The 72,089-nt window shown below is 35.1% G+C and overlaps 3 protein-coding genes across 3 annotated transcripts in view; 2 read left to right on the plus strand and 1 right to left on the minus strand.

Moving 5' to 3' along the window:
- The window catches only part of LOC136042171 (enhancer of filamentation 1-like), a 95,929-nt gene extending 94,038 nt beyond the window's left edge, over positions 1–1,891 (minus strand). Inside the window, exon 1 of the mRNA XM_065727097.1 lies at positions 1,784–1,891. Within this exon, the coding sequence (XP_065583169.1) occupies positions 1,784–1,789 (6 nt within the window). The 5' untranslated portion in view covers positions 1,790–1,891. The remainder of the gene's footprint in view (positions 1–1,783) is intronic.
- Positions 1,892–19,907: 18,016 nt separating this feature from the next.
- LOC136042176 (DBH-like monooxygenase protein 2) lies at positions 19,908–44,440 on the plus strand. The gene is made up of 4 exons (XM_065727108.1): positions 19,908–19,963; positions 28,658–28,802; positions 42,370–42,477; positions 44,115–44,440. Coding segments are annotated over exons 1-4 (534 nt in total). The 5' UTR covers positions 19,908–19,961; the 3' UTR covers positions 44,394–44,440.
- An 11,669-nt stretch (positions 44,441–56,109) lies between these two features.
- Positions 56,110–64,405, plus strand: LOC136042191 (DBH-like monooxygenase protein 2). Its single transcript, XM_065727123.1, has 4 exons — positions 56,110–56,149; positions 60,790–60,928; positions 61,995–62,102; positions 64,027–64,405. Coding segments are annotated over exons 1-4 (534 nt in total). The 5' UTR covers positions 56,110–56,147; the 3' UTR covers positions 64,312–64,405.
- Positions 64,406–72,089: the final 7,684 nt, after the last annotated feature.

Raw genomic sequence — 72,089 nt, forward strand, 5'->3', positions numbered from 1 at the left:
AATATAATAAGAAAATAATTTCAGGATTTGATAAAAAAAAAAGATTGCCGAGGGTAAAATCAGAAGCCAACGTAAAAGAATCTAATAGTAAAATAGACACAAGATGTTTAGGTAAAAACAAATTAGAACAAAGGACACAATTGTTTCTTTTATTGATTAAATAAAAAAAATAAGTTTCTAAACTGCAAGTAAGGAGCGAAACTAAAACTTCAAATGAACAGAAATTATTCCGTATACGAGAGGGGTTGTCCCCTCATCAACGCCCCACTCTTTACGCTAAAGTTTGACTCTTTCTCACAACTCTACTTTTTAAAACAATAAAAAACTTTAGCGTAAAGATCGAGGCGTTGAAGAGGGGACAACCCTTTTCATATACGGAATAATTTCTGTTCGTTTGAAGTTTTAGTGTCGCTCCTTACTTGCAGTTTAAAAAATTTGTTTTTTCATATAATTCCTGAACGTTTTTGAAAACATTTCATAGCCAATTTTCCCCAAGACGAAAATTTGAGAGCCTCTTAGCCTCCTTCCCCTTTACCCCAAACCTTTTATAAAAATTTCAACTCAGTACCAAAGCTAAAGCGATCAGTCATTTGTGTCCGTTAGTACCTCCTCTTGCCCCTCCCTCAGTCACCCAAAAAACTATTCCTGGAAGTTTCAATTTAATCAAATAGTTGTACTGCAAAACAAGCCAGACATCAGAAATCCCTATAAAATTTGACATGATTTTATTGAAATGTACCAACTTTGATTCTGCAATGGAGAAATACTCGCTTTAGGGTCCAGGTGCCAGTTCCATAATTTCACGTGAATGTTCTCAGGGTAGCCAACATTACCAGTTATTAGTTTTAACAAACGCTTTCCAAAAAAGAAGTTTTTTCAAGAAGGTAAAGAGCCATACTAATTCCTAAAATAAACTGGACTAAAATCATAGGATAAGTCTAACTTAAAGCGAACAGAAGTTACTATGAATGAATAAATGAAACTAAACACGAACAGAATTTAAAATGAATAATCAAATCGAACTTAAAACTAACAGATTTTTTTATACAAGCCAGCGAGCTAAGGCTAAAACAGATTAGCTTATATGATGATTACGCTACATGCCCATAAGGAGATGCGGTGGATCCATTTTTTTCGTTCGTAGAACGTTTCTCCACTCCCTCTTCCAACACAAAAAAAAAACTGAGCCGATAAAACGGCTTTTATGCGTTTATACCCCTCTCCCCGAAGATTCCCATGGATCCCCAGACTCAAATTTGTGTGTGACTATAATAATATTACGACAAAAATAAGCGAAAAGAAAACTCATATTCACTTGTTAATACTGACTGAGTAGCTAAGCCAATCAGTCTGGCATGGATCTTCATTTTAAAAATAAGTGCAGTACTAAATACGCAAAAATAGTGCTAAAATCAGAACTATAGTGCTACAAGTGGCAACCCTGTTTATAGCGACTAAAACATATAAGGATAGTGACTGACGGAATCAAACAAAGAAATTTTTTTTGAGTGTTGGCTTCTTTTCCATCCACAATAAATGCATGGGCGTCACTAGGTTAAAGGGTGAACAATGTCTCCTGGAAAACTTGTCATCTACCTAGAATGATCCTCAGAAGCGAGTGTAATATGAAGTTTGAGAGAAAACGCTACATTTGCCTCCCCTGGACTTACAGTTGCCCTCTTCCAGGAGAAATTCCTAGCTTTGCCCAATAATAGGAATTACCTCATACTTAATAAACACACGAGTTTTCATCTTAAATTTAGAAATAAACTTGGAAGATTACCAACATAAGCAAAATCAATCATATTATCATTCCATTTCAGATCCCTTTGGATCCCACATTAGGAGAAATCTTCAGAAACGTCTCTTCAACTATCGATCAGAGTGTACTGGGATCCCCACAAGTTAGAAGTCACTGAAAGTCTCCATAAGAACACGAAATCGCGCAACTTTCGACAATGGGGAGGATCATAAAATACTATCTCTGGAATCGATGTTTGAATTTATTCCGCAAGCAGATTTTAAAGCCGAATTGAGACCAATTGCTGAGCTTTAAATTTTTGTTTCTTGAAAGTTCGAAAAAGCTGTTGAGAAAAGTGCACTAGAGATAATTATCATCATGGATTCTTTTTTTTATATATAGATAAACTTGTTTCTTGCTATACCTTGGTGTGGGGCAGATAATTTTTTTTTTTTTTCATCTTCTTGGTCAAATAAATTGTTCTTGGTCCTGTTCTAATTTTTATTCTACTTTTTCTTTTCTGAAACTTTTCATTCTAATTATAATTTGTTGCCCTTTTTTATAATCAGTATGTAAACCTGGAATGATAGTCGGAGGCAACACTCTAGCTTTGCCTTAGTAAAGGATCATGTGCCCTCAACGTACAATTTTTTGTCTTTTGTCACACCTATAGGCCACGCCATTCGAAGAAACTGATCTTGCAGAATTTTTTGAAACATCAGGAAACTTTTACCCGCCACTCTCTCAATTGACCCCAACTTTTAAAATTGAACCTCTTTTCTCCAATTTCAAAACCAACTTAATAGTCTCTCGGTCCAGGGTGGTGAATTTGAGCCTTACGACAAACATTCCTATAATATCCGAATGATAATATTTCACTTTTAGGTGATGTTTTCCCCACTCCTAGCATTAATTTTAGTACTTAAACCCCACCAAAGTCGCCTCAGAATGAAGTTTATTGAAAAAAAAATCTGTTGTTAAAGGGTATGATAAAAATCATTATCATTTCCCCGTTTTCCTCCTTAGGAACGCCGAAAGTTTGAATTTTGAAAAGTTAGTTGAGTTAGAAGCAACAGCAAAAATGAATCATATTGATATAATTGCAGTTACTGAAGTCCAGGCACAGAATCCAGATCTCCTGGATTCAGAATCCAAAATGACTGGTTTTCAGGAGCTTATAAAGCTACACCCGGTTGACCACCCACTGAAGAAAAAAGGAGGAGGAGTAATGATTTTCGCAAAGGATTGCCTGTCTTCTACTCTTATCCATGTGCCAGGACTAGATGATTGCGATGCATATCTACTAAGCCTAGATGCCTGCCTCGGCCTTACACTAATTTAATCATTTTATTATTCACCCGGGCAGAATGCTTCTTCTCGTCGTAATTTTCATGATATTCTACAAGCAAGTCTTGACTTTGTAACGACAAAGTATCCAAATACCGGCATATTTATAGCAGGAGACGCAAAAGAACTAAGTCTTAATTATCTGTTCAAAGATCTGAAGCTTAAACAAATTGTGGGACCCCTACTACAAAAGGTGGAACCATTTTGGATGTTATTTGCACCAACCTTAAAACCTTTAACAATACTCCAACTACCCTTCCCACCTCGGTGGTAGCTATTATCTCATGCTACAATTGAAACCACAATTGAACGTACAATTAAAACCTCGCTCTTTATGCTAAAGTTCAAATTTTGTTCCAATTCTTTAAGAATGACCTCTGAATCACAAAGGCCGTTTAATTAGAATAAATATTTCTTTTGAAAGTACTAAAAAACTTTAGCGTAAAGAGCGTGGGACTGGAGAGGGGGTGAACCCACTCATATGCGTAATATTTTCTGTTTGTTTTCAGTTTTAATATTGCTCCTTACTTTCAGCTGAAAAACTTGTTTTTTTTATTTAATTTCTACTTGTTTTTTTTTAAATAATACTGGGAAATCTTCATGGAAAATTCCCTTCCACAACGAAAAATTCCTCGGTGGAAAGATCTTCCCTCGTTGGGTGTCCGGCTAATGCTCCCTCCGGAAAATCCGTCTCCAGGAGACGATTCCACCTAAAAAATTTCCACTGCAGAAAATTCCACCTCGGATAATTACCCCCCATAAAGAAGAGAGGGTTTTTGTGGGATTTCGCCGAAAAGAAATTAGCCTAGAAACACTTTATCAAAATAGTAGATCTACAAATCTCAAAAATAGCTTGAAGGATCCAGCTCAAATTTTTAAGAATTGTTGGAATAGCCAAGTGGATCTCAAATTACAAACTTGGGGGAGAGGCAGAGGGGAGGATTATATTTGGTCTATCTTCGGTATTTCTAAGAGTTTTAAACTATCAGCCATTGTGGGACTTAGAAAATATGCTCGCTGAATTCAACAGGTCAGTCAAGAGACACTATGTGAATCCAGTTCAGCAGCATAAAGTATCTGCAATGTCTTGAATAAGGCTGGAAGGGTTGGATTGAAACTTTCAGGAAGTATTTGGGTGGCATATAGGGATTTGAATTTTGTGTTTTGAAAAGGATAGGAGGGGGGTAAAAAAAATGTATCCGGTCCACTTTAAAGCTTCAGCTCAATGAACTTGAAGTCCAAAAAAGAAACGTTGAAAGACATTGTGCGTATCCGGGCTATTACAAATTAAATATAAAAAAACAAGCTTTTTCAACTGAAAGTAAGAAGCGACATTAAAACTTAAAAGGAACAGAAATTATTCCGTATATGAAAGGAGCTGTCCCCTCCTCAACGTCCCGCTCTTTACGCTAAAGTTTGACTCTTTCTCACAACTCTACTTTTTAAAACAATAAAAAACTTTAGCGTAAAGAGCGAGGCGTTGAGGAGGGGACAACCCCTTTCAAATACGGAATAATTTCTCTTCGTCTTAAGCATTAATGTTGCTTCTTACTTTCAGTTGAAAAAACTTTTTTTTATCCAATTCCTGAACGTTTTTGAATTAACACATGTTTTGATTTTGGCTCACCGCACATGAATAATTACAACAAAATTTGCATATTAATTTTTTTTGGCTAAATAGCTTTCTCATAGTTTTGATCGGACGATTTTGATAAAAAGGGGGTGGGGGAGGAGGCCTAGTTGCCCTCCAATTTTTGGTTACTTAAAAAGGCAACTAGAACTTTTATTTTTTTACGAATGTTTTTATTAGTAATAACTATACGTAACTTACGAATTCACTTTCTTAACGAACTTCTATATTTTTATTCTTATTATGTATATGAGGGGGTTCATCCCTCGGCAATACCTCGCTCTTTACACTAAAGCTTAAATATTATCCTAATTTTTTAAGAATGACCCCTGGATCACAAAGGCCGTAGGCCGTTTAGCGTAATAAAGGTAAATATAAGGAGCGATGTATTGTAGAGGAGACAAACCTCCTTATATGCATAATAATTTCCGTTCGTTTTAGTTTTTAATGCTGCTCCTTACTTCCAGTTGAAGGATTTTTTTATTTATTTTCTCATTGTTTTTTTTAAATAATGCTCGAAAATCCTGGGGCCCCTTCATGGAAATTCTCTTACCTCAATATCAAATTCCTCCATGGAAAGATTCCCTCACGTAACCCAAACCCCCGACCCACCTCCCCCCTCAACACGAAAAAGTCCCCCTGAAAACGCCTGTTAACTTCCCAATAACCCTTACTATATGTAAATAATGGTGAAAGTTTATAAATTGCAGCCATTTCCCCAGGGACTTTGGGGGATTAAGTCGTCCCAAAAGACATAATTATTTGATTTTTCGACTATGCTGAACAAAATGGCTGTTTCAAAATTTTTATCCGAAGACTTTGGGAAAAAATGAGCGTGGGAGGTGGCCTAAGTGTTCTCCAATTTTTTTGGTTACTTTAAGAGGGCACTAGAACTTTTAATTTCTGTTAGAATGAGCCCTATTGCGACATTCTAGGACTACTAGGCCGATACGATCACCCCTGGAAAAAAAAAAAACAACAAATAAACACGCATCCGTGATCTGTCTTCTGGCAGAAAATATTTTTGTAGATAGGAAAAAAACTTCTACAGTAGGGTTCTCTGATACGCAGAATCTGATGGTGTAGTTTTTGTTAATATTCAGGGACTTTTAGGGGGTGTTTACCCCTGTTCTCTTAAATAAGGCAAATTTTGTCAGGCTCGTAACTATTGATGGGTAAGTCTAAACTTGATGAGATTTATATATTGCATAAAAATGCAATGCTTTTGATGTAACTATTGGTATCAAAATTTCATTTCTTATAGTTTCGTTTACTATTGAGCCGGGCCGCTCCTTACTACAGCTCGTTACGACGATCTGTTTGATAACCTGTCTATAAAGTTAACGACTGGCTTGAGGGAACAATTCGAAACTTTCAGGAAGTCTTGGACGAGGATAGTGGGCAAAAGGGTTTCGATTTTACGTTCGAAGGACGGAACGAGAGGGCCCAAACAATTTTGTCTCGGCTCACCCGAAGATAGGGTCCATAAAAAAGACCAATAATTTTTATGAAAAACTTGAAACTCGTAATCATAAGCCCCTGGGCCAAGGTAAGTCCAATGCATAGAGAAAAACTTGAAAATTTAGTCTTTTTCACCCAAAGATGGCCAAAGACTTCGTTTCCGATTGACAACGACACATTTTTTTTTTTTTTTTTTTTTTTTTTTTTTAGCCAGGACCAAAACAAATTACTGAACTTCGATTGTTTTGGATCTCACCCATATCAAAAGACTATAAAAATCATAATGTGCAGCAATGGGGCCTCAAATTTTGTGCCTCAATGTGCTTAAAAGTTACATTCTCAAGTTTGTGAGCCGAATGACACCTATGCCGAAAAATTCTCAACTATACTTTATCCACAATACTATCTGTCCTTGTTAAGTTTGATTTGACTATTTCAATTTACGTTCATTTTAGGTTTCATCCATTCATTAATTTTGATCTCTGTTCATTATAAGTTTGGCTTCATATAATATTTAGATTTTAATATAATTCTTTGCTTTTCTTTAAACACATTTTTTGGAATTTTCATTTAATAAATATAGCAAAAAATGGTAAAAATTCACAGACAAACGACAAAACTTAAAGTCTTAATTTTTATCCTCAACAGAAATACTTTCAAAACGCAAAAAGTCGTAAAGAAGAGGAAACGAGGATAATAACAACGAGTGAGAAATGTAAGAAAGCTGTAAAAATATTTTGATCGAGACCTCCGCTCGATCGTCTTCAGTGCAAATTAATTTATTTTATTCTGCACTGAAGATGATCGAGCGGAGGTCTCCACCGAAATATTTGCACAGTTTTCTTCTATTTTCCTCTCTCTGTGCTTTTCACTTTACTCAGATATCCAGAAACCACTACATTTCTAGTCTTCGAAAATTGGGTCACAATAACCTTTGCATTATGTTTAAACTTAATAGGTCTGTCTCTGCTTTAGCTCCATGATCTAGTATCTAGATTATTCGTCTTTTTAAACACAGCTGTTTCAATAATAAAAGGTAAGTATACTGCTAAGAATGACTATTGTATAAAAAACATCAATTTTGCAGAAGGACAATTTGTCCTGGAGTCGCCAATTTTACGAAAATTACCAAGATTTGCATAATTTCCAAAGCAAGATTACCATAACTTGCCGCGTCGCAGTCACCGCAAACCGTGTACACTGGTGGTAGTTAACCACTAGTAAAGTGTACAGCTATTTAATTTGTAGTTTTTTCTCTCAGAAAGCAATATATATTACCATATTCAATAATATAATAATATTGGCAAGACAAAACTGCAACATAACAGTATTATGAAAAATGAGATTACCGTAACTTAACCCGCTAACTGCCAAAATTCACAGCTAGTTAAGTTTATTGTTATTGGTATTTTTTCTTTGACATAGCAATATAAATTATTGCCATTTTTCTTTATTTTCTCAGCCAATCTTAATTACTTAAAAAGTCAGCAAATGAATCTAAAATTCCGTACTTACTGTATTTACAGAAATTTGACTCTCCAAATAAAAAAAAAAAAAACAAGCAAAAAAAACATGAAGTGATGAAATAGAGATGTGAGTATATACAGCAGTATTGCATGAAAACTAGTTTGAAGCACAAGAATTGCATTAGAGCATCATGGCAGAAGTTAAGGACACAAAAATAATCAATTCTGCAGTGATACATTCCTTTCGGTTAGACCAAATTATGAGAGCAACAGACCATACCAGGACTTGAAAATGAATGTACATATTACTTTTTAGGTATTCATAATTTGTCATTTTACTGCTTAACCCATTCATATTGGCAGTTTGGTATATATTAAAAAAAAGCAATGGCTTTCTATTTACAAATAAAGGGCAAAATATATAAAAAGGGTAAAATTTTTCCTCGTTTTCTCTTCTTTACGACTTTTTTCGTTTTGTCATGCTTAGCCAGTATGGTCTCTAGAATTATTTAATGTGTACTTTCCAAACAATTTTAAATAAGGTTTATACTTGATGCTAGAGGCCACCTACTTTCTGCCACCTGGTGTACATACCGTAGCATCACGTGTACCAAACATTTCCGCCACGCGTGGCACAGTTACTGCAACGCTTAACATAATTCTCTCACGCTTATTAAGTGCCACCTTATGTGTGTGATTTATGTAAAGCGGCGAACCTTATGCTCAAAGAGTCGAAACCATTAGTTAGTACTGCCTACTAAGGAAGATGTGGACAAGTTCAAAATGTCAAATTCTGAGTTTTACCTAGTTTTGACATTTTCAGGGGAATTCAGTTCCGTGGTAAACTTTATGCAGCTATCACCCTTGCTGAGACAGAAGAATTATTTTTCTTACTGCATTCAAAATGTTGTCTTTTTCTATTGAATATCTTCAAAATGACGTTCTTATCAAGAAAAATAGGTTTTTTTCAATTTGTATCTTACTTTATCAAGTAATGAAAAACCCAGTCAAGACAAGTTTACTTATGATAAGAAAAAAAGCAAGTCCTACTTCTAAAGTGATAAAGGAATCTAAAAAATATATAGCTTAGAGATATCTATCTTAATTTTGTAATTTTGCAAACACGGCACTTTTTCTTGGATAGCAAACTTGGAAGAATAAATCCTATTTGCATGCTGATAAAGCTACAGGAAAGATGCCTCAGAGCCACCTTTCCAAATTTTATAATTTCACAAATGACGCCAAGTTGCAACAAATTCATAAAATATATCAACCATACTGATGGTTTTCCATTGCCTGCTAAGGCTAGTATTAACTTGCCAACTACTGAGAGGGATTACAAATTAGACGAGATATAGAATTACTAGAGCTAACAACTACACAAGAGGCCTAATGTCTTTGGCGAGCCTCAAATAAGCCAAAATATTGGCACATTTAAATATCAAACATAAATTCATGTAATAGCCAATATACTAGGATTGCAATCCACCAGCGAAGGCTCACATAATTAAATAAGCCGTGAACGTCTTGTGCAGAGTATATACTTTGGTCTAGGGAGGTCTTTTATTTCCAAGAATACATTTATTCACATTGTGAGTTCGCTAAACTTCTTTGAGATATAAGAAATGCTTACGCTCACTTGTCATACACATGTGTGTATTAAAAGGTAGAGGCCATTTAAACAAAAAAAGACAGAAAAAATAGATATAAAGTTGAATAAATCAAACAATAGCACTCAACACAATTTGAAATTATACCTTTTGTGCCACTAAAAATTCTCTATAAAACTTTACACCGCAATTATTAGGTCCATAGAAGAGGTCTCCAAGATACCCGGGAGCAATAGTGCATCCCCACAAAAAGCTAGTTTTATTTTCTCCAAATTTTAACAATTACTCAGAAAATAGTAGGTTCAGTCTCAAGTAAAACTCCTCTCAATGCACTACTTTGATCTACTTGTAAAATCTTAGAGTACATGTCTTCCAGTAACCCAAACCTAAGTTCCTGGTCCTGAAGGTGTGATTCCAACATACCAAGGAAATCATCAGGTTTAGAATGGGTAACCCGGCCCTCATTCCATGCCCACAAAAAGCCAGCATTTACACAGCAGGGTTTTAACCTGTTTTGGTCATGTTGCCTTTTTAGAAGATCTCAACATCTTATTGTAAGCCGCCTTCGCTAGACGGTTATCAGGCAAACGCAATATCTGTAACCAAAATTTCATCATCTGCATAATCCTTTTATGATGCAAACTCGGTAGACCCAGGTCATCTTTAAGAGCTAAACTACTAAAATTAATTTGCAAGCCTACTATTTTTTTCAAATACACAAGCTGCACAAACTCCAATTGTCTCCCCATTATGCCCCCCCCCCTTTGCAACCATAAGTTGCAACTGGTACGACTTTAGTGATGAAAAGGTACCTATACATCTTTATGTTTTCAATTCCCATTATGGGCTTTAGTCAGAGTTGAGCATCTGTAGCTACCTTTCCACGAGAAATTGTCAATTTGATGTGTTCGGTCCAGTTCCCATTTGCTGAGAGTCCAAATCCCAAGAACTTACGTCTGGGGGCTACATATATTGACTCACCTTTATAAGTAAATGAGAAGTAATGTTTTCTGTTGGGCTTCCTACTATGAAGGATGACAAATTTTCAAATGAAAGTAAGGAGCATCACTAATACTTGAAACTAACTGAAATTATTACGTATATGACGGAATTCAGTGATGATTTTTCTATCTTCCAAGCAGAATACCTTAATCTTGGTCTACACCTCAATTCTACCATGTCAGAAATAGTCCTTTTTTACTGGAAGAGCGATCTATTAAATTCAATTATGCTTGGGAATTCTTCGGTTCAACCTGTCGATTACCTTGTATATCTTGGTCTCCCTATAGGTTCATCTTTACGCCACACCCGGTACCTCCTTATTGAACATCTAACCCACAACATTTCCGCCTCATATGCGTCAATAGTTTCCTGCAAGTTCAGATTCAACCGGCATTTACTAGATAGCCTTTTCAATGCAATAGTTCCGTCTATTGCATGTTCTTTTTTGCTCCGTCTTGTTCAAAACTTTGTATTTTTGTATCTCAGTGTCATGACCTTATATCTTGCAGTAATTTTTAAATTTGTTACTAATTCATGGTTTATTTTTATCCGTAAATTTCGTTGTTATGACAAGGGTTAGTGCAGTAATCGGCTTCTTCTTCTTCTTGTGCTTTTCTTTTGTTTGTTTTTGTTTTTCTGTGTTTTCTTTTTCTTCCTCTATTTCGTATTATCATGCTATGTGAATGATGAGTGTTCAATAAATAAGTAAATAGACATATATATATATATATATATATATATATATATATATATATATATATATATATATATATATATATATATATATATATATATATATATATATATATATATATATATATATATGTATGTGTGTGTGTGTGTGTGTGTGTGTGACTGAAATTTATTCTAGCACTCTAATCTAATATCGTAAAGGTTTTCCGAAAATTTACTAATAGTTGATGCTAGGCTGATTGGGCGATAATTACTGCGCATTGTGCAGTCACCCATTTTAAGTAACAGCTTTATAACCAGCGTATTCTAAGCTGCTGGCCATCTGTAAAAAAACAGCACCATGTTAAACAAACTTAAAAGAGCTGACCGTAGGGGTCTTATTTTTTTTATTATAAATGGTAGAGGGGATTCAATCAGTACCCGAAAAAAATCCTCCACAATGACTCTTAATACATTTCTTCAACTCTTTCTCTAATATCTCCTGTATGAGCTGGGAAGAATGCCCTGGGAGGGGGAATCCACTAATGACTGTTTATACATTTCCGGGTAAATGGGTGGGTTAGTTAAATCCTTATGGCCCTTCATGTTTTGAAATATGTTGGTCAGGAATTAAGGTCTAGAATCGCCCTTGACAGGTCCCGTAGTGCACGCAAGGACTTCCGGAATTCTTTCTTGCTGGCCGATTTTTATGCTTAGGAACAATTTTCTTGTTCTTTAGCTTGATATAAAAGTCTGTTCCGTTTTATTAAGTCATTGTGTCTCATTCTAGCTAATCTAAACACTAATAGGGCTTCGTATCATTGCTCAGTAGCATTTTTTACCTTCTTTAATAAGAAGATTAATATGAGTTATTACACACTCATAGCTGTTCGTTAATATTATTTTTGAGCAGTTTTTTGAACTGCTGTTAGCAAAAGACGACTATTCTTGGAATGTGAAATAACTTTCGGACACAAGAGGAAACAGGAGTTGTTTCTATCAGCGAGAAATCAGTGAGAAATAGAGTATGAGCACTTCAAGCTAATCGTCCAAGCGGTGCCAAACGGGTTTCTGTAGTACAGTCCTGTAGTTTGTTTTTTTGCGAAGGTTGTGTTGTAGATCCCGTTTAGGTCAACCCGTTTAGGTCAAGCTAATCGTCCAAGCGGTGCCAAACAGCTCCTGTGTCAGTTGCCAAGCGGGAGTCTGTATTCACAGTCCTATACTTTTTTTTTTCAAAGGTTGTGTCATGGATCCTGTTTAAGTCAACCCGTTTAGGTTAAGCCCATCGTCCAAATGGTGCCAAACGGCACCTATGTCAGGTGCCAAACGGGTGTCCGTATTCACAGTACTATAGTTATTTTCCAAAGGTTGTGTCATGGATCCTGTTTCGGTCAACCCGTTTAGGTCAAGCTAATCGTCCAAGCGGTGCCAAGCGGCACCTATGTCAGGTGCCAAACGGGTGTCTGTATTTACAGTCCTGTAGTTCGTTTTTTTTGCAAAGGTTGTGTCGTAGATCCCGTTTAGGTCAACCCGTTTATGTCAAGCTAATCGTCCAAGCGGTGCCAAACAGCTCCTGTGTCAGTTGCCAAGCGGGAGTCTGTATTCACAGTCCTATAGTTTTTTTTTCAAAGGTTGTGTCATGGATCCTTTTTAAGTCAACCCGTTTAGGTTAAGCTCATCGTCCAAATGGTGCCAAACGGCACCTATGTCAGGTGCCAAACGGGTGTCCGTATTCATAGTACTATAGTTTTTTTTTTCCAAAGGTTGTGTTATGGATCCTGTTTAGGTCAACCCGTTTAGGTCAAGCTAATCGTCCAAGCGGTGCCAAGCGGCAACTATGTCAGGTGACAAACGGGTGTCTGCATTTACAGTCCTGTAGTTTTTTTTTCTGCAAAGGTTTTGTCATGGATCCCCTTTAGGTCAACCCTTGTTTTCCCACGTGGGTAAAAGTTTAGCTCTGCTGAAAAATAAGTCACCATATTTTTTTGAAATTTTAAGCATGCGAACTATTTTATTCGATAATGGTATTATAAAGAGTATTATTAATAGCAGTACTTGAAATGAAAGTAAGCGGACTCATTTAAAATATGGTAGGCAAGTCCTTATGGCCAAGCCAACTTTGTTAAAAAAAAATCAGTCAGTTAAACCTAACGATCCAGAGTAGCATGCTTCAAAGTTTTATAGTTTTGGCTCGTCACGGTAAGTGACATGTACGCAACATCGTAAGCATGTTCTCTTCAGGGTAAAAGGCTCAGATCTTTGTATTATGTTTCCATTTTTTCTTAGTGACGTATATTTGAGGTAAGAGAAGCGTGTTTCCATCTCTATCACGAAGAGTAGCCTGTAATTGAAAATTACAGTGAAAAAAGAAAATCACCAGTGCAACAGCACAAACACAGAAACAAACACACACCATAAAATCAAACATAAAAAATATAAACTGTATAAAAAAATTAACCAAATAAACAAAAAAGAAAGCCAAAAGGAGAAAGGAAGACTGTTTTCCTACTTTAGTAATTAATATAGATCAGTACTCGAACGAGGCCTTTACAGTGTTTACAGTGTTTCTGAGGATAGAAATATTTTCTAACCGCAAGTGGCTGCACAACGATTAAAAATAATAGTGAAACGTAACAACGCAGTTTTTAAATTACTAGCAAAGTGTTTCCTCGTTAATCTCTATGGTAGAAACAGAATCAAATTGTTCTACAAACAAATTTTCAAAAAAATAATAGGTACTAAGTTTATAGGCAAATGAATATAGCCTAATATTGTCTATTTGGTACATTTTCGAAAGTAGCGAAATTGATTGGCTGCCAAGAAATACAGAATAAATTTGGTTTTAAGCAGAAACAGCGTATAGTCTAATGAGACCCCTTTTAGAGAATTAATTATTTTTTTTTATTCTGAATCCCAATCTGGAATTATCTGATTCAACCAATCTTTTCTCTAAAATTTCAAAAATTGACTTGTTCAAATAGCTCTCACCTTCATTTCTTGCACGAGGATAATTTTTTCCATTTTCTGATTGTATAAATTTAGCAGTATTTTTTCGTCTATTCAGTGCAGTGACAACATCGCCATCTCTACATTCTGTGTGGTTGTTCAAGTAGATGCTAAATGTACTGATAAGACAAAAGTTCTGAATTTTATATTGTGCTAATAAATCTTAGAAATTTCATAGTTTTATAGTTGATTTTGTTTTAAGAATCTAGTAAAAAGGGTTGTATGAAATGAATCAAATTTAAAAGTCTAAAGAGTCGGAATGATATCCCTTGCGGATTGACCCAGTTCACATTTTCAGTTCACATTTATCAGTCAATGGATAAACTTGTCTGACTGCTTTTGCCCGGATACAACGGCTGCTACACTATGTTATAGACTTATGTGAAGAATATCGTGATAATTGCTTGAATTAATTGCTATAATACAATCTTTGATACAAAGGAGTGAGTTCTACGTTCGAGCTAGTTCCTGAGGAATCCGGATGTGGATGTTAGCCGTGCCCTTTTAACGGTTTATGCAAATTGCACGCTGTAAACTAGCGTGGGTAAAAATAAGTTTTTGCAAAGGTAGGTGACTTATATTATTTTGATAAAGTCAGAATGGGAAAGAAAGCCAGACCCAAACGCAACCGGACAGAAGCTGAGCTATCGGATCCGGTTATGAATTCTACTAGTAATTCGGATACGAGTGTCAATGCGGACTGCCAGAAAACGAATGCAGAGAATATCATTAAAATTTTGGAAATGGTCCAATCTATCAATGTGAACATGGAAACCCTAAAGCAGAGTGTACTTGAAATTCAGAATGATTTGGGTACAGTTAACAGTCGTGTTATGGTGCTAGAAAATGAAAGTAGTACAACGGACAATGAAATTGCAACAGTGAAATCGGAATTTAGCTCTGCGAAGTTTTGTAAAAGCCCAGTCATAGCTGATTAAGAAATGCCATGAGGAAATGAATGTGGTTGTGTCCCAGTCTCTTGTTGATAAAAATCGGGACAATTTGCTGTTTTGGGGCCTTAATCGTGTCCACTTGAATGAGGCTGCATCTCGGGTTTCCGAGGTGATTGTAGATGGTTTGTCACTCCCAACTGACAAGTTGCCACCATTCACTGTGGTCCACTGTTCCAAGAATTTTGTTAAAATTAGGGTGGACAGTGTCCAGGCGCGTTTCTTGATTCTAAGCAATGCGATAAAATTAAAAGGGAAAGAGTTCGGTGTTTATAAGTCTGTTTTTATTAGTGATGATGTCTCACCGCGTGTACGGGTTTTGCGTAGAGAATTACTTGGGCTACGTAAGCGTTTGGTGGATAAAGGTGTGGAATGCTGGGTACCTCCTACCCTACCACCCAGCATCTTTGTTAAAAAGGACAACCGTGTTATTAAAGTGCCTTGGTACAATGCTAAGAGTTTGTTGGATTCTTAAATTTTGTTTGCTGCTGCTAAAATTAGTGAGTGCTTATTTCCTATTGAAAAAATCAATTAAAAAAAATTAATAAAAAAATAAATAAAAAATAAAACTTGCTATTTTGTCGCGATAATTATGGTTGTGTGATTATGGGAATTAGTAGCCGTTGTATTTTGTGACTTGTATATGGAGTCGTTACGGGCAAACCAAATATGGCCTGTTTCTTTTTTGTTTGTTTTCTTCCGAGATAGAAAGTCTCATTCTTTTGGTGTTTGTTATATTCTATTTTGTTCTTGTTTAGTTGTTTTTTTTTTTGTTCTTTTTTGCTTTTGTTTTGTTGTGGAGATGAGGCCATATTACTTTGTTGTAAAACTGTATGAATATGGTTGATAGTGATAGTGGCACCCCGGGCAACTGCCGTCTTTAAAATTTGGAAGCTTCATTTGTGGATTTTGGTAGTATGTTCACGGAGCAGCTCCACCAGAATTATGATATTGGGATTGCTGGTCAATATGTTTTTTTGTAATTCAAAGTACCTATTTAAAGATGGTTTGAGGTCCGGGTATAGTGCTGGTGATTCTGAAGATCTCAGAATTTTCCATCTTAACTGCCAGGGTTTGAATTTATCTTTTAATTTTTTAAACGAGAGATGTGAACTTTCCATTTTTCAGGTTATTGGTCTCACAGAAACATGGCTAGATGAGCATAACTCTGCTCTCTTGAATATTCCAGGGTATACATTTTATCATAGGAGTCGTCAATTTCAACAACATGGAGGAATTGGAGCTTATATATGGAGCGATATAGAGGTTTTGGCAAGAAATGATCTAGTGCTGTATCACGAGATGTTTTTGGAGCCACTAATCCCTCAGCTCAGGCTTAAGCCAAGAGATGTTTATGTTGTTGTACTATATAGACCGCCATCTGGTGGCCTTTATGAATATTTTAGAGGAACAGTTGGATAAACTACCTACTGGTTCGAACCCATTCTTCATGCTTGGAGACTTTAATATTGACCTTAAAGATATGAATTCGAATACTCCTATTGACATCCTACCGCTTTGAATGTCATATAGTTTATTTACCACTAGTAATATTTGTACGCGTGTTACCACTTTAACGGCAAAGCTACTTGATAATATTTTTTTTAATTCTAAATTTTCAGATCCAGTTTTATTGTTACTGATTTATCTGACCATTTTGGGATTTCGGCAAGTTTTAAAGTTTGTTTCCTGAGGCAGCAAGGCCCTAGTCTGAAAATGAGTATGTTACCTGTGCTCAACCAGGGTAACCTAGAAAAGTTTAAACAAGAGATTTCTAATGTTGATTGGAATAATGTAGTTGAAAATTTAGAATATATAAATATAAGTTTTCAGAGATTTTATGATACATTGATCTCTATTTTGAGTAAAACTTGTATAATGAATCGGACAAGGTCAAGGAAAAAGACACCCAAAAAGCCGTGGTTGTCACCTAGTCTTCTGCGGTGCATAAATAAGAAAGACCAGTTATATAGGGATTCAATAAGGAATTAAAATGATCCAGTTTGCACTAGAATTTATAAAAATTATAGAAATGTTCTTAATAAACTTTTGAGAAACGCGAAGAAAAAATATTTTGAGTGTAAATTTAAAGATGCTTGTGGTAGCCCATCTAAAACATGGAAAATTATTAAAAGTGTTATATCTTCAACAGATCTGGTTCTGCCTGATGAAGTTACTACAAGTGATGGGTTAAAATCGAATGAGCCTGATGTAATATGTAATGCCCTTTCGGAACATTTTGCAACTGTTGGGGCTCGATTTTCTCGTACTACAATAGCTTCTGATAATGATCCTCCGCTTGAGACTTTTATGGGTACTTCTGTCGATGTATCAATGTATCTAAGACCTGTCACTCATGATGAAATTCGTAAGATTATCTTTAAGATGAAAAGTTCTTCGGCTGGGAGTAATTCCATTAACCTTCTTGTTTTAAAAACCATGTTTCCAAGCATTTCGCATAAATTTATGTCCCTTATTAATGCTTGTTTTAAGCAAGGGAAGTTCCCCAATTGTCTTAAATCGTAGAGATAACTCATGTGCTTAAGGGTGGTAACAGGAATGATTTGGTGAATTATAGACCAATTCCATTATTACCTGTTGTTTCACGAGTCCTAGAAAAATGTATTGATATTAGAATGTATGAGCATTTGGAGCGTCATAAACTTCTACATCCAAATCAGTTTGGTTTCAGGAAGGGTAGAACAACAGAAATGGTGATTTCATTTATTACTACTATAATTAATGATGCTCTTGATAAAAAGCTCAGGGTAGTTGGTATATTTTTGGACTTAATTAAGGCGTTTGACACTGTTGACCATCGAATATTGTTTAAAAAAATGTGAATTTTATGGATTAAGGGGTGCTACATTGGGTTTGCTTTGCAGTTTATCTTCAAAATAGACAGCAGTATGTCAATTTACAAGGATTGTTGTCTAGTAAAAATGTTGTTAATTGGTTGGTTCCCCAAGGATCCGTACTGGGTCCGACTCTGTTTTTAATTTTTATTAATGATTTGCCACATTTTGCAAAAGCTCTGCCCAGAATTGACGACTTTGTGGACAACGGTCCAAGTAAGACCCAGGTTACTATGCCCTTATTTGCTGATGATACAACCTTGGTGTGTGTTGCCCCTACAGAACAACTGCTCATATCAACGATAAATGCAGCAATGAGCAGGATTTGTACATGGCTTAAAATAAACCACCTTGACCTGAATATAGATAAGTCAAATGTTGTTATTTTTTCTCGATCTCCGAATTTTTACCCTTGGTTTACGGAAATGATTTCGGAGTGGGGAATTATTAAACGAACTAGGTTCACCAAATACCTCAGAATCAACGTTGATGAACCTCTATCATTTAAAGATCATGTGAAGTCAGTTTAGAAAATATTGTCACGTAACTTAGGTATCATGCGCAAATTAAAACATATTTTTCCCCCAAATGTTCTGCGATTGTTATACTTTTCCCTGATTCACCCATACATTTTGTATTGCTCATCGATTTGGCTTGGTACTTTCTCTTCGATAGTTCGTCCAATCCGTGTGATCCAGAATAATACTATCCGAGGTTTTTGTGGTGTTGGGAGCCAGGAGTTTGAAGTATGTGTATAGAGATTTAAATATAATGCCTGCAGCTGGATTACGTGATTTTTATACGTTGATTTTTATATATAAGTATTACAGTGATAGCCTTTCTGATTGTTTTACAGGAATATTTTGTGAGAGGTCTGATGTTCACCACCACATTACTCGGATACGAGGTAATACTGAGGTTCCTCGATTATTTTCAAGTAGGTCTTCTTTTTCATTTATTTACAGAGCTTCAAAACTTTGGAATAAACTGAGTATAGATATCAAGGAAATAGGTAGCTTTGGCCAGTTTAAGTCTGGTTTACGTGTGGAGTTGCTCGGTAGGTATACTTTTGAAACAGAACTAAAATAAATTTTCCATAGGTTATTGAAAATTTGTAATATTCGTAATATTTATGTATTTTTTTGTTTGTTATTTTTGTTGTCTTGGGGTCACGCAAGGTAATGTATTGTTTATGTTTTTTTATTGTTGATGATTTCGGTATATGGTCTCATTCTCCGTATTTTCTCATTCTCCATATTCTCTCTTTATTTTTCTTGAAGTCAGCACAGCCTCGCAAGCTTCGCTTATGTTGTGCTATTGATTAAAAAATGTTTATTTCTAATAAAATTGTTCTACTACTACTACTACTACTACTACTACTACTATTACTACTACTACTACTACTACCCAAGATGGGTTCAGGTGGGACTTGGACCCGCCAGATCCAGCTCCTTCCCAGATATTCATTCCGAGATGAGTCCACATTTTCCAAAATAAAAACATTACATTTTATTTTTCTGTCCTTGGTACTTCAGGCAGTTGTTCTTTCAATTTATCCCAACACTTTACTTTACGACGCATAACCAGTTTTGGGAAATATGTCAAGTTTCTAGGCTAGAAATCAAATTTATCATGCCAAGTCTAATTTGGATTTCCTTTCGTCAATAAAAACTTACTTCAGATATAAAAGGAGGATAGAAAGTGCACAAATTTTATATTAACTTATTCCAGAAGCTTTTGTTTGCACATAATTAAGACAAATAAAATACAACGAAAACTAAAGTCATTTTAGAATTCCTTCTACTAGTTTTGAATCTGATTTTTATATAGTTTTGTTCATCGACTCTTAGAATACTACCAATAATATTTTTTATTTTACTTATAGCTTGTATTTGTATACCCCGATATTAATTTATAATTACGTTTAAGTCCATTGTAATTTTATCAAAAAACTAGCACAATCTCGAAAAAAGTCTTTTTGACATAATTATTTTTCAAAATAACAGATTTCTAAGCAATAATCTTCAACCTTTGCTTAGTTTAGGCTTTATTTTGATAGAAGAGCCATTTACAACGGTTCTGACATCTTCCAGATGTTTGCTTACTAGATAAGAAATTTCAAGCTAGGATAGTTGGGTTCAATTTCCACTTATTATCGTTCTGAAGTTTGATATAAATATAGTAAATTTTGAAGTTAAACAATAGATCTTAGGCTGCAATCATGTAAGTTATCTCTTTATTTTTCCGATTTTATTCTTTGTGGATTCAATTACAAAATGTGTTGAATAGACATTTCCACAGATTCCAATTCGTAACTAAGACTGACAATGACTTTCAAGAAGAAGTAGAAAACTACGAATTAATTTTAAAATATATTGCAAAAAGAAAAAAAATACTAAACGTAATTATCTTAATATACATCCCCTCAGCGAATTGCCCCCGAAAATCCCCTCTCCCGACAATTCCTTCTCCCCCAGAAAATTCTTCCCACTTGTATAATTACGACGAATAAAAAGGATCAAGAAAAGAAGGGATTCTGGAAATTCTACCTGTGTTCAGAACACATGCAGAATATTATAGGCAGCATAATAGCGCTGCCTAAGTAAAGAGCAAAGAGCAAAGCTGCCTAAGTGTGGACTCGATATATTATTTTTTTCTGCTTTTTTCACCAAGGCACTTCGTATTAAAGAATCTGTCATAAATACTTTGAAAGGAGCTCATTAGATCGGAAAATGAAAGTTATAGTGCCATTTTTAAGAGTCAAAAATGATTGAAGGGCAACCAGCCCCTTTATTCCCCAGAGGCATCCAATCAAATTTTTAAAATATTTGTTTTATTCATAATAGTTGAAAGGTCCAATAGCTTTGTCCCTGGGTTCTCCATTCCCCACTGTCTTTGGGTCAAGAGTTGTAAGCTATGTAAGCTATGAAATGTGCACATTGTTTACACATAATGTTTGATATCAGGAAAGAGGTTTGAACATTTGATATCATGAATGTTTGACACTTTGTGTCCAAAAAAAGGGTCAAGAGCATTCAGATGATTCATTCAGATAATGTTTAGGGGTATGTTGAACTAAAACAAAACACACTAGGTGCATACAAGTTGTCAAAAAGGGCGTATCTCAGAAATAGCTTAGGGTATTAAGTTGGAACTTTCGAAGAATAATGAGGGGGATGATCAATTTGCCAAAAGGTAATATTCGCACGCTGCTACTATCATTACTACTACAACTATTACTGCTACCCCTACTACAACTACTGTGTGGATTGCAACTACTACTAGTGCTAAGGATATTAAGGGAAAAAATTCAGGAAATGTTAATGAGAGAATTCAACTGAATCAGAATACACTATGTGCATAGAGATTGTCAAAATAAGTTATCACTAATATCTTAGAAATGAGTTACAGTATCAAACTGAAACTCCCTGAGAATGATAACAGGGATGTCTAACTGACAAAAGCCAATATGTTCATACTACTACTGCCAATAATACTACTACAATTATTTATACTGCTACTACTAACACAGCTACAACTACTGCTACAACTGCTACTACTCCTGCTATTACTACTAATATGAATAATATAAAACTAAAATAATACTAAGGCACAGAGCATGAAAGCGAAAATTTGAAAGAATATTGAGGAAAAGTTGAACTAAATCGGAACACTCTCCGTCCATGTGGGCTGTTAAAAGGGAACATCTTAGGAATGGCGTAGGTTATTAATTTGGAACTTTAAGGAAATGATAATGGGTATGATCAATTGGCCGAAAGACAATATGGTCACACTACTACTACTACTACTACTACTACTACTACTACTACTACTACTACTACTACTACTACACACTACTACCACTATGGCTAAGAGTATAAAGGTGAAAACTTCAGGAAATACTGGGGAGGAAGTTGGAGTAAATCAGAACACACTCCGTGCATGCATGTTGTCAAAAGGTCTTATCATTAGTTTCCTAGAAACGGCTTTGATTACGCCTATGAAGTTGATGCTTGCAAGGCTTATCGCGGGAGATGCCGAACTAAGCAAAAGGCAGTATTTGCATGCTCCTACTACTACTTCCACTACTGCTATTGCTACTACTATTAGAACTGCTACTGCTGTTACTAAAGCCAAGGGTATCAAGGTAAAAATTTCAGAGGATGTTGAACTAAACACACTATGCACATACAGGTTTTCAAAAAGATATATCGGCAATGTCCCAGGAACTTTATCGAGTATTCAGATGAAACTTTCAGTGTGTGTTGAGGGAGATGTTGAAAAAAGTCAAAAGGCAATGTATGGAACTTCCACTAATGCTACTACTACTGCTACATCTATTACTACTACTAAGGCTATGGGTATCAAGGTTAAACATTCAGGGAATGTTTAGGGAGATGTTGAACTAAATAATAACACTCTAAGAGCATGTAGATTGTCAAAAGGGTTTATCATCAATATCTAAGGATTGGCTAAGAGCATTAATTAGACACTTTCAGGTCATATTTTGGGGGTTGTTGATCTAAATCAAAACACACTACGTGCATCCAGGTTGCCAAAAGTATGCATGCGCGATTTCTCAGGAACAGCTTGGAATATAAAGTTTATAATTTCAGGGTGTTTTTGAGAGAGATGTTAGGCAATCTACTGAAAACAAAGTATATTTTAAATATTTTCTCTTTCCATAATTTTAACAAATCTTGGGCCTAGAAAACTCGGGCCAATAGTAGCCAAACTTAAAAAAAAAGGATTTTGATAACAATCAATGTGCCAAAAGAATTGGCTATTTGTGCTAATTCCAAATATATAATGTTGTTGCACGTAAGTTTAATATTGCATGCAAAACGCCACAAGCCTGAGAAAATTTGCCTGATTTTAGACAAATAGGGTGAACACCCTCAAAAGAGTAGGGGAAATTAATGAAAATCAGACCATTAGATTTAGCATTTAAAGAACCCTACTCTGGAGGTTTCAAGGTTAAAATATGGAATTTTGCATTTTTCCCAGAAAAAAGTCGCGGATGCATGTTTAATTTTTGTCCCCAAGGGTGATCGTATCGAACCGATGGGTCTAGAGAATCAGAAGAGGGCCTATTTGCACAGAGATTGGAAATTCTAGAGCCCTTTTACAGTTACCAAAAAGATTATACCACGGGAAATTGGCATTTTCTGTCATTTTTTGGTACTAAACTGCTATTTTACCACGTGGCATTTTGTGTCGATTGTAAATTCTGAGATAGACAGTCGGTTTAAAAGCATCAATAAACTACAAATTGGGGTTCTTTGTTGGGTAGTAAGTAATGCCGTACGATTGCATATTCGATACTGAAAAGTTTCGTAGTCTATATAGGTAAAGATGCTTCAGACTGGAAAACCTTCTTATGTTCGCCTAGTTGATGATAGCCAGAATTTTTTTTGCGAACAAAGCTTGATGAACTTTTGAAAACATTCTTCACTTAAACTATTGCTTGTTTATTTGGAGTAAAGAGTTTACCTGTCAATTTTAAATTTGCTTGGTTCTGACTTGGAGTTTGACTCCTTGTTATTAAAATCAAAGTAGAAAACAAAATGTCCTTTAAAGGTGGGCTGATCCAAATATGTGTCTTAAAATCAATGAAAGAAGATTAGTCTCAGTCAGTAATTGACACTAAAAGTGACCAGAGAGTCATTAAAATCTATTGCCCCCTAGTTAGTTTTGTTATAGATTACTCTAATCGGTACCCTGAAAGTAATCACTCCAGCTTCTTTGTCCCAGCCTGTTATCCCTCTGCACTTACATCATTCGGGAACTCTTCCACAGTTGTTACCAATCCTATATTTTAGAGTTATTTTCTATTATTTTATATTACCCTGCTTTGATAACTTCCCTTAAATCACGAAAAAACTTTTAAAAAAATGAAAAACAAATACTATAGGATGTTCTACACCACAATTCTGCTTATATTTTGGAGTATAGGTAAGAAATTCCAAAATTCTTTGTTTTCTAACTTATTTTTATTTGTCATACTTTCTCTTTGGCTGCTCATTTTTGCATATGGGGGAATGTTCTGCGGGAGGAAATCTTCCATAGAGGGAATTTTTCGGGGTGAATTTTCAGCAGGGAAATTTTTCACGGGGGAATTTTCCGAGGCAGTACGGCTATCACCAAACTTCATATATTTGTAGATATAGGGCTTGAAGCCTAAATAATAGAGTACTATTACATGCTGAATTCAATGGTGAAATTTCTATCAAGACCATTCGCCATTTTAAGGATGTTTTTACTCTTAATAGGTGGGTCCATAGCTTTTGGTTGGTAATTTTAAAGTTAACGAAGTTTGTATATTTGAAATCACCATTAGTGCACGATTTTTTTTAGTGCACGATTGTTATCGACGCTGCTGTTTTTAGGGTTTTGGTTACTATTAGCACTTTTCGCTCCATACATACAATTCGTTACTACCATCCGCGAAATATAAAAAAAAAAGTTAAGCATTGACAAAATCAAAGTTCCTGGTTTCACTAGCCTCCCCCTCCTAGCATAATTTCCTGACGGGACTCACAAATTGCCAACCTCCTCCATCCTCTCTATCTTTAGGCCGGTGAGCATACAATTGAAATATTTCTATTAAAATAAAAAAAATTCTGTAATAAGAGGGGAGATATCAACCTATATTACTGTACCATCCTCCAACTTCCTTCTATGTTTGTTCAAAGGCTCATGGGAGCTACATAATTTGGACACTAAAATATACTTTCTGAAACACCAAACACACTACCACCTACACAATGACCCACCGGCCATCTCCCATAATAGGTGATACATTATACATCTCCGTATATAAATGTATTAAACATCAAATGAGTGAACTTAGTTATTAAGCTTCAAATAAACGTCTATATTGACAATTTCGTCTATATAAAACAACGTCTTATATAATATGAAACGTTATATAAAACGACGTCTATATAACAACGTCTATATAAATGAATTTCTTAGGAACGAATTTGCCATCACGCAGCATTGCTGCCTTTCAAGCTGGGAAAGTTAATGTATGGTTTTTCGATACTTTTAAATCTATTGGCTATCTCAGACTTTTCAATCGATACCAACTTGGCCGTCTTTGGGGCAAAATTATAGCTTCGTGCTACAAAAAAGACTTACTTTCTGGTGACAGAATCTGTTTGGCTTCTTAAAAATGCTACTAAAACTTCTAATTCCCTTCAAATGAGCATAACCTCAATTTTCCACTAGGGAAAAAAAAAATTAAAAAGTATCTCTGATTTTTTTTTCAGAAAAAAAACACAAAATCCCACATTTTGTGGTAACTCGCTTTTTTAGAATTCGATCACTCCTTACTTAAAGTTTGTAAAGGTTGCCCGAGTCACTCCTTACTTAAAGATGTTATCAAGAACTGTTTGATGAGCGTATATTTCTTACATAAAATTCTCTTAGATTATTAACAAAACAAATAATTTTTCGAAAATAAAAGTAAAAAACCAACTCTAAAACTTACAACCAACAGAAATTATGGTGCATTTTAGGAGGCTGCCCCATCTTCAATCCCACAATCTCTGCACAAAAGTTTTATAGGGCTTTAAAAATAGTTATCCCAGTTCAACGGCTCTCGTGCTTGAGCAATCGTTATTAAAGAATTGGGGAAAAATTTCTAACTTTAGCATAAAGAGCGGAAGGTTGAGTAGGTGACAGTTCCCTGATATAACAAAAAATTATGTTCATGTTATTCTTTTTGTTTTATTCCATTGCTTTCACACAAAAAGATAACGATAAAAATGGCTCTAAGAGTTTTAATTAAATCTGTTCTCATTGTCTATAATTCTCAGAAATTTGCCGTGAAAGTTGGAATTAGAATAGATAGCGCTAGTTGTCATCAATACTGAGCTGCGAAATGTACTTGAAATATAAATCAAATATATATAATAAATTTTATTGATATCATTCAATAACGAATTTATAACAAATATAATGAAAATACGGTTCAAGTTCTTCTGTTTCTTGATAGTTCTCTACAAGGGTTTATTTTGCCTGAATTTTTTACTAAATCCTCAGAAAATTCAAATGGAGCTTATTTCTCAACCACAACCTCACAAAAAAGGTAATAGGACACTTTGAAGTATAACATCCGGAGAACATGTACACGTAAAACAAATTAAATGATCTAAAGATCAATTTTTCTTCGTTAAAGCGAATTTTTTTTCTCTTTCAGTATTAAAATTCAGATAGGATTTTTTGTTCGAAATTGCCCATAAGATATGTATTGAGTAATTACCATAAGAATACACAGCTTGCTCGATGTTCCAAATCCAGTGTTTTAATTAGCCATTTTAATATACATTTAAATCAAGCTGATAGTCTTAATTTCAGGTACCAAGAACAGTGAAAATGAAATCTGATTGTTGGAATTGGTTTATATAAACTTATATTAAAATAGACATATAAAATTCATATATTCATAAATTAGGAAAAATAGGGAATACCACTTTAAACGAGAAAAAATTCGTTTGAATTTATGCAGTTTTTGGTATTAGTAGGCACCAAATTAAAAAAAAATGAAATATCAGGAAAAATAGTCTAAAAACACATGGCTTCAAACAACTTTGGAAGGTGTAGTTGTCTTTGAAAACCCAATAAATTTTTGAAATTTACGAACAAAAAGCCTTGTTAAATTCAACCGATTAACCATAGAAAAATAGCGAAATGCAAAATAGCAAAATAGCTATGTAACTATTTGTATTAACATAGATTTAATGACTAAGGATTTACTTACTTAAAAAAAAATAACCTGGCACCAGAGATTATCTTTTATTTATCTCGCTACTTAGCCGTAAATTCTCAGTCCTAGAGAAGTTTGCAGTCCAAAAAAGTTTGGGTTCACCAGAAAGAAATATATTTAGTCCCCCCCCCCCTCACTTCCTTTTCCACCACTACCTGAAAGTTTAACCTCCATCCCTCGAGCCACTCCTGAGATACCTGCAACCATGGCATTTTTATAACTTGAATATATAAAGTGTCTTTTCAACTAGCTTTGCCTTGTTCCCTAAAGTAAATTATGAATCCACTGCCTCCTCTCCCTCAAGACTATGAAAGCGTTAATTTCGTATCTCAAGCCTTTCTCAAGATATCGCATAAAATCTATTTGGATAAGTTGGAAGCACATGGTGTCTTTTGATTCCCCGTGCTACTGAACAGTGCATAGATTTTACGTCAGATTGAAGCCTATTGTACAAAAATGTTTTGGTGGATTCAAAGTAAAAAATGGTTAGCCCCTTCCCTATTCCAGAGCACAAAATTTCCCCTTGCCCACCCTACAGTATCGCCCCACCCAAAACGCCCTTCCTGCACCTTCTCCACATCTTTCCTTTCCCAACCGTACCTAAACGGTTCAGCTCTGTTCCTCAAGCCGTTCCTGAAATATTGCAGATATACTATTTCGAAAACCTGGATACAACTTACATTCTTTCGATTCACCTCTCCATGCTCCCTCAGTCAAAATTTGAAGTTTATTTCAACTCCTCCCTCCAACATTCCCTTAGTTTTGAAATCGGTCCCCAAGAAAAAGCCTGACCTATCAGACATAACTTGGAAACTGTGTGTGTTTTTTACAGTGTGCCCTTGGGAAACTTTGAGAACCCTTAAGAGCTTATCGGACAAAAAAGGCCAAACATGTCTCACTTTTCTTTTGAAACCTATTTGTGCGTGAACATTAGATAATTTACGTAATTTGTTGCGATTTAGGACCCCTCGACGTTTTTGGACAAAATGGCCATTTCAAAATTCCGACCCAAGATCATGGAGGCTACAGGAGACAAGGTGCAAAAGAAAAAAAACTCACGTAGCAGAAAAGGGAACAGGAGGGAGGCCGGTTGCACTCCAATCACTTTCGATAATTTAAAAAGGCACTAGAACCTTCAATTTACAATCGAATGAATCCTCTTCCAAGCATCTACGAACTCTGCTTTTATTGCAAAGTGGCCAAGGAAAAAAAAATGTTTTTTCGCTGTTTCCTGATCTTATGTAGGAACCAATATTCTTTTTTCTAATTTTTCTTTCTGCGTTTGGGTCCTCTTAGCCCAAAGACTTAAGGTTGAAGTTTCAAATATATAATAAAAGGTTTTTAGCATCTTTTTTCGGCTTCATCTTTGTTGAAGTTGTGCGCACCTCACCAGAAACAAGGGATTTTCTCGATTGGTTTCCATGTTGCCCAAGGAGAAACGGTTGTAGGTTTCAAAATAGGCAGAAACAAAAAAGCTTTAGACCCGCTTTCGCGCCCTATAGCCTGACAGTTCCGAGCCAGTCGCATGCCCAAAGTCAAACAAGTCCCCTTTTTCCATTGTAAGCCCATGTGTAGGTACTTGGTAATTGGCAATTTTCTACGGTCCTTTCCTCAGGGGCTGTGGGATCATTCTATACCCGTCTGTATATTTATTGAAACTTTCCACTATTCTGAAAAAATAGCTATTGAATTTTTTTCTGTAGCTACATCATCAAAAATTACGATATGATGTGTTAGGGGTTGGGGGTCACGACGAGGGGGGCTGGTGGAAAAGTACAGAATTGGGACTGGTTGCCCTCTAATTAATTTTGACTCTTAGGGAGAAACTAGAACTTCCAATATCCGATCGAACGAGTTTTCTCTCAAGTCTGTAAAAACCTCCTTTCTGTAAGGAGGAAAAAACACAAAAGCACATTATAGGCACGAGTCTATTTACATAGGCGGCGCAATAGCACTGCCTATGATTATTTTAAGGTAAATGATCTAGGTTATGTGCAAGAAACTTTATTAAATTTGGCTTAAATTGAGAGGATCTGTTTTTAAACTGCGCCACAATGTGTCCATCGAAAGTTTTCAGTACAATATCGAATAAACTCCCGTAAACTAATCTACTTTGTAAATGAAGTTTATTGTTTTCATTATAGGAAGAATCTTCTGTCTTTTTTGGCTATCTGTTGCATCGCTGGAGCAGTGCCTGTAAGCAATGATGGAAAAAATTCCGTTATTGTAAATGATCAGTATCAATTTGAATGGTCAGTGTCTGGTGAAGATATTTATTTTACTGTAACAGTAAGTAATTTTCCTTCTCTATTGACTTTACGATGACTTCATATTCACTATTCTACTCAGTGACATACCTTTGACTTAAGTAAACGTAGATAATATGTAAGCAATAGAGCTATAAGCTAGATATAAGCAATATAAGCTATATATATATATATATATATATATATATATATATATATATATATATATATATATATATATATATATACATATATATATATATATATATATATACATATATATATATACATATATATATATATATATATATATATATATATATATATATATATATATATATATATATATATATATATATATATATATATATATATATACTCGTGCCGGGACACAATTGCGTGTCCTGGTGCAGGGCAGGCTTCTATAGATAGATAGATAGATAGATAGATAAGTGTATTTCAAAAGCCCAAGGGCCATATACACACAAAAATATAAATAAATAACAAACAAGCAAGAAAATTAAACAACAGTACAAATTACAAGCACGCACAGAAACAGAATACAGCGCGAAAATATCTAAACTAACGACAAAATAAGTTAATCATAAAAACGTTTCTTCTTACTAAGGATTAACGGACTTTTCCCCTTTATTAATAATATTTTCACTCTTAACAACCTATTCTAAAAATATTGCCAAGGACCCCCACGCTTAATTGGTCGTCCCATAAATCTTCCGCTTTCCCGATTGAAAGAGAGAGAAAAAAAAGAAGAGAAAAAGAAATTCTTGTGTTTTGTATCATATAACGGGAAAGAGAGAGCACTTCCAATCTTGATGGGAAAAAGTTGACTCTCAACTAGGATTCAACGGAGGAAATTTAGTGTAATTCTATTCCGGGAACGTGGAGAGAAGAAAGGATTTGCTTAGGAAATTCTCCAGATCTAGGCCTCAAATTATTAAGACTCGCTGTCTTTGTGACTTATAATAATAATTCATATTGTGTCTTATAATAATAATTAATAATAAATTATTCCAGAAAAAAGAGCCCATGGGCCATAGGAAAATTACATAATACACAAACAACAAATTAACTACATTAAATTAAAACTATTTAAAGAAAACGCTCCCGATGCACCGCTGCAATCCTGACAAACCTTGCTATCCTTTTGATACTCAGGGAATTTGTATCATTCATTCTATCTACCATCCATATCTCATTCAATTTTTCTTTACCATACATCTCACGCCTCCAATCATTCAATTCGACACATTCACACACAAAATATATTAAGCTTTCATCCTGAGATCCGCACATAGGACAAGCAATAGATACTACCTTCTCCCCTTTTCTCCCTTGATACTTTCTTTTCTCCCCAATCAAAAATCCATTTCCCCTCCAATCCAAATACGCCTTCAAATCCTCTCTACTTAACCCAACCTTCCAAAATACCTCCTCCCAACTCCTCTTTATCTGTTTATAAAATTTTAACGATCCTGAACGATCCAGACTTGCCCACCATATCTGTATTTCTTGATTCTTCAATCTCTCTTGTACCTCCCTTATTACTATTTCCTCCATACCAATAATCCCCTTTCCTTCATTCCACCCTTCTCCTAATCCACACTTGTCTAAGATGTCCTTAATCTCCGCCGGCCACCCTGTTTTACTATTCTGTCTCAACGCCTCTAAGTATGCTGCCTTTGCTACCGTAAATCTCTGCATACCCAGTATCCTAACCCAATATCTCACCATGGTCACTAGCCTCATAGATCGCAGCGATACTAGCCCTAAATCCCCCTGGATTACCAAATTACTAAACGAATCCCATAGTCCTAACATCCTCTTATAATATCTCATCATAACCACCTCAAGTTTTGGACCTTTCCGATAGCCCCAGATCTCTGCTCCATAATGCATCGCCGGTACTATCTTACTTGTCCAAATCCTCTTATGTACTCTAATATCTCTCACCCGTCTAAGACTACTCCTCGCTATTTCACCGCTAATATACCTCCCCCTTGCATTCGCTAGATCCAGATGCCCACTGAATTTCCCATTACTAGTAAACTTTACCCCAAGATAAACAAATTCATTATTCACTGGTATAGTTTCACCTTTAAAGAAAAAATTCACATCTTCACTTTCCATGGCTTTACGACCAAATACCATCACCACTGACTTCGATGTGTTCAGGATTAACTTCTTCTCTTCCAAATAAACCTCCGTAATCTCTAATAATTGTTGCAGTTTCTCCTTTGTTTCAGCCAGTAATACGATGTCGTCAGCAAATAGTAGTAAGCACAGTTTAAGCAAATCTATCGATAACATTGGTGCATTATTCTTAGCGAAAAATTCATTGGCATCATTTAAATAGAGGCTAAACAATTTTGGTGACAGCACACATCCCTGCTTTAGTCCCAATAAAGATTGCACCGGAGTTGAGCACTTTCCCGCGACTTTCACTACTAACTTCACGTATTTATACATTTCGCACAGCAACAATACGAAATAGTGAGGCAGTCCTAAAGATAACAGGTTTAACATTAACAGGTTCCTATCGACATTATCATATGCTCCTTTCAGGTCTAAAAACGCTGCATATAACCTCCCCCCTTTTCCTTTCCTATACTTCTCTACCATAATTCTCAAAGTAAAAATATGATCTACTGCACTATGATTTTTTCTAAACCCTACCTGAAAAGGGGATAGCAGTTCCTTTACCTCCAACCACTTCCCTAATCTTGAGTCTATAACCTTGCAGAAAATCTTACTCATCACATTTCCTAAACTAATTATTCTATAATTACTATGATCCTGTCTGTTACCTTTTTTGAAAATTGGTATTCCTACTGACACATTCCACTGGTCAGGCCATTTCCTATTTTCAGTCACAAAACTGAAAACTGCTGCTAAAACTGGTACTAGAACTGTTTTCCCCATTTTCCAAATCTTTGCTGGTATTCCATCCACCCCCGGCGCCGAAGATCCCTTCATTCCCTTTAGGCTTGCACAAACTTCCTCTACCTTAATCGGTTCTAATAGACTATAATCCTCTTATCTTAAGGGGAAACCATTCTGCTCTCGTAGCTCCTCTACTAAACTCCCTATACCGTCTTCATATTGCTCCCTTTTGCTAGTGTCCTGCTCCAGGTATGTTTTCCACGACTCAGCTAGAGGTATGAGTTTGTCGTTGGCCTTGAATTCCCGCCTTACTTCACTCCAAAACTGTTTTGGGTCTTTTGACAAGTATTCCTCGCTGATCTTTATAGCCCTAATCTCTTCTACTTGTTTTTTTCTCATTTTTAATAACCTCTTGTAGATTTTTCTCTCCGTTCGGTACTCCGATAAGTGTTTATTCATTTCCTGGTCATTTAGTGCTCCTTTCACTTTCCTGAGAAGTTGAATAAGGTTTACTTTCAGCCTCCGACAATCCTCATCAAAGAATTCATTTGTATTTCTCACCCTCTCCTTGTTATTTGATATCCCACTGCATTTCTGGTATACTTCCTCTGATATTTCTTGTACGGCTTCTTCTAACTTCCCTTCTCCCAGTATATATATGCATTCCTCCGCCCTTTTCTGCATCTGTTCACTTTCCAACAAATTTTTCAAACGGTTTTCCTCCATACAATCTACCCTAATATGCTGCTTCATTACCTTCCTACCCTTATCTTCCCTCTTCCCCTTATTCCTCCAACTATATCTCTCACCCTCTATCTCATACATCCATTTCTTCGCCTGTCCTGCCTTCATGACTACCTCTATTGGCTGATGGTCTGATCCTACAACATCCATAACATAAAAATCCACACAATTTTCCCATAACCTCCTATCAACCATAATATAATCAATCACGCTAGGCTTCCCTGAACCAAAGCACGTAAAATCTCCCCTTTCATGATCTTTACTCACCCTTCCATTCAAAATTATCAACCAACCCTCACTACAAAAATTTATCAACTTATGGCCCCACCTATTTTTCCTCCTAGTTTCATCTTTGCTTGTCCTACCTTTCGGACATCCGTTTCTTCCATACCATTCAACCATACTCTCCATACCTGATAAGCAAGGGTTGCCAAGATCCACCTGTATGTCTTCAACCTCCGTACTCGTACCCGTGTAGGCGTTGAAATCACCTAGTAATACAAAAAAATGGTCACTAAACAGCTCAACATAATTAACATACTCCTCAATTAATATGTCCCATGTATACTCATTCATATAAGAACTATTTTCAGGGGGTATATATACACAGCCTATAACATACCTCTTATCCCACATGGACATTTGTAACCACACAATATTTTCTGACGCACTCAATAGCCTATGGATGCTATCAAATATATCATCCCGGATCAATATCGCTATCCCCCCATAATGTCGACCATTACTCGATTTATTTCTCACTCTTTCAAAAACATTGTACCCTTCAACACTTAATGGGTTTTTCCCATCACTCCATGTCTCTACTAGTCCAACTATATCTTTCTTTTCATTATCAATACACGCTTCCTTCAACAGATTACTTAGTTTTGTCGCTGAAAACCCTTGAATATTCCAATGCACCATGCGTACTACCCTTTCACTAGAATTTTCACTATGGCCCCCGTTTCCTATTCATCACCAGCAGTTACTATAGACCCTTGACTCGGCTGTTCTCTTGACACGCTTTCACCATCACTTGCCCTCACCTCAAGACCACTGCCATCCATTGGTGCTTCCTGGTTGAGCACTCCCACTAATCGTGACTTTCTGATAGGTTGATTTTGATCGTCACTTGGACTTATTATCCTAGCATGGTCGCGTTTGGCCCGTGGTTCAGGCCTCCCGGGCATCTTCAAAGCAACCGTATTTTTCGGTGTAATAAATGTCGTTGTGGTTCGAATATCCGTGTTTGGATCGTCCAATTCATTTTCATTGGCTGAAAAATATCCTTGCAAGCTACCTGTAGATTCTGCCCTGCTACGCGTTGGAGTCTCATGGTCAAGGGACTGACGGCTCTGACCTTGAAGCCTTCCCAAAGCTATCGGGACCATATCTCTAACACTCGGACCACTTACTTCAATTATTTTCTCATTCTCAAAATCATACGTCAAAATCTTGTCCTGTAAAATTAGCCTTACCCCCCTTAATTTAGCAGGCATATTTTTTGACCTAGCCTCCGCTAGCAGTGGTTTTAACTTATCTCGAGCCATACGCTCTCTTTCCGTGTAGTCAGGGGATATATACAACTTATGACGGCTAAATAGCCCAGAGGATCTCAACACCAAATCTCTCAGAGGCTTGCTAATAAATTTAATGACAACCGGGGGCACGCCATTATTTTTTAGAGCGAAGGCGGAAAATATCCTTTATGTCTCGCCTCTCTAGATCCAAATTCGGGACAATTTCATTTAAGCATGACAAAATATCTGACGCTTGACTGGGTCCTCGATGTTTAGGGTCAAAATTGTATATAATCAAATTCATGTTCTTCAATTCTTTTTCAAGAAAATCTATCTTGGACTGGGTTTTCCGCAAATCTTTATTAACAGTCGAGCAGCTTAATGCCAGTCCCGCTATCTCCGATTTAATTGCTCTGTTGGTTTCCTCTACCTTGCAAGAAAATTCCGAAAAAATCGTCTTTAGGCCTTCAATTCCCTCAGCCAAAACCTCTATTTTATTTACTGAGGCTCTTAGACTTTGCATCTCCTTTATCAGTTGTTTTATACCTTCATCGCTCATCTTAGGGTATTAAATATTATGCCAAAATCTTACCTTCGATATGCCTTTCTTATTTACCCTCGTACCGGCCTTCGAGCTTTTCTCAAAAATTTTGTCTTTAGTGGCCAACAAAAACCAGATCAATCCAACTATATCCAAAGGCAATCGTTGCGCAATGAACTAACTATCCAAAAAGTTGAAAACTGGCCAAACAATAAAACTAGTTTAGATCAATATAGGTCAAAGAATGGATCAATACTGGATCTATATATGGATTCTCATTGTCGCTTGTCTTCTAATCGCAGGCAATTTGAGCCTTTTCTTGATGTCATGACACCACGACAGGTTCGATACAGCCACTCAGTGAAAAATACGAATTCTTTCTTAAAGAAGGTGGCTTCACCACCTGGCCCCGGCACTCGGCATGCGGCCGGCTTCTATATATGGATTCTCACTGTCGCTTGTCTTCTAACTGCAGGCAATTCGAGACTTTTCTTGATTTCATGACGTCATCAAAGGTTCGATACAGCCACCCTGTGAAAAATATGAAATCTTTCTTAAAGTTCATTAAAAAAAATTTCTTAAAAGTACCTATTTAGATCGTTTTTGTGGCCAGTCATCGTTGCTCTTTGTTTTTCGGCCTTAGATTTCGCTGTTCATTTTCGTTCATCTTTACCTCAGAAAGTTTTATTTTGTGGCCAGTCATCGCTGTTCCCTGTTTTGCAACGGTAGATTTAACTGTTCATTTTTGTTCATCTTTATTTCAGAAAGTTTTGTTTCATGGCCATTCATCGCTGTTTCTTGTTTTCCAACCGTAGATTTCATTGTCCATTTTCGTTCACCTATACCTCAGAAAGCTTTTCCCACGCCTTTTGCTTTAGCAGTAGATTCATACATATCTCACTTAGTTTCTTAACCACAGATCACTGTTCAAAATTTCGTGTTTAAAAATTTCGTTTATAATTAAATGTGATTCTCACTATCGTTTGTTCCATGTCGTTTTCTTTAGCTGTTGCGACTTTCCCTTTCATAAGTTTTCTGATCACATTTATCCGCGCTTTGCTTTCACCAGTCAGCCTCTTAAACATTTTAAATGACTTAAATTCGAATTAGTGCCTTTGTAAAATTATGATTATTTGTTATTGGACCTTTAACTTTTGCCACGGTTTGTCTTTTGTCATTAAGAAAAACATAAGGCCGAACCTTTCTTTTCTAGCAGAGGCTGATGCAGTATCGGGTTCTTGGTTAATGTACATATAAACTCTAATGTTGTTATTTATACCTATATCATTGCTTGGAGCTTTTATAAAATGTTGAACGTCAACTTTTGCCCTGGTTTGTCTATTGTCCTTATGAAATACAGACCGCGGAAACTTAATTTTTTTTTAACAAAGGCATGGTAAGCATTTATGACCTTATCCATGTCAAAATCCCAAACTCCATTGTCATAACTATCGTTTTCAATCTTGGTGCATTTTGACTCCGTTGTCACTTATCTTCTAATCATATTTTTCTTTTTTCTTCACTTCGGATTTTCATCACTTCAAACAATTTATGTATATATATATATATTATGTATATATATATATATATATATATATATATATATATATATATATATATATATATATATATATATATATATATATATATATATATATATATATATATATATATATATATATATATATATATATATATATATATATATATATACGATTTTATGAGTAGACGATCTTATAAGTCGGCTTAGTTTTCTGCGTTTATTTTCAAGCTAGGCAATTTCACAGTTAAATCATCTTGGGTCTATTCATAAGCGAAAACCGCAATTTTCTAATATATTTCTTTCGGTTGTTCTAAAATTATGAAGTTTTTTGGACTGTATAAAATTTACGTCAGCATTTAGACATTGTCCTAGACCAGTGGTTAGCAGCTATACTTGAAATCGTTTATTCGTGAGGACAAGGGTTCGAGTCCTGTTGTCACGGGTGATTTAGTTTGGAACAGAGGTCAGTTACATCACTCTGTAAGCCCAGTCAGGGTCGGCCTAGCTCTAAATATGTATCTGGAAACACCTGGGTAAGATAAGCAGTAAGGGTGTGTTTTCACACACCCTGTGGTTCGGTTTGTGCCTCGGTTGTTCTAAAATTACAGCCCCCTTTGCACTTGCTGGCTGAGGGGCTGTGAAACAAAGATCAGCACCACTGTTAAGGACTGTAAAGTCCAGTGCAGTATTCTTCACCTTAACTTTTTTAGATATTCCACAGTGACAATAAATAAGAAAAACTAATTAGTTGAATTTGATAAGGCTCCGGGCGTAAAAGTTCATAAATTAACAATTAGTTGATTCCTAAAGACAGCTACATCATCAAAGGTAAGCTATACCTTTTGAAGATGTTTGGCGCCATCTGCTTTGATCTTTTCTTTGCTGATTTTTACCATGTTCTCTTGTTTTCTCGATTTCCCCCAAATTTTTCAGATACATATGGCTGAGTAAATTTTAACTTCGCCAATTCAAAAAGTCTGATTTCATTTTTAGTATCCTTATTTTAAGGTACGATATAGCACGTAAACTCAGCTTCATTCGAAAAAAAAAAATTTGAAAGCCATATAAAGGTAAGGCAATAAAAATAAATCCCTAACTAAATAAGACAAAGCTAAGTGGACTGCAGTAGTGACGAGCAGTCGGCCAAAAGTGACCAACCACTGTATAAGGGTAATTTCGGATATCACTTTTTAAGACTGTCAAATTTGTAGTTCCAGTGCCACGTTTAAGTAAAAAAAAAAAAAAAAAAAAAAAAAAAAAAAAAAAAAAAAAAAAAAAACTGTCCTGTCACATTTCAGGCTGAAGTAACGAGGCTGAATATTTGAAACCCTCTAAACAGCCCCCGATGAGGTAATTTTTTTTTTAACACATAAAAAAAAATTATTCAAACTAGAGCAGGAGGAGATATAATATAAAACCGGTAAAAACATACGAATTTTTTTAGAAAAAAATTAATTCGAAAAAATTAACTTGAAAGCAATACAAAGGTAAGACAATAAAAATAAATCCCTAACTAAATAAGACAAAGCTAAGTGGACAGCAGTAGTGACGAGCTGTCGGCCAAAAGTCGGCCACTGTATCAGGGCAATTTCGGATATCACTTTTTAAGACTGCTTAATACTACTGACTTACTTAGGAAATACTATTATTGATTGACAAATCATTGCAGTACAAAGCAGCCACTCTTTGCCCCCTTTCATGAAGCCCAAGTTTTCTTTTAGCCCTTTCTTCTCACTTTTTCTACCTCATTCAGGGATGACATGCGTTTTGTTTGGCCCAAGACGAATGGCCAAAAAGCACAGTCCTCAGCAATCTATCATACTTGATCTGTAAAACGGGGCCTAGCCATATAGGCCTTTCTTTTATTTTAGCCATTGAAAGTAGGATGGAACCAAGTTTTCTATACAGCTTAGTGTTACTAAACGTACAGCCATACGAGTACTTAAAACCATCTTACCATAATTCTTCTAAACAGCATCTTACAAATCTCCCTTGAACTTTAGAAGCGTCCATAATTTTGAGTTAAATTTGACCACTGTCATTACTGCTTCCAATTTTCTAATCATAGGAAGATCATCGTTCGATTATCATTAGAAAATTTATCTTGTTTTCTGGAAACCGGCAAACATTTTATCTGGAATACTTAAATCATCTGTAAACTTTAAGTATAGGGGAATTTGATCTTATCACCTGATACCATGTTCTCCCATAGCCTTTGCCGTGTTCTTTTGGACAAAGCACATAAAAATAATCCATATGTGCACAAATAGTATACATCCCTGCTTCACCTTACCCGCAGAAATACTAGCCTCGTACATACCACTAATTACTTTAAAGTGTTTATCTGATGCATTATGAAAGGATAAGACCTTTACTAAAGTTATTCTATCAGGAGAATCAAAGGCCTATTCATAATATATAAAACTGATGACTAAAGGGATCGAACGGCTCAGCCGCTAAGTGCGAACATTTTGGTCTACGAATCCTCTCCTCTTTTTCAAACATTTTTCATATCTAAAACTTCACCTACAGCGTTTTTGGTCTAATAAGCATCATCATCATAAGTAATTTGCTGGCCACAGAAATCAAGCTGTTGCCTGTGTTATTACTACACCCAATCTTATGACCGTTCTTATAAAGGGGTTGGATCAGAGTGTACCTAAAATCCCTAGGTACTCCCTCCTTCTCAAAATCGTAATCATAATCTTTAGTGTCTTATAATTAAGCAAATTCCCAAGTAAGATGCCATGTGAGGCCAAGAAACGTCTGGTTCTGCTGCAATTACAAGTAAGTAAGTATATCCGACTTCCTAGCTATCATATTTTAAAGCTCATTTACCAAGCTATCTCACAAGATACCTTATTATTTTTCATTTCTTTTAGTACTGTCTCTAGCTCCTCTTTAACAACCAATTTATTTCATTTTAAATATTTGTGTTTTTTTTGTTTTCTTTCCTCTATCTGTATCACAGTTACGCACCTTTTCAAAACTTCCTGCCCACCTCTTCTTGACACTCTCCATGCCCCCAACTAGGGATTTCATTACGGAAATTAAATTTCTGTGGGACCAGTTTGCAGTGAGAAATATGATCAATTTGATAAAAGCAAAAATCAATCGGTATAACAAAATGTAGTCAAGCAAAATTCGTCCACAATTTCTCTGTTAAGAATTTCGGATATGCTCAAAGCACTTCCGTATTAATATTTTCTTTACCAATGAAAAAGACCATGTCAATAAAAACTAACAGATATTAATTTTGAAAAACTACTTCCACAAAAGAAGTCTTTCAAAGAAAAGTAAAAAGAAACATTAAACCAATATTATAGGATTATTTCTTGTGAAATAATTTAGTATATAATCCTGTCCTGCTGGAAATAGAGTTAGAAAAATAATACGAGCAGGAAAAAGGAAAAGAAAAAGTGGTGCTAATAAAAAAATACAACAAATTATAATGCAATTTCTATATTTACCAAATTCGTATGCTGATTTCGGAGGTTAGTATTGTAAAATAAGTTAAAGAAACTGCCAAGCCAAAAAGTTAAAGAACTGCCAGCAATAGATGATGTTTCAGTACCTTGCATTTGTTATAGCCAGAGAACTAGTTGCTCACTTTGAAAAAGCTTAATTTTTAAAGAAGTATAAGGCCGTCAAATATATTTTTTGGTTTTCAAAATTAAATTAAAATATCAATATAAATTCAATTAGAATACTTTTGCAATGTAGTACCATGCAAAATACTTACATAAGAATAAAGCCACGAGCAAGACAGTTCCATTCGAATCAGTCCACTCAGTCAAAATTCCATAGATAATGTCCGAATAATCCAATCTAAAATAGTCCACAACAGTCCATAATTTTATAAAAGTCTTAAAACTCAAAACTTTACCATTAACCATCAGTCTCACCATTTTAGAAACACGAAAAAGACGAAAGAATATATTTTTAGCTCTGTTGGTATAAGTTTCGTAATAAAATGTAACAAGTAGCTTTACGACATGTCCCTGTAAAAAAAAAAAAAAAAAAAAAAAAAAAAAAAAAAAAAAAAAAAATGACGAACATGCACAAGCAATGACTCTGAAGAGTCTTTATGCTTAACCTCTATATTCAACAGCTTAAAGGCTTGTAATACATAATCAATGAACGCAACAAAAAGCAAAATTTTGAACTTCTAATCAACGCTAGCTCAAGCCTATTCTTTGTCCTTGGGTTGAGTTGTATTAAACAGGGCTTGATTTGGGTGGGGTTGGGATGCACGAAGGTTTTATTTAAAACGGGGGTTCAATTACACGCACACAAACATGATTTCAAAGTCACCAAGCATATAGCGTCTTTAAGCTGAGAGCCATGTTCAATTTGATTCCATATTTTAAAATGGCGTAAATTAAAGCTACTTGTTACATTTTTATTACGAAACTTATACCAACAAACTTAAAATATATTCTTTCAATATGCTTGCTGCTAAATAATGAGTGTACTGCATACGATTACTTTAGATCATTGTGAGTTTACATATCATTATCTTGATGGCCGTCGTTAGCTTGTCGATTGATAGTAAATGCTAAAAAGCCCCAGTTAATGAATGAATAACTTAATAACAGCAAAGGTTAACTTTTATTAGTCGGGTTTAGTATAAAACTTTTGAGATATACCTCTATTGGGACAATGCAGTTACGTCACTATATTGAATAAATACAGCAAAGACAAGGTTTGATGTGAATGTATGCGAGCAGCGAACAAACCAAAGGTAATCAACAGTCGACAGAGGCATCAAACTTACGAAATTTAAAGGAAAAATTGGTTTCTAATGTACCTTAGATTATATTGAAAAGAATAATTCCATTTATCCAATAGAGATTATTGGATTTACTGTCATTAGAGATTACTGTCATTAAAGCTTAATGACAGCTTTAAGACAGCAAAACTTTGGGTATTTTCTTCAGCTACGTTCGGTGTTAAACCCCAATAGTGAATGAATTACTTCATTAAAAGCAGCAAAACCTTAGGCATATTTTTCAAGCTAGGGCGGGGTTTCCTTACTTTGAAAATATCTGAATAACTTTGTTCAAGGATTATGAATAAAAAGAAGTAATTATGCAACCTGAATTTTCAGCTCTAAATTGTTAGGAGTTACATAACCTTTAGCAAATTTTGGCCCTTGAAGAGGCCCACCCTTTTCTTTAAGCGTTTTATGATTCTTGAAAACGACTTTTGTCAGGTACTTATCTAAAATTTCCATGAAACATGCATCGTTTTTAAGATAAAAGTGTTTACTTTGTATTTGCCTCGTTAAAAAAAAAAAAAACAAAAAATAGATAAATATTTACCCAGAATTCGGTAGAATTTTTTTTAATAAAATTTCTTAAGTAACTAAAATCAAGTAAACAAGCCTTATCTTTAAGAGAACTAAAATATAAAAATAATTGTTTGCCAAATCATAAGTCACAGAAAAATGTATAAGAGCAACAGGGCTATTTTGGAAGACGGATGTGCTTGTCCAATGGATAATAAAGATAATCTGAACCATTTATGTCTACCTGCGAGACATCACGGTTAAAGAAGTCACATCTCTAAGTGTACAATAGGACTCAGGCTTAATCCTTGTCTGAGACCTCTAATGAGAGAGATAGGCCACTTAATAGATCATATTTAGGTTTGACGCTGTATGGCTATACTAATAGGAAAGCAGGGATTAAAGCTGAAAATCATTCCGACGCAAAAATACTTGGACTGCGGAACCGAATACTGCTTATATATTCAAGCTATATAAAACACGGGATCAAAACAAACGAAAAATTGTTTGTCAATTCAGGGTCATAGAAAATGTTTGAGAACATAAGATCATTTCAGAAGACGGGTTTATTGTTCTATGCATACTAAAGACAATCTGAACATTTCATTTCTACTTGTGAGACCTCCCGATCAAAGTGTCTTGAACGATTTCAACTTGACAATTCCCATTACATGGTCTTCAGCCGACCATTACCTGATTTCAAACATAACTTTTAATTAGGGCCTAGATAAAAGAAGTGGTTATAGAGTTATTAAAATGTTTATGATTCTTCTATTCTTGATATGACAGTCAACACCATAGTCCATTCTTTTAAACTCCTTGCAGTTATTGTAAGCCAAACTACAACTCTTTTTCGTGCGACAAAATTTACCTATAACATGAAAGGGAAAATATATAATTTCTTAATTTAAGTTATACCGATGCAGGGACCTTAGTAGTCAAGAAGCGTCGTTAACTCTTAAACAAAATAAAAAATTAATTTAAGTTATAAAAATAATAATGATCGCAAAATACTTAATGAATTATAAGCGGTTTTCGGAAGACCGTCTATATTTACCTCCCTATTTCTAGGCACAAACAACTGGCTTTGTTGCTTTGGGTGTTCTTCCAGAAACAGGAATGGAGGACGAGGACGTTTGTATAGTTGGCATTTACCCTGACGGTACAGTGTATATCAATGTAAGTAAATATAGTGGTTTATTTTCATATACTCCGTCTGTAATATAGAAATATTTGCCTGGGTAACTAAAAAAATCTTATGTTATACAACATTAATTGTGCAAGAGAGCAAAACCAGGTCCTTAAGTTTGCTTTATCCTTTATATCGGATTAGTCGACACTGGAATCACTTCCACTGAGGGCTATGGAATCACTTCCATAGCCCTCAGAATGTTCAAATTTCGCTTACTCTGACAGGAAGATCTTTCTTTTAATCCTTGCGTGTCATTCTGTGTGGAACTCCTTTCCTGATTCAGCCTGATAGTGCTATTCATTTAGCAAATCAAAATCTCATTTTTTTTTTTGGGGTTTCTCTGCAATTTTGTTTATTATCATTATAATTTATTCTCAGTTATTATAGCTGTTTCGCTTCCTTTGGATGCGGTTTAGGTTTATATCTGAGTGATTAGAATGAACTCTTATAAATTATTGAAATCTTTAACATTCTCTCTCTCTTTGAGTTAGTACTTAAAAATATGAGTATCCTCCTCCTAGTGGCGCTAGTTTAGGGAAATTAAGTAAGGGGACAAAAATAAAAATTTCCAAATTTAGAGGGAGGGGTATTTTTACTCTACGAAAGTATAAGAAAATATTCAGTGAAATAAAGGAATTTTTCAAAACCTAGGGGCAGGGGTAAAAGAGTGTTGCAGGAAAACACCCCCTCCAATTAACACCACTCCATCCTCCTCCTTTGCAGACCACGGAGCCGCTGTGAGGATCATTGCCTTGCATTTTTTATTTATTTTTCTTTGTAAATACATCTTATCTCAATATAGTATTTCGGAACCTCGTTTCCATTTTAGTGTGAAAAAGATATTTCAAATATTAAGTTCGACTACGATAATTCTAGAGGGGTTATGTTATAACACATGAATTTGACGAAGTGGAGGAAAAACTAAGAAATATACTTTGGTTTTTAACTATTATTAACAAGCTGTTCTTTGTTCGACTCCAGTTATTTCAAGAATCAATGCTACGACAAAAAGAAAAATAAAATCTATCATATCACAAGCTCCTAACTATTTCTGGATTTGCGGTGTTTTTTTAGCTATTTCTATTAATGAGAAAAAGGGATGTAACTTATTTTGCTGGGCCATATCCATTATTTTTTTGGAGGTGGAGGGGTTTGCAAAAAAAACTTTTCGAACCACAACAAAAATTTATCTACATGTTCTTTGTTACTTTAGTGCGTGTCGGACAAAAATATCGAAGGGGGAGGGAGGATCAAACCGGTTAATCCCCCTAGACACGGCCCTGGTATTTTGTGTAAAAAACTTTGAAAAAAAAAACTATTACATATAATTAACATAAACGTTCAATTTCTAGTTTCAGCGATGAAACTGTTACCATTCTTAATCGAGCAAAATACTTTAATAAGATACTTTATAATACTTAAATACTTTAAATACTTTAATACTTAAATACTTTAAATACTTTAATAAGAGACAATTCTTTTAGAAGACTGTGACAGCTTCGCGTCATCCACATAGTACACATTTTGATAGCAATTTTTCGATATCTTGAAAAAATTGTTTTTTTTTGCTAGATTACTTTTAACATTGTATGTGAATAATTTTGACAATTATATTTTCTTCTAGGACTACCATGCCCATGAGCCCAGCATACCCCATCTAGATGTTGAAGAAGGTGGCACGGAAGACTGGCTTCTAGTTGACGTTTCAGAGACAGAAACGGCTACTACAGCCACCTTTTACAGAAAATTGGTAACTGCTGATCCACTTAACGACCAGCCTATCTTACCAGGAGTGGCACGGCTTGTCTGGTCCTATGGAGAAGCAGATCCAACAGATTTCGATAACATTATTCTTCAACGAGAGACTACAGGCGTAGTTGAAGTTGTACTTGTTGAGCCATAAAATTTCAAAAATCAGCTTGGTTGGAAATATATTTATCCAAGAAACAATTCATAAGCGTCTATTTTGATAAAGAATGTAGAGAAAAGCTATCAAGACATTTTGCAGCCATTATCTCGCATTAGGAAGCAACTAGGGGACCAATTTTTTTTTTATTTGTCATGTTACCCTCCTAAGGCTATATAGCGTGTCTCAAGAACTCCGTAACCCTGGGAATGAGTATGTTAACGAATACATCTGTAACACCAATTTAAGATATATGCATTGTTTTTTAAGCTATTTCAGAACATACTTAAGCAGCTAAAAGATCTAAAGCCGAATTGGCTGACCATGACAAAACCAGAGACGTAAATCTTGAAAACAACAGATCTATGGCAGGTAAGAAAAAAAAATTAGCCAATCCGGACAAGTCCCAGTTAAAGATAGGAGCGGGGCCACAATTAGTGATAAGGAAAAAGTTAAAGAGAAATGGGAAGATCTTTTTGAGAATGATCTAAACCGAGATTGAGTTGCAGGAAAAGATATAGAAGAAAATGAAAATTAAACCATTAATCAAACCACTGTATAAGAAAGGTGATAAGAATAAGTATCGCAATTATCAAGGAATTATTCTGGTCTCTGTAGGTAGTAAATTACTTAGTAATGTGATACTTTTTAGACTGAGAGATGCTGTTGATTAAGTTATAAGAGAAGAACAGTGCGGTTTCAAAAAGGATAGAGGATGTGTCGACCAAATTTTCACTCTTAGGTTAATAGTTGAAAAGTGCCCGAGTTATCAAACACCTTTGGTCCTCAGTTTTATAGATTACGAGCAAGCGCTCGACTCTATTAGAAGAGCTTTAGCAAAGGTCGTATCCTTGTATGGTATACCGGACAAATACATTAACGACAAAATGTTGGGTAGATATATTTGTAGATAGATATAAATCACTCTTTCACTGCAATTACAACAATACTTATCGTCGATCCATTAATATGAAACCAGTAGAAGCGAGTAAAAAAGGAAATGAAAATGAGGTCTAGACTAATTTTTTTCCTAATATCGACAAAAACCATCCATAAACAAATTCAATGTTGGTGATCTGGTCAGAATTAATAAAAGTAAAGGTGTTTTTAATAAAGGTTACCTACCAAATTATACAACTGAAGTGTTTCAAATAGCTGCAGTGAAACATATAACCCCCACAACGTATGAACTGCCAAATAAAACGGTTGAACTCATTATCGGTAGTTCTTACGAAAAAGAAATCTCGAAAGTTATTCAATAAAAACTGCCAGTCTATAAATGGATCCTATAAAGCTGAATAAATTATAGCGAGTATAGTGAAAAGTAGAGAAATACAAAGGAATATTGTTCAAGAACTTCCTTGGAGCAAGCCGAATTTCGTAACTATGCTGAAAACTTGGGTGCTGCAATTGTTGAAGCAGAAGATAAAAATACAACCATGATTACTGATATCTATATATATAAAAATAAGTTGTCTGTGTGTGGATCTGTGGATGGATCAGGTGACGTCATGTTTGTTCGCATATGACGTCTGAATTATTTCACACTAATACAAAAGAAGAAAAAAACTAAAAAAGGTAAAAACTACAAAAAAAACTAAAAAGAAAAAAAAACTAAAAAAGCTAAAAAACTAAAAAAAAACTAAAAAAAGGTAAAAATCTAATAACTAAAAAAAAACTGAAAAAAATAAAAAAAGGCAAAAACTACAAAAAAAATAAAAACTAATAAAAAAACTAAAAAAGCTAAAAAACTAAAAAAACTAAAAAAAAAACTAAAAAAAGGTAAAAAACTAAAAAAACCTAAAAACTAAAAAAGAAAAAAACTAAAAAAAAGGAAAAAACTGAAAAATAAAAGAGAAAAAGAAAACTAAAAAAATATGAATAAATATATATAAAAATAAGTTGTTTGTGGGTTATGTCTGTCTGTCTGTCTGTCGAGTGACGTCGTGTTTGTCCGCATATGACGTCTGAATTATTTCACACTAATACAAAAGAAGAAAAAAAACTAAAAAAGGTAAAAACTACAAAAAAAACTAAAAAGAAAAAAAACTAAAAAAGCTAAAAAACTAAAAAAAACTAAAAAAAGGTAAAAAACTAAAAACTAAAAAAAACTGAAAAAACTAAAAAAAGGCAAAAACTAAAAAAAAACTAAAAACTAATAAAAAAACTAAAAAAGCTAAAAAACTAAAAAAACTAAAAAAAGGTAAAAAACAAAAAAAAACTAAAAAAGAAAAAACTAAAAAAAAGGAAAAAACTGAAAAATAAGAGAAAAAGAAAACTAAAAAAATATTAATAAATATAAAAAATATAAATATAAATATAATATAAATTAGCAATCAACAAAGCACCGAGACACAAATGACGACCGGGACACAGGGAGTATAAATGACGACCAGGACATAAGTAAAAAAAAAACTAAAAAAACTAAAAAAATGGTAAAAACTAAAAACTAATAAACAAACTAAAAAATCTAAAAATCTAAATAAACTAAAAAAGAAAAAAAAGAAAAAAGGAAAAAAATAAAGGAGAAAAACAAAACTAAAAAACGAATGTATATACAGACCGGGACACCGGGATACAAATGACGACCGGGACACAGGGAATATAAATGACGACCGGGACACAGGGACACAACTACAATGGGGACGCCGGGGGGCACAGGGGGATATAAATGACGACCGGGACACCGGGACACTAGGAATATAAATGACACCCGGGACACTCAAAGAGAAATCACAGACTGGAACACCGGGACACAAATGACGACCGGGACACAGGGAATATAAATGACGACCGGAACACAGGGACATAACTACAAAGGGGACGCCGGGGTGCACAGGGGGATATATAAATGACGATGGCGACTCAGGGAATGGTCGATTAGCAATCACCATCAACAAAGCTCAAGGGCAATCATTAGAATCATGAGGTATAGATCTGAATACGGATTGTTTTCCCATGGACCATTATATGTTGCATGTTCAAGAGTCGGTAAACCTGACAATCTATTTATATGCACAGACAATGGGACAGCAAAGAATGTTGTATATTCGCAAGTTTTACGTAGTTAAAAACATATATATATATATATATATATATATATATATATATATATATATATATATATATATATATATATATATATATATATATATATATATATATATATATATATCTATCTATATTCACAGGTGGGACATAGGGACACAACTACAATGGCGCGTAACTAATATGGCGCGTAACGACTTACGCGCGCGGGGGGGCTTGGGGGGGGGCGCGAAGCGCCCCCACCAACTAGGTGTTGGGGTGGCGCGAAGCGCCACCCCAACAGCTAGTAGTACATAAAAATGACGCTAATATAAGAAGACGATTTGAACGACTGGATGAATCTTTAAACAACGCGTCAAGTTTACAAACAAGCAATCAAACTCACTCAAGTCAAGCTATTTTACCCCCGAATAAGCCAAATTTCATTGCTAATATCGATTCTGGGATATATGATGAACTTATCAGAGAAACCAATAAGGACTATGATCCTAAGGAACCCTACTTTGAAATGCCTAGTTTTTAATTAGAAAATTATCAATATTTAAAAGAGGCAATAGATGAATCAAGAAGCCGTCCTGGCCAAGTTGAATGGTGCGCTGGATTCAGGATCCTTTGTCTGAGAGGACGCGGGTTCGAATACCAGTGTACCCAATTGTTCAGTTTGGGACGGGGGTCAGTGCCGTGACTCTGTAAGCTTAGCCAGAGTCGACCGAGTTCTAAATGGGTACCTGGAGAAATCTGGGGAAGGTAAACAGGAAGGTTGTGCGAAAGCACAGCATGATTGGCCCCCCAACCCCCCACTGCGCTTCCTGGCTGAAGGGCCAAGAAACGGAGATCAGCACCGCCGGTAAGGACTGTAAAGTCTAATGCCATATCCTTTACCTTTACCTAATAGATGAATCAGGAACACTTAATGAAAGATATGGTGGGAAGATGAAATGTGTGAGATCTAGTGAATTAAAAAAATCTACTGAAGAAGGTTAATAGCGATTAAAGATAACTTTGATTTTATAAAACCTCAGCAAGGAACTGGGATTTACATGAATACAAATGATATGTTTGGAAAATTATACAGTGTTCTAGGCAACAGAGCTTCTGGAAAACATATGATGGAGTGAGAAATGAAGCTATTGACCTGCTCGATTCATTATTCAAAAATAAAATTGTTAAGATGAATGACTATAATACCATTTATAACAACTATCTCAGAATTTAAATTTTATGAAGAAAAATACTTTTCTAATAAATGGTTTTGATTATTATTAGTGGTAACAAAAGTGAAATCGAACAGTCTTATACAAGCAATCCGATCACGTTAGATCAAAATACTAATTATGAAATAGCTTTAACTCAATGTACACTATAGTACCCATGGTATAATATTAGTGATCAATTTAAAAACAATACTTTTGAATACAGGGAAAAAATAAGGATGAATTGGTTATCGTTGTAGTTCCTAATGGATTGGATGATGAAGAGGGCATAAATTATTTTTAACTCGCTATTTCATTTCATCCCAAGATCGATGCCCAATCAGTATATCATCCAATATATTAATGATGAAATTTGTTATTATTTTGAAATAGAATTATAATTCCAGTTTAATAGTCATTTATGTTTTATTTTAGAATTTGAAAATGAAACTGAACTAAGTAGTAAATATAATGAAGGTAATGAGGCTCCTAATATGACAATAAATGCTTATAAAATATATATTCACTGCTCATTAATGGATAGTTCAATTGTGAGTGGGAATACAACCTATGATATGATTTGAAGTTTTGCTCCAAAAACAGAACTTAGAACGCTACTCTGCGAGATTCCTAGAGAAAGGCAATATTTTCCAATCAATCTAAACGAATATATCAACGGGCTAAAAATTACTATAACTGATCAATTAGGTAGATTAATAAATCAGAATGGAGAGAATATTGAATATTTGGATTTGAAAAAAGTTTAACGAAATTATTTAACAAAATTTATCTACAAAAAATGTTGACCAATAACAAACAATTATTATATACAAGACAGTATGGTAGCGGGATTGGTAGTTTCTTTACAATTTATTATCAATTCTCAATTATTCAGTGCGTCCATATCAAGGAGGCACACTCGTGCCTCTATAAAGAGGCGACCCACGACAATGTTAAGCGATCTTCGGTTCCAGTGGTCGCAGAGGGATGGGGAGGGATGTATTTCGTAGCCCGAGCTCCAACTAAGAAACCTGCAAAATTTCATCCCCCTCCAACTTTTCCTTCATGGGGAAAATCTGGCCGAAAGTTTCGACCCGTCAACCCCAGCCCCCCTTTAACGTTGTCCGATCGGGCTGAAATTCACAAGTTAAGGTCCCCCAGGGCCCAGGAGCTTATCCGCGAAATTTCAGCTCGATCCGATAACTCCTTCCCTGATTTCCAGAAACCACGCATAGCCACTTAAAATTCATTTTCTTTTTTTTTCTAGACGCCTACAGGTCACATCCGACATCGGATCTGGGTGTACGAAGACTCATTCGATGCGGAATTCTCCGAGTAATTTTCCTGGAAAGTTTCGCAGGAAAATCTTAACCCCCCGAAAGTTTTGACCCCCCAACCCCACCCCCCCTTTTAACGTTGTCTGATCGGGCTGAAATTTACAAGTTAAGGACCCCTACGGCCCAGGAGCTTATCCGCGAAATTTCAGCTCGATCCGATAACTCCTTCCCTGTTTTCCAGAAACCACGCATTAGCTACTTAATTAACGCATTTCTCTCCATAAGAGCCCATGTTAATTTGAAATTTTTAAAACTTATTGAGAAGTTATATTTACACACATGCAAGTGATTAGCTCAGTCGGTAGAGAGTGGGACTTTTAATCCTTGGGTCAAGGGTTCAAGTCCCTTACGGGCGGTTTTTTTCACAACATCAAAAAAATTTTGATAACACCTAGACAGCTTATCATTTGAGAGATAACAGAATATTAGCTTCTTACGAGCAAAAGAAACATTTCGGTCATTCTATCTATTTTTTTTCTATTTTATACAATGATTTAAAAGCGGGGGGGGGGGTTCCTCTCCTAATTCCTGTACGAGGAGTACAGGAATTATTAAATTACATCCACCATGGATTGTAGAAAAACGTACAGAATTAATATGAAAAAAATTAAACCTGTACAAAAGAGTCTTTAAAAGCGGGGGGTTTGCCTCTCCTAATAGTCTTCTTATAGTCCTAATAGTCTAATAGTCCCATGTTAATTTTTGAAATTCTTAAAAGTTACGAATATCAACATTCAAGTACATCAAAATAATCAGCTCGGCACGGCGAGAATGACTGCAAGCATCATAAAAATCCAGCTCCATTCCAGAAATGCACGAGTTGACTGGAGCTGTAAGATACATGTCCAAAAGAACTGACTTTTGACCCTGTTGGGGACTTTGCAACTGGGGCAATCCTCAGCGATGTCCGAAATAAGTGTGATATAAATGTGCTTTAAGTATATATTTTATAGCCTTTAAGTGCTCATTGCCAATTTTTAGGTGAATTTTCAAATATTTGAAGAAGTTTAAGTTTTTCTCGATTTAATGAAACGTGGATATTTACTTATTTTATATAAATAGTTGCTAAATAAGATAAATAATATATAATTTACTATAATTACCTAAAGATGTTTCCTATATGAGAAGGCATTTTTAGAATAAATTCTTTATTATAGGCTTTTGGACGTAGCGATCAAAATAAAAGTGTATAATTTTGTTAACACCTGGACTGCTTATCATTTGAGAGATAACAGAATATTAGCTTCTTATGAGCAAAAGAAACATTTCGGTCATTCTATCTATTTTTTTTCTATTTTATACAATGATTTAAAAGTGGGGGGGTTGGGGGGCGGCAGCCACCCAACTTCCTCTCCTAATTCCTCTACGAGGAGTACAGGAATTATTAAATTACATCCACCATGGATTGTAGAAAAATGTACAGAAATAATATGAAAAAAACTTTGTTTTCTTAAAGAGTTAAAGAGGCTGCGTCCCAAAGTCGAACCTTAAAACGTACAGGAATTAGAAGAGGCAGTTGGGGGGCTGCCACCCCCCAAACCCCCCGCTTTTAAAGACTCTTTTGTACAGGTTTTTTTTGTGGGGGGACTTCATTGTTACTAATTACTAGTTTCAGCGCAATGGTTCTCCTGTCCTCTTGTGTTTAACATTTTTCGAAGTTATTCCATTATTCATTCATTTCAATTTTTTGTTAATTAAAAGAGGGCCTTTCTGAAGCCAAGAGCGGGGGGTTAGCAAAAAAACAAAAAACCTGTACAAAAGAGTCTTTAAAAGCGGGGGGTTTGGGGGGCGGCAGCCCCCCAACTGCCTCTTCTAATTCCTGTACGTTTTGAGGTTCGACTTTGGGACGCAGCCTCTTTAACTCTTTAAGAAAACGAATTTTTTTTCATATTATGAAATATAAAAGACGAAGTTAGTCCCATGTATAACACTATGATTATACCTCGACTGGAATTATTAAAAAATGAGCGATTGAATATTGAAAAGATTGGATAGATTATAATCAAAGAGAGTTAAATGATGTGAGATCTCTAAAAGATATAGTTTCAAATAACAAGAGATATTTCAATAAACATCTTGATGAACAGAGGAAAGGCTTATTGGATGCAATGATTTTAGGGAAGGGACTTAAACTACATTCCTGGTGATGCTCTTGTTGACACTCTCAGTGACAATCGAAGATCCACCTCCTCTGTTTGAAAATTTTTTAAAGTTTATTTAATATTTTTTCTGTATATAAATGGCAGTGAATCAAGTTGTTGCTTCTTATTGCGAAATATTTGAAAAGCCTACAACCAAATATGAATATACAGAAATTAAAGAACACAATGTGAATGTATCTCAACAATTAAATTATAGTTTCATTTTAAAAGATGTGGAATCTTGGATTCTTCCAAGCGATAGTTACCTTTATGGAAAAGTGAAGCTACTTTAATAAATAATGAAGCTACTTTAATAAATAACGGATTTAATTTGTTTATAAATGCTGAATACATCAATGGAAAATGTATTGAAAGTATTGATTATGTAGGTATAACAACTACTGTTAAAAATTTATTAAATTTTCAGATGACTATAGTCGATACGCAGCTACTAATATGCTTTGTTATGAAGATAGAACCCAATCTTGATTCCTTTAAAGCAGAAAATGAGTTTGAAAGCACTTTTACTCCTGTTGCAGCGGGTGGTGGAACCATTACAACAAAACGAAGTAGCGCTTTTAATAGTGGTTTATTTAATATAGCCAAAGAAAGTCACGTGGTTAGTATGTATTTACCATTATCACGGTTATTTACATTTTGTCAGGATATTAATCGTTTTTTCTTAGAGGCGTTACACATCAAATTACAGTAAAAAAAAATGATTTTTCCAATATGATTATACAATCTAGGGCTCAAAATTTTAAAGAGGATGTAATTCATTGATCATGGATGTCACCAGTATTACATCCCAGTTTACCCATAGCGACTCAATTAGAAGCCAGATTAACGAATAAGGTGGAACAAATAAAACTGGATTAGGAAAGGGCAGCTCATTTGAATTATGATGGGAAGCGTGTAATACCTACAAAAGTGATAATGAAACGGATAAAGAATTAACATAGAGGGGAGTCAGTGGACGCTATAATACAACTAAGATTGTTGTTGTGTTACAGAAATCTGAAAAAGATAACAGTTATACGCAAAAAAATATGATATTTGACCATAGGAACCCTAATAAAATTGAATTGAGAGTAAATGGGTATAAATATCCACAAGAAGATTTGAATTGTGATTTCAGTAATGCTAATGAAGATTATTCTAATGTTTATCAATGATTTTTGCAGCTAGGATAAACACAAAAATGTTGATAGTGGAACAATTGTAAGTTACAATGATATTAAAACAGTATATCTTTTATTTTATTTTGATGTTTCAAAGCATGAATCGAATTTTTATAGAAGTGGATCAACCGCTGATTTAGAAATGAAATTTTCATTAGATCAATTGCCTGCTAATCCACATAACATTTACTGAGTTACATTTTCAGAAAGAAAAGCAATCATGAAGGTCATTGTTTGTAAACCATACGGTTAGTATATAAATTATTTTCGATCTGAAAATTTATTTGATGAAATTAACAACTAATAAATAGAGAAATTTTTAAGAAAAATGAAAATGGAAAAAATATAATCGAACTATTAGGAAAGAAGATTTAGACAATGGGACGGAAAACGCGATTACAGGAACGAAATATGTTACGAAAAAATATGGAAATAAACTCGTTATTATTATTAGTTATAAAGATGAAAGGTTTGATCTATTTTCACCTAAGTGTTTCATTCCAAGGCAGTTGACTTCGAAAAAAAATTTAGCAAAAATTTGAAAAGAAAAATAAGGATAATATAAATTATTTAGATATTGACATCGAACTATTCACAAAGTATTAAATTATTACATTTTATCGGTAGTATAGGAAAAGTGGAATATAATTAAACTCTTATTCTACAAGTTAATCAAATTCTTATTCCGCAAGACCTGTTTTGATCTTAATGCTCATGATGGGAAATTATAATAATGTTGTAAATCTTCATTTAAAATGGTGTGGATTCAATTGAACAGCGGGTAAATAGATGGGGTGATCTAGGTGGGGCCTATAACCCGTGTTTACATTTGGAAAAAAAAATACAAAAATGAGACCAAATTTGACTTCCAAGGACCTGTTTAACTTTGATTTTGTGTCCCAATTCTATAAGAACGACTCCTGAAATACAAGGATCATTTAATTATAACAAGAAGCTTTCTTAAATTAAAAAAAAAAAAACTTTAGCACGAAGAGAGAGATATTGAGGAGGAGCGTCCATCTTAAATACGAAAAATGCTATTCGTTCTAAGTTCTAACGTTGCTCCTTAATTTCAGTTGAAAAAAAACTTTTGTTTTAACTTATTTTACTGAAAATCAAACTTGTTCAGGCTGATTATGCAAAAGCCCTTGATTATCTTCATTATTACAGGAATACAGATTTTTCGCACTTTTTTTCTTATTAAAACTAGCTTATTGTAGATTGGACTTAATCAGTAATCCCCTTCATCTTTATTTATACTAATCTTTTATGAGTAATTTTTTAGTTCCTATAATTTCTCTAAGGTTTTGCACCCTGCACAATTATCAATTATTTTTGTTTCGTCAAACATTATAGTGTCATATGGAAAATCAAATAGATGTTTGAATTCATTTATGCTTGTTCTATTTATGTTTCAGTTAGGCAACAATGATGAAGTTTTCCCAAAACTTCCAAATTTGATAATATGTAATCTGTAATGCAATCATAACCTTTTCATAATTCTGTGACGACCAAAATAAAAATAGTAGAAAATCCCAGATTTTATGTATGAATGCACCTATGATGAAGCCAGGGGGTAATTTCTTCATTTTGTTGTCCTTGGTACTTTAGACTAATATGTTAACCATATGTTAAATTTTGTATACTAAACTAGGTTAGAAACAAAATTTCGTTGTACATCCCAGCCAATTATGTGTAGAAACATTTTGTATATTCAATTAATTTCAAATATAAAAGCACCATAGATAGACTAAACGTTCTATACTATACCATAGCAAATGCATTTTGAAACAGATAAAATGAAAGGCAAATATAACTTTCTTTTTCGCATAAAGGGATTTTCAAGGTGTTTATGCTAATTTTTATATTTTTGATAAAGTTAGGGTCCTGTGCCTCACTGCCTTTACCAGAAATAGACTTGGGCTGTTATCCTAGCATATTCTCGACATTACGATTATTTTTCTAAATCAAAATTTTCTAGGTTAAAATCTCTAACCTTTTCTTAATCTCCGTTTTCTTTTGATAAAACAAAAGGGTACTCGTGCGATATAAGCCCTATCTAAGGTTCTTCTAATATGTTTCTCTGACACTCAATCCTAATGAAATATTCCAAAAAGTAAGATAAAAAAAACTTTAGAAACAAATTTGGGCTTGCACATTAAGGGGAGGTAGGGGGTAAAACATACAGTCTGCATGCCTAATATGTTAGATACAATCATTCTGCAAATTCTGTGGTAAGAATTCTTTTCTAACTTCACACTGTCTAAATACTTTACCACCACCCCTCCCCCCTAATGTGCAAATATATTGCCCAAATAATATATTTTTTCCATCTATTCTGTCACTTCTCTTTGTCTTGTCTCACGCTAAGCTAAAAGAACTAACAGAAAAAAAAAACGGTTTCTATAATGAGTCAATGAACAACTAGATCGGTAGGACGTTTATCAAACAAGTACCAAAAAAGTCCTTTTCAGGTGTTTTCTCACTAAAGATTTGCATGTACTATTGGCTGGATTCTATACTAGGTTGTAGCTACTGCTGCAACTATGATAAAAAATTTCAAACTATGATAGCAGACTTCTAACGGACTACCTACGCAGACTACCTACGCTTATTATCATTGTGGTATCGTATAAATTCTAATAAATAGCCTTCAACCTTTGCTTAATTTAGACCACTTTTTGATATAAAATACATTTACTACGATTTCAAAATTTTCCAAATATTTGTTTACTAGATAAAACATTTTAAGCAGAGATAAGCTGGCTCAATTTCCGCGAATTATCGCATTGAATTTTGATATAAATACTCTATACCCTTAACATTGAACAATTGATCTTAGGCTGCAACCATGTAAGTACTTTCAAGTTTTTTCTAAATTTAATTCTTGCATATCTAATATTGAGATCAAAATTAGTCTAGGTAAGCAGAAGGTACCTCCGATGTATTAGGCTAATGTACCTGTTACTTAATTGCTGCCATTTCACTAGCACGATCTTATTGCCATTTTTCATCATTGGTTATTGATAAATATTCATCAGCTATTGGGAATTCTTAGAAATTTGTTGGTAATTTTTGGTTGGTAGTTCACTGAGAATATCCACTTTAGGGCAATTAAAATTATATTTATAACATTTGTACAAAAATTCCTAAATTTTTTCAATTTTCATTTGAAGTCAATCTATGCATTTAGGGGGTTGATAGCTGGTAATTTACCATATTCTTCCCCTGGTGACATCCTGTAACAATAATTGCGAAGTATTTTGCGAAGGCATCCCTTTGCTCGAAATTGAAGCTTTCAGTGGTCTTGTGATGTTCAAAAGTGAGTGCAAGGCAACTGACCTCCGTCTAATACAATTCTTTGCATCCTGGCATCCATGTAGCCCTGATTACACTGGGTTAAAACTTTCAAGATATACATTTTGCTCAGAATGTTAAAAAACTTAAAAACAAAGAGCCTCCAAGAGGACTACGACTACGGTCTAGGGCAATGGTTCTTTTACATTATAGTAGGGAGGTGGGAATGCTATATTTTGTTAAAACCTTATGTTTGTGGTAATTTATGCTCGTTTTGGGTTTCGTTTACTCTTTGCGTGTGATTACTGCTCATTTGAAGTTTTATTTATTATTTGACTTTTCATCTCTCGTCTTTGGCTTAATTTAGCTCTTTTCATTATTTTGAAAAAAAAATTCCAAAAAATCTTTTTTAATTGATTACTATGAAATTAGGCATGTTATATTTTATTGGAAGTGGAATCATGCAAGAAAATTCAATCAGTATGCCATGTGAACCAAACTGGCACAATGGTCCCACAACACCCCCAATCTGCATCCCATCACCGACGTTATGGTATAACGGTAAACAAGCTGCACCTTATTTGAACCAGGATTACTCAAAAATTTTCTATGTGTATGATTGAAGAGTAAAGGGTGCCGGTGTCCCCTTCAAAATGATTTTATACCCAACTACCCCTCCAAGCTCACTGCGTACATTTTAGCCAAAATGTATGGGTACGGCATTTTGTTCATACAGGAATTGATCAAGACTAACTTATTTTTGTGTAACGCTATTCACGCTGCACTTGTTTGAACAAAGGTCGTGCAAGAACTTCCAATCAGTATGATCGGAAGACCAAAGTAGGTCTATAAACTCTATAACTTTACAAAAGTGCTCAAATCGACTTGGAACCTATGTAACAATAGCCTCGAGCCATGAAAATAGAGTGAGCGGATTTTCAGAACCCTACGCCCCTTGCAAACCTCAGTTACTTTTAGTAAAAAGTTACACGTGTGTCCTTTTCAAATTTAGCGGGAGCAGAGATACAGTTAAAGGCGAGAGCACAGTTTTGCAGGTGGGAACACAGATAAGAGAAGTGCAGCAGAATTCCCAAAAAAATTCTAGACCATGAGTTCTTTTCAGTCGTGAGACTCCGAATTCAAATATATGAAAGTAGATGATTCCATATATATGAAAATCCAAATTCCAAAAAATTCCAAATATATGAAAGTAGATGTATGAAATTTTGAAGTCTGCTAGCATCTGGATTGTTAAAAAAAATCATTCGTTGTGCTTATTCTGTGTTTATTCTCGCCTGAAGTCTGTGTATTTTCTTGTGACCAAGTCATTTCATGATTGCACTGTGTAAGATGAGTAGTAAGAACGAGCCCATGACCCCCCTCCCCTCCAACATAACACGCCGAAAAAGTCGTTTTTATTGAGACCCTTTGCTTATTTTCATTTTTGAGTCGAGAACTTGATTTGTTTGAAAGGCTTGAAAATGACTCGGTTTGCATTTTATAAAAAGACTAGGCTTACAGTGCTTGGGAGACGTAAAGTGACATCTTTGGCCATCGATTGAAGAATGTAGTTGTGAACTTGTTATTAATTTTAAAGTTGTATGTCCCAAAAAAAAATTCTTTGAAAAAATAACGACAAGGACCTTAAATAGGGTATAAAATTACTATATTTCTACTTATGACCAATTTTATTCTCTGCCAGCCTACCCAACGCACGTTGCAGAGATCTCGAGAGAAAATGACTCGGTTTGCATTTTATAAAAAGACTAGGCTTACAGTGCTTGGGAGACGTAAAGTGACATCTTTGGCCATCGATTGAAGAATGTAGTTGTGAACTTGTTATTAATTTTAAAGTTGTATGTCCCAAAAAAAAATTCTTTGAAAAAATAACGACAAGGACCTTAAATAGGGTATAAAATTACTATATTTCTACTTATGACCAATTTTATTCTCTGCCAGCCTACCCAACGCACGTTGCAGAGATCTCGAGAGAACAAAAAGTTAAAAAAAAAATCTTGGTAGAAAATTACCTCACGGAGGAATCCCTCTTGCTGAAAACTCCTCCCCCTTGAAAATTCTCACCACATGAAATTCAACCCAGAAAATTAACTCCGCGGAAGACCCTTTTCTCAGTGTACTAACACCGATCACAATTTTAAAAATTTAATTGTGTTTTAAAAATTCCCAAGAAAAAATCCCCCGCAGACAATGCTTCCCCGGGAAAATTACCGCCCCCTCCTTCCATGCGGAAAACTTCTTCGCATCCTCTCCCCCATCACAAAAAATTCTAATTCCAATGGAAAATCTCCCTTGTGTGGAAAATCACGTCCCTCCGACAATTCCCCTTCGTTGGGAATCGAGATCATAAATAAATAATATCACGATAATGCACTGAAACGATAAGGAAGAACATTTTTTAGACGTCATCCTTCTCACAGTAGAGTTAATCCTAGATTGAATAAAGCTGTCCTTTATCTTACATTCATATAAATTACCTAATTAATTTATTACGATTATTAATATGCAAAGAGTCGGAAAATATATTCATTTAAGCATGGACCGCTGTCCTGTGGAATCCTCCCGACAATTCCACCCTCCGGATAGTTACTTCTCTAAAAGTTGTTTCCTTCGACAATTCTTCTCTGAAAAATTTCCCCCACAGATAAAATGGCGACGGTATATTTGAATTTATAACTATTTGAAAAATTAGAATAAATGCTAAGTTAACTAATCTTTTGAATACCAAATTTAGAAGAATAGAAAATTTGGAATCTTGGAAGTTTGTTAAATAACAAAAATTATAATGAACTAATATGCTAATTGAATGCCCAGAATATGTGGATAATATGACCGGAGGAAATTTTCAAATATTTTCGTTCCGGGGTAACTGAGTTCATTCAGTACTTTGGTATAAAAAAGTTGATAGGATGAGGAAGAGGTGACGAAGGGATCATGAACCCATTTGTCCAATAAATCATACATTTGAAATTCTTGACATAGTTCTGATTCAAATAAAACACCAAAAACCCTGCATTTGTACTTCAATATTGAAAGGGAGGAAAGGAACTGTTGAAGAGGCCATGGGTCCCATTTTGGTCCTCAATTCATGCAGAATGAAAATTCTGGCATGACTCCATCTCAAAAAACCATTCCTTTTTTCCTGCTGGAAGGTTGTAATTGGGACAGATGTGGGAATAGGGGATGGTTGGACCTCTATTCCCTTTGGTTCCCAAGTCGCAAAGACTGAAAATCTTGTCGTGAATCTGGTTGTAACAAGTTATAACATTTGTGCCCACTTTGTTCCTCTAGTGAAACAGACTGAAAAAGACTGGGTAATTTCATCTCAGACGAGGCGCAACACGCCTATCTTTCTAGGGGAATGAGATAGCATAGGTGCCACGGGCAAACTGTCTCGTTCCTGATTTTTTTTTGCGCCAAATCGGGAATTTTGTAGTGTCAAACGTTACATCATATATTCACCTAAAAAACGGGGGATTCGGGGGGGGGGGGTAGGATGAACTGCTACTACTACTAACATTTCACCACAGCATCATGCCGTCTGAGGCCACCAGAGCTACGCACGCTCCTCCTCCATCCCAATCTATTCAAAGCCTCACTATTTACACCCACCCAGGAAGCACTCCGTAAATCAAGATCCAAAAGTGAATTGACTTCCCGCTGAAAAATTGCATCTGACTCTGGTTCTCATAACCTCGGCAATAATCTGATCAATTTGTCAATGGTCAGATAGGACCCATGATTATCTAAAAAACCGTTTACAGCGTAGAAAAGGTGCTTTTCTTTGAGATCTCTGATAGTTCTGAACTCGTCTACGATAGTAATGTCCAAGAAATGAATGTTCTCCTTTATAATCATGAGATTGTTCCTTTTTTAATACTCTTTTCATCAGCTCACTTTCCAGCTTTTTCTCGACATACCAATAAGATCTCTAAAAATATTTCTACTATATCCACCAAAAATAAGTAGTGTTCTGGGAGTAATCCTTGCTTTCTGCATTATAATAATAAACTTAGTTTTTTTTTTACTATTCGTTACATCGCTGTAGAAACTTATAGATAACCTTTGATGTTTCCATTCTAGGAATAAACTGATCTCTGTTTTGGCTATTTGCTGTATTGTTGTTGCAGTGCCTACTCGTAGAAACTTATATATAACCTTTGATGTTTCCATTCTAGGAATAAACTGATCTCTGTTTTGGCTATTTGCTGTATTGTTGTTGCAGTGCCTACTCGTAATAGTGGAAAAGTTGTTGTCAATGATGAGTATCAATTTGAGTGGACACTGGCTGGTGACGAAATGTATTTTACTGTAACAGTAAGTAATTACCCTTCCCTATTGGCTTTATACACAGTATATGATATACATTATCAGTTACTGCCCACCTTAAGGTATTCCTTACGTAGTTGATTCATTGGAGGGTGTTCACTATTCATTACAACATTATGTCATAAAAGTATGTTTTGCCTCGACTCTCTCTGATAAGTTAGTTACCAATGTAATTTTGATTAGTGCTATTTTATTTTCTACTATTACGAAGTGGTTACTTTTAAAACAGTTCGTGGTAACGAACTGTAAGTAAGGCTCAATAGTAACCGAAGCTGTAAAAACAGAATTTTCATACCAATGGATATATCAAAAGAATTGGTGTTTTATTCTGATTTCAAATATATAGGTTTTGTTAAATTTAATCTTGCCCATCAATGGTTAAGATGGTGAGAAAATTTGCCTCATTTTTGAAAAAATGGGGGAAACACCCTCTAAAAGACATATGATCTTAATGAAAATCGCACTATGAGATTCAGTGTATCAGAGAACTCTACTGTAGAGGTTTCAATCGGCTATCTAAAAAAAATGTGGAATTTTGCATTTTTTGCCAGAACAATCGCATATGCGTGTTTGTTTGTTTTTGTTGTTTTTTCCAAAGGTGATCGTATGGACCCGATGGTCCTAGAATATCGCGAGAGGGCTTATTCAAACAGAAACTAAAAGTTTTAGTCCCGTTTTTAAGTGACCAAAAATTGAAGTCTTCTTCAACTGGAGGATATGGAGGTAATAACTATTAAAATTGGTAAAATAAAAAAAATATGATAAAAAATGATAAAAATTGGAGGATATGGGATAGGGGGAGATATATGGATGACATGATTTCAGTATGGAATTATGGGGAGGGTAAATTAAAAGGCTTTTTAAAACATCTTAACTTGGGAGATAGGGGGGGGGGGTTAAGGGATACCTAGGACCAGGCATAGTTGATTCTTGATTTAGATCAAAATTGTAACACTCACAAGTGTTTTGCCCAATAAAACTTACTCCTTTAAAGCTCTTGCTCGGCAGTGTCGACACCTATCTAAATTTGATTCTACTTCACTTTGATTTCTAGGCACAGACAACTGGATTTGTTGGCTTTGGAATATTTCCAGAAAATGGATTAGACAATGAAGACGTTTGCATATTCGGCCTTTCTCCCAACGGCACAGCATACCTTGATGTAAGTACATATAGTCTTTTTTTTAATATACTTGAAACATAGAAACATCAAAGCACCGACAACTCAGTGAAGCGTCGGGCCATCTGAGGCAAACACATTAACAAATACATCTTTCCCACCATCAATCTACATAGAATTTCATTATGTAAATCCCTGCCATGAAGTTCCTACTTCTTCCTGAGTCTATTTTATGGCTTCCTCTGTCACCTTTCTAGAAATTTCTGTTAATTTTGTATAAATAGTCAATTGAAACCATGGTTTGTCACGTTTTTGTCAATAAAAACCCGAGTGGTGAGTCTAAGAAGTTTGCAGTTAAACACATTCCCATAAAAAATGTGTTTCAGATGCCAAATGAGGCTGAAAACACGGATCCTTCTTCAATTACAAGTGCAAGTAAGTCTTATCACTTTAATGCACCTACCTGGTTTACTACACAAGGATAGGACCTTGACTAAAGGCTCTCTACAGATTGGACCAAATACCTTATTACAATCTGTAAAAAGTCATAGATAAAGAGGTATGATTTATTCAAAGTACCTTTTTGTCTAATAAATGGCATCATGCGCAGTAATTTACTTCCTTCGAAATCAAGCCAAGGCGACAATAATTGCGATATTTGCTCTGATCACCTTCTTTATAAAGTAGCTTAATAAAGGTTTTCCTAAGATTACCAGGTACTTCCCCTCCATCACAAAAAATACTCACAATTTGTGTTATCGTCGTCTTTAATTCGCAACTCAGCAAATTTGAGAAAATTGTCTACTTTACTGTTAACACTTACTGTATACTGTTAACCGTATTCTTCTTCCATCTCTTTGGTACAATCTCCATCTCCTGCTCATTCAATAAACCTTCCTTCATTTAACTTGCTTCAAAGTATTTCACATTATTTCCTCTATGTTGGTTGGCCCCACAGCTGCAACCTACTAGAGACCGAAGCACGGCCCATAGTAACCAAAACTTAGAAACACGTTAAAAAAAACTTGTCGAGTGAGAAAAGTTGCAATTTGAAGCTGATTCAGGAATGGTAACTACGAGTTCGATTAATCTTAATGGTAGAAAAATAAAACAATTTTTTCAACTGAAAGAAAGGAGCAACATTACAGCTTAAAATGAATAGAAATAATTCCCTATAGGAATGGGGTGGCTCCTTCCCTATTTCTCGCTCTTTACGTTAAAGTTCTTTAAAAATGCTTCTCAGTCAAACTCAAAGGTTCTTATGTTCAGGAGACGTTCATAAAGAATTTGGGTAAAAACCACACTACAGTATAAAGAGCGAGGAATGAGAACGGGGTAACTCTCTTTATAAACAGAATAGTTTCCATTCATATTAAGTTTTAATGTTGCTCCTTACTTTCAGTTGAAAAAAGATATATTTAATTTATGACTGTTTTTTATCATGCCAGAAAATCCGGGTTCCAAGCATATAAGGTTTCCCGAAGGAAATTACCAGTCAAAAATTGTTCTCCCTACAAAAACATCCCCTTGGAAAATCTCTTCTCCAGACGAAAAGTTTCAGTATATTTCCAAATAACAAAGACTATATATACGAACAAAGGTTAAACTGCATAATTTGTAGCCCTTCCCTTGCGGGTTGTGAGGAGTTTTGTTATCCCGAATGTATAGCTTTTTGACCTATCCTTTCAGATTTGTAGCTTTTGATGACTAGCATTTAACTTAATGAATTTTACATATTTAGAATCAGTACAAATTAGTGATGAAGATAACGGTCCTCAAATATGTAAAACCCAACAGATATTCATAAGTGTCATTACCTGTCATAGATATATTTGTTTTAGAGAATCGTTCACCATTCTATTTCTTGGAAATTCATCCATTTACATGTTTTAAATGGTAAATTTAAGAAATTCAAATTGAATATATAATTTTCTGTAAGATCTTTGACACTTTTAACTTTTCCTAGGATTACCATTCCCTTCAGCCTAGCGACCCAAAGATTTTAGACACCACAGACGGGGGCACTGTAGATTGGTTTCTAGTTGAAATATCAGAGGATGGAAACGCTACAACAACCACTTTTTACAGAAAGCTAGAAACTGGTGACGACATATTTTTCGATCAGCCTATTTACCCAGGAGAAATGAAGCTCATCTGGTCCTATGGGGAGATGGATCTAGAATATTTCGACAACGTCACCTTTAATGCAGAGACTACAGGTAGATTTGACGTTGTGCTTATTGAGCCATGAAGTTTAGAAAATCATCTTGTTTTATTATATATTTAGCCATTAGGCAATTAATCAGTGTTCCTTTTTATAAGTAATAATAAAATCGTTGTCAAAATGATTTGTTACGCTATCTTCCCTTAGGAGGGGGATATGGGGCAAGAATAGCCTATAACTATTTTTATTTTATATTTAATAGTACCCTCCATAGCCTAAAACGTGTATCTCAACAACTCTTCGATTTTGACAATAAGGAGGTTCACAGAAACGTCTGTAATACCCACCTAAAGTACCAAGAATATCCAAATAGAAACTGTTTTTCCTCCCTCGACACACTTTAGGTCTATTGACACCTGATAACCATCTAAGATTTTATTCCGGTTGATTTAAAGTGATGAAGTTTTTAGGACAGTACCACGTTTTCGTCACTATTCGAACGCACTGTTCGAACGCACCGTTCGAACGTTAAAACTATTCGAATTGTTAGAACGCCCTGTTCGAACGCACCAGACGATCTACGAACGCTCCATAGCCTAAAATGTGTATCTCAACATCCCTTCGATTGTGACAATAAGGACGTTCACAGAAACGTATGAAGACTCTCTTAAGAATATTACGTCTGTAATACCCTCCTAAAGTACCAAGAATATCAAAATAGAAACTGTTTTTCCTCCCTCGTCACACTTTAGGCCTATTGACACCTGATAACCATCTAAGATTTTATTCCGGTTGATTTAAAGTGATGAAGTTTTTAGGACAGTACCACGTTTTCGTCACTATTCGAACGCACTGTTCGAACGCACCGTTCGAACGTTAAAACTATTCGAATTGTTAGAACGCCCTGTTCGAACGCACCAGACGATCTACGAACGCTCCATAGCCTAAAATGTGTATCTCAACATCCCTTCGATTGTGACAATAAGGACGTTCACAGAAACGTCTGTAATACCCACCTAAAGTACCAAGAATATCCAAATAGAAACTGTTTTTCCTCCCTCGACACACTTTAGGTCTATTGACACCTGATAACCATCTAAGATTTTATTCCGGTTGATTTAAAGTGATGAAGTTTTTAGGACAGTACCACGTTTTTTTTCACTATTCGAACGCACTGTTCGAACGCACCGTTCGAACGTTAAAACTATTCGAATTGTTAGAACGCCCTGTTCGAACGCACCAGACGGTCTACGAACGCTCCATAGCCTCAAATGTGTATCTCAACATCCCTTCGATTGTGACAATAAGGACGTTCACAGAAACGTCTGTATACTCTCTTAAGGGTATTACCCTCCTAAAGTACCAAGAATATCAAAATAAAAACTGTTTTTGCTCCCTAAATTTGGCTAAAGCTGTCACCAAAAACTGCCAATGGAATCATTGTAATTAAAAACTGAATTCCCAAATTTTTAAGATACATATGGCTGTGTAAATTTGCGCTTAACCAGTTCAAACTATTCAATTTCACTGTTCCTAGAACTTGAAGGCACTATTTTGTAAGCAATTTTTAATCCAAATTTCAATATTGCTTAGACGAAATAGGTATACCATTTGTAAACGTAATTGTTTCTATGGAGAAAAAAGTAGCGTGATGCGAGCTATTGAACAGGTTTCAAACCAATTTATTATTTAATGGGAGTTAGACAGGATGTCAATTCAATTCAATTTATTCAAATAAAAAAAAAACATAACACCAATAATAATGAAGATCCTGGAAGCGAACTTGTTGAGGACCATAACAACAAAAAATTGAAAATGAAGAAGAAAAACAAAGAAAAAAGAAATCATGGGTAATTAAAGCAAATTGAATAAGAATTTAGAGAATTATACTGTCAAAATTTTTGTACATTGTTATACAGCGTGCGAAAACTTGTGGATAGCTCGGCACTGAAGGGTATTATATTCCATTGAAGTATAGATTTATAAATGGGGGATCGCTGGGCGGAACTAGAGAAACATTTGGGGACAATGAAGGAACGGTTGGATGAACGGAGACAAAGGCCTTCAGAATTATTACTATTAAAATAAGATAATAATTGGGGAAGAAGATTTTATGGTAAGCGGAGTATGCAAGGGATAGATTTAATTTTTTGATGAATTGTTCAGAAGGGATAATACCAAAATCGGAGTACAAGTCCTGGGTGGGATACAGTCGGGGCAGCCGAAAAACTGATTTGACTTAATACTGCAGATTTTAATTTATTGCTAATTGAAGGATAAGTGTTGCCCCAAACAGACCCGCAGTATGAGATATACGGGTATATAAAAGAGTTTGGTAGAATATTTTAGGCCAAGTGCTGCTGAGCTTCATTTTTTTTTGTAAGGGGTTCGAGATGATACAACCTGACTTTTCTTGTTGTTAATGATCATGCAGTTAACGAGACACCACTCCTGTACTCTATTCAGAAGGGTTTGAGTAGAGGCGACGACGGATGGTAAATTAGGACCGGTGATGAAAAAGTTGCTATCGTCAGCAAAGAGTACTGGGTGCACTGATGGACCCACGTCCGTAACCAAATCATTAACATAAATAAGAAAAAGTATTGGACCAAGAACAGAGCCCTGTGGGACGCCCCTCTGGACAGGTAGGGGATGTGAAGTCACCCCGCCCAAACTCACACTCTGTACTCTACCAGACAGATAAGAGCCAAACCATGAGAAAGGAATTCCACGAATCCCTAAGTTGCTGAGTTTACTTAATAAAACACTGTGATCAACCATATCAAAAGCCTTAGAAAAATCCAGAAATAAGCCCAATGCAGTATTTTTAAGGTCAAGTTTGGAACGTTTAAACTGTGTGGCGTCTATCTTTTTTATCAATCGGGATAACAATTGCTGATTTAAATATTTCTGGGAAGATTCCATTGGTCATAGACAGGTTTGCTATGTGCACAATGGGTTCACAAACATAGGAAGATAAGGTCCTAAGAAGCTTATTACTTCTGCCAAAGAAGTCAGGTCTTGAGACTAAGTCTGTGTCTCGGACTGTTCATAACTATGTCTCAGACCTAAACTTTAACACTGTAATTGCCGTTGCTTCTAGTATCCTAATCTTGGTTCTAAATCCTCTAAACATGTTTCAGAACTAGAGCATTAAGGAAGAATGGGGAGAATATTTAGAGGGTGTGCTAAAGTGTGACAAAGCTGTAGGAAATGCTATTTAAAGTGGTCAAATAATTTTTGATAATTTAGAAACAAAGGAAAATTTATTTAGTAAGAGTTAGAAATATTATTGAAAGGATAAAAAAATTATTTGGTTATAGGGACTAATAGTATGGTAATTTTTTTTTTAAATATGTCAAGGAAAGTGCCTAGTGATTATAAGAAAACTTTAACTAAACCACTACATAAGAAAGAAGAAAAGATTAATAGTTAGTTAACATGGATGGGAAAATGACTAGGGAAAACTATCGAGGATATACAGGAAACTTTTCACACTCATGGGCAAGTGTTCGAACGCACCAGACGTCATGAAGAGACGCGAAAATTTCAAATCAATACAGCGTGAATGATTCAGACTCAGAAGCTGTAGTCGTGGCACCATTTTCAGTAGTTTTACCTAACTAAGTTTGCTAGATTTTGAGGAATTATTTAATCCAGAAAAAAAAATAAAAGAAGATGGCATTTCTGCCGAAATATTTGGGCGGAAAAATATTTAAATACTTTGCCTTGAAATTCCCGTGAAACCCATCGGATTCCAAGGGGAAAAGTTGAAAAAAAATCAACAGAAAGACATGACGGGAAAACGATCAATCCTGAAAGCAACTCCTTTGAGGAATGATGGGAGTTCTATCAGTGGGAACTAGTTGAGACATGAGCTTAATTAAAGAGGGAAGCAAATTACTGAGCACGGTTATATGAACCGTACTAAGATATTCTATGAATATAGTTTTTAGAGAGCAGTGGGGTTTCAGAAAAAAGGAAGATGAATTGTCAAAAGTATCACTATTAATTGAAAAGTTTGAGAATTATTAGAAAATTTCAGCCTCGAGTCTTGAGGAATACGGAAAGATATTTGAATCAGCTGATAGAAAAGCTTTATTTAAGGGTCTGTCCTTATATATTACACGTGATAATTGTATAAAAGGAATTGGTACTATGTATGATCATATTATTGTAGTAGGTGAGGTTGGAAGCAACGTTTATTGGAAGCAACGTTTTTTGGAAGCAACATTTTTTTGAGTTGGAGTGAAGGGTATATTTTATATCCTTCAAACGGAATCTTTTATACAAACTTCGAGGGTTGAAATTTTGGACGAATTTTCTTAAATTAGCAATAAATGAGGATGAAGAGGCAATGTTAGATAGTGAGAAAATTGATCGATTGGACGGCTTCACTTGGCTAAGTAGCTTTGCTTGTATAAATAGTTGATGAAGTAAAGATGAGAAAAGCAGGATAGCCAAGGTGGAGTGTTCTGAAAAGGGGGGAAACTAGGCCCTGAAATGCATTATTCTTCCCCATCTTGGATATCTATTGATAGAGGTATATTCTACATTTTCCTTGAGCGTAAATAGCTCACACATGTTGGAGGGGAGTGGAGGGGGGGTGTATTCAAGCAGAATGATGATCACCTGCCTCTGTCTTAACCTTAATGCCACCGATGCCTAGAGTCATCTTAGGAAATTTTAAAACATAATTATTCGAGTTCGTAAACCCACCTGATTCATTGTTTCTCCTCTCTTTCCATTCGTTAAGGCTGGACGGACTCGCAAAGAATCTTCCTATACCTCCCATGTTAAACATTTGGAGTTTGCCTGACGTTCCTGAATTAGTGATTTTGGCGGTTTTTATGTCAATAGAAGTAAAAAAATCTGGTGAATATTTTGGCATAATCAAATCTTAAAGCCGACAATTATTTTTTTTATAATTCCAAAATAATTATAAAACCTGTTTCGGGTTTGCATTCTAGATTGCTATGCTTGACATTGTTGTTGTGGGGTATCAAAAAATAGAGCAAAAAATTTTCTATTCATCAATAAGAAGCTTTTTTCTATAATATATACCTCCTGGCTGAAGTCCCTTCAAATACTTTACATATTTGTGTTCCGAAATCAAAATTTCCCCTCAAAAGGTTAGATTGAGCTGTAATCGGAGCATCTAAGAATGCAAAAATTACACCCAAGGGGCTAACCACTCGGATTGTTCAGGAGCGATTCAGTCAAGCATTATTTAGTTCTAACCTGTTTAAACAGAGTCTAGAGAAGAAGTAAGGTGCAGACACCAAACTGCCGGTTAATGAATATATAAGAAAATTGTATTGTATAAATAATTAAGGATAAGCTGCGTCTAATCCTAGAGATAAATTGAACACAGCACAAGGGCCGAATAAGAAGCAATGGTTTTATTTTAAAAAGATTGATCTATCGTTTTGGTTTAATTAAAATAAATTCAGGACAAATTTATGTATTGTAGTATAAGTACAATTTTGCATAATCTTCGTACTGAAATAAGAATTAAAAATATATAAAACAAGCTAATTAATAACTAATGAATGAAACAAAATAACTAATGAACGAAACAAAATGTCCCCAGAATATTTAAATTTGTTATAGCAAAACCCGAGTCTTGCTGTAGAACTACCAAAGCAAACTACAAAAGCAGTCAATGACCAGTCTCAAGTCCAAGGCCTTTCCAAGAAACAATCCCACCCCTTGGTAAATAAACCCCAATAAAATTTACCCATACTATAGCAGTCAAATGACCAGTCTCAAGTCCAAGGCCTTTCCAAGAAACAATTCAACCCTTTAATAAGTGAACCCCGGTAAAAATGGTCAAAACCCTAATAAAATTCTTATATAGTTCTTGATATTGACCACAGTAACATGGGAAAAAAAAGAAATATACGAGGGCTCCATTTGCCAAATGTGCAGGCCCATCGTGAAAAGTTGAAATTAAATTATCGGGCTAGAGGCAGACCGCGTTTACCAAAATATATGTTAGAAGACTTAACGGATGCTTCGGTTCACGACGAATCAAGTTCCGAAGGAATTGGAACAAATTCCCCTTTTGTGTTGAAAGTTATCACTTCTGGAAGAAATTTGGGGTCAGACCTTCTAAAAGGCTCACGCTGGATTGTGGATCTGCCTTACCTTTTTGAGAATTATGAAAAGATCGTGATTCGCCACATGTAAGTTTTTTCTTTGTCTTTCATTTTACGTCATTTATTTACTGCTATCAAAATTATTAGGATGGGGAATTATTCTGGGTTGCAATTAATACAACTTGTACCTTATTAATTCTTGATAATTGTCTTTTCTGCTATAGAGGAAGAATGTTCGATAACTTTTAAAGATATTTTCATCCCAAAACAGAAAGTTAAGAAAGTAACACCATCAGATTCAGCGTATCACAGAACCTTATTGTACAAGTTTCAAGCTCCTATCTACAAGAATGTAGAATTTTGTATATTTTTCCAAAACACAAATCCCAGATGCGTGTTTATTTATTTAATTCTTTTTTCCAAGGGTGATTGTACCGACCCAGTGGTCTTAAAATTTTGCGAGAGGGCTCATTCAAATGGAAATGAAAAGTTCTAGCGCCATCAAAATCCTGATATAGCCATTTTATTCAGCATAGTTGAAAAACCTTATAACTATGTCTTTCAGGACGACTTACTCCCCCAAAGTCCCCATGGGAGAAGCTGCAAGTTAAAAACTTTGACCAGTGTTTGCACATAGTAATGATTATTGGGAAATGTACAGACGTTTTCAGTGAGATTTTTTGGTTGGAAGGAGGGGTTGAGAAGAGGAAGTTATGTTGGGGAAACTTTCCATGGAGGAATTTGTCATGGGGAGGAAAATTTTCCATGAATGGGAGGGGGCAGGATTTTCTAGCATGATTTAAAAAAACAATGAAAAAATAAATATGAAAAAGTGTTTTCAACTGAAAGTAAGGACCAGCGGTAAAACTTAAAAAGAACAAAAAATATTACACAGATAAGGGGTTCATTTCCTCCTAATCTCTCACTCTTTACGCTAAAGTATTTTTCAGTAATTTCAATTATTTATTCTACGGCCTTTGTGATTCAGGGGTCATTCTTAAGGATTTAGGACAAAATTTAAGCTTTAGTGTAATGAGCGAGGTATTGACAAGTGGGCGAGCCCCCTTTATATACGTAATAGATACCTGCGAATATAGAAGTTCGTTAGGTAAGCTAATTCGTAAGTTACGTATATTTTTACTAATGAAAACAATCGTAAAAAACTAAAAGCTCTAGTTGCCTTTTTAAGTAGCAAAAAATTGGAGAGCAGCTGGGCCTCCTTCCCTGCTCATTTTTCTCAAAATCGTTCGATCAAAATTATGAGAAAGCCGTTTAGCCAAAAAAATAAAAATTCAAATTTCGTTTTAATTATTCATCTGCGCAGAGCCGAAATCAAAACATGGATTAACTAAAAAAACATCCAGAAATTAAATAAAAAATTTTTTTTTTTAAATGAAAGGAAGGAGTAACATTAAAACTTAAAACGAACAGAAATTACCCAGTATATGAAAGGGGCTGTTCCCTCCTCAACGCCCCGCTCTTTACACTAAAGTTTTTACAGTATTAAACAGTAGATCTTTTAAATTATATTTTTGGTAAAAAATAAGGAGAGGGGCACATTTGAAGGAAGGCCTAAAAATTCAGAAAAGAACTTAAAACAACCATAAGTAGCTACTTATACTATTCCTAAGAGCGAATGCTTCGCTATACCCCACCCCTCGCCCCTCTTTAAGCGACAGTTTATAGCCCATTATATATTTCCCCATTACATTTTGAAATAGCCCCACTTTTTACTTCTGTATTAATTTATGACGAAAGCTAATC

Source organism: Artemia franciscana, unplaced genomic scaffold, assembly GCF_032884065.1.
Source record: "Artemia franciscana unplaced genomic scaffold, ASM3288406v1 PGA_scaffold_74, whole genome shotgun sequence".
Lineage (NCBI taxonomy): Eukaryota > Metazoa > Arthropoda > Branchiopoda > Anostraca > Artemiidae > Artemia > Artemia franciscana.

Bases quoted from the DNA above. Each gene is read 5' to 3' on its own strand.
- LOC136042176 (XM_065727108.1), top strand. The intron at 28,803-42,369 runs GTAAGTAATTTT...CCCTATTTCTAG, and splicing joins ATATTTATTTTACTGTAACA to GCACAAACAACTGGCTTTGT. The intron at 42,478-44,114 runs GTAAGTAAATAT...ATTTTCTTCTAG, and splicing joins ACGGTACAGTGTATATCAAT to GACTACCATGCCCATGAGCC.
- LOC136042191 (XM_065727123.1), top strand. The intron at 60,929-61,994 runs GTAAGTAATTAC...TTTGATTTCTAG, and splicing joins AAATGTATTTTACTGTAACA to GCACAGACAACTGGATTTGT. The intron at 62,103-64,026 runs GTAAGTACATAT...AACTTTTCCTAG, and splicing joins ACGGCACAGCATACCTTGAT to GATTACCATTCCCTTCAGCC.